The sequence below is a fragment of the Alosa pseudoharengus genome, unplaced genomic scaffold (genome assembly GCF_046254945.1).
Source record: "Alosa pseudoharengus isolate Yale_2024_CS ecotype anadromous, Long Island Sound unplaced genomic scaffold, YU_APseudo_1.1 YU_APseudo_1.1_scf_10, whole genome shotgun sequence".
Taxonomy (NCBI): domain Eukaryota; kingdom Metazoa; phylum Chordata; class Actinopteri; order Clupeiformes; family Clupeidae; genus Alosa; species Alosa pseudoharengus.
The window spans coordinates 39813980-39866930 of NW_027468565.1; the positions used below are offsets into that span (position 1 = coordinate 39813980).

Here is a 52951-nt window from a genome sequence, read left to right on the forward strand (position 1 = left end):
TATCCCCATGGTCCAAAACACATCTGGTGACAAAATATGCACCTCTCCTATACATGACGTGTTCTACACAAACTAGTGAAGGAATGTTGGACAGCCATCACTCACTTCTGCTTTCTAAGATTTGAGTCACACACTGGCATTGCAAAGCATCTCACCTCTCTCCCATTCTCCTCCTTTGACTTGTAGCTAAACTTAGCAGACCCCTTACCCATAGAGCCTGTCAGTGGACATTGCTACCCCTTACCCATAGAGCCTGTCAGTTGACATTGCTTACACACAATAGATAGATAGATACTTTATTGATCCCTAGGGGAAATGGTCCAAAACACATCTGGTGACAAAATCGCCCCATCTCCACATCCCAGGGCCATGCGGCTGGCTACCAAGCCAAACATGCTTATGGCCAGCATGTCCTAAGAGTTATGGGTGAACTAGTGAGCTAATAATTATAAGACTACTAATATACTACTTCACTTACTAATATAAGGAGGGGGCAGCCGTGGCCTACTGGTTAGCGCTTTGGACTTGTAACTGCAGGGTTGCCGGTTCGAACCCCGACCAGTAGTCCCGGCTGAAGTGCCCTTGAGCAAGGCACCTAACCCCTCACTGCTCCCCGAGCGCCGCTGTTGTTGCAGGCAGCTCACTGTGCCGGGATTAGTGTGTGCTTCACCTCACTGTGTGTTCACTGTGTGCTGAGTGTGTTTCACTAATTCACGGATTGGGATAAATGCAGAGACCAAATTTCCCTTGGGATCAAAAGAGCATATATACTTATAAGTGAAAGTACCAACACATATATATATATTTATACTTTCAGGAGCCATGCATAAATGGGGCGATGTGAAAGTCAGATATAATGAGAATCACCAGTGTGTGCTAAGGCAGTGTTTCTCAAACTTTTTTTCTGGGGACCCACTTTTTAAAAATGACAGACTATCGCGACCCAACTCGTGACTGTGGTAGTTAACAAACTAGATCAGTGGTTCTCAAACTTTTTCTTTCATTCCCCACTTTGATCAAGGGGGCATTCTCGAGACCCATGCCTGTCCCTCATCGCTCTAAGAAAGTAGTAGGTCAAGCTTATTGTCAAATGTATTGAAATAATGACAAGTTCTAAATATATCCTCTTCAACAGAGTTAAATCAGCTGGTGCTGCAGATATAATAATAAATAAATACATAACACACATATTTCTGTTTTCCAGCAACATATTAGGAAGCATAGGCCATTTTACAGCATTGTACAATATATTCAATGAAATACCAACATGCTGCATTAAATGGATCCATAATCCAGTCATACTGAGCACTGCTGGTTGGGGAATATTTTTGAAATAAACTTTGCAGGGATGTGATGTAGGCCTACTGTTTAATACATGGGATTACAAGAGTGTCTCCCAATCAGACGTTTCAGCGATTTCGCTCAGAAATCTCAAAGGCATAATACTGTCGCGATCGAACGAGTACAGGCGCCTGTCCCATACTCAAGTTTTTTTGGTGAATGCAGTAGGCTAATCTTATTTGCTAGGTGAGGTAGGTGCTTGTCTTTGCCTTGTAACTGGACATTTAACTCAAATGTATCGCTAAAATATATCAAATATATCGCTAAGATAGGCCAGCTTCGTCAAGAAATGTTCATTAGTGAACGTGCTTGCAGATTCAAACATGCGCTCTTCCTCCAAGAAGAGGCGACTCGGAGCTCAAACACGCGCGACAGCACTTTACCTCGGGAAAGCCACCTTGCCTCGCTGTGAAACAGTACAGCCTTTTGGTCAGCTACCATCTCTTCGCAAAGTGCGGAGAATAGACGCGCTTTTAAGGGCCGGGTTTTGATTAAATTCACCACTCTCACAACAACGTTCAAAATCTCATGTAGGTCGGGACTAAGCTGCCTTGACACGAGCGCTTCCCTGTGAATAACACAGTGCGTCCATTTCGCATCGGGTGCTACCTGGGCCCAGGCTACAGATAAAAAAATTAATTAAAAAAACTCCTGTTTTTCACGTCAGTTCGCAGTGGCATGTCTCCGCGACCCAGTAGTGGGTCGCGACCCACAGTTTGAGAAACGCTGTGCTAAGGGATTTAGTGTAGGCTACTCAAAACATTTGGGTAACACTTTACTTGAAGGTATCTACATAAGAGTGATGTGACACTGTCATAACCATAACCCTAACCCTAACTTGTCATGACAAAAACCGAATGACACTTAATGACAGAAGCGTTATTTCATAATCTTTATGACACCTTCATGACAGTGTCATGTCACTCTTGTGTAGATACCTTCAAGTAAATTGTAACCAATATTGGTTTGTTTGTTGTCTCCAAAGTTTACTAGCTGTGCTGTCGTGGACATGTCTATCAGAGAACAAGCTCAGACAGTCACAGTGTTTGAAATAATCTGTGTCTGATGTCATGTTAATCTACAAAGACTGATATTTTTATGTCATATAAACCCTTTTATGACTGGTTCACTCAGTGTGTCAGTAAGATGTATTTTCCTCTCATCCCCACCTCCCCTCTTCTCTCTTGCAGCTTTTAAATGAAAAGATGAAAGGAGCTGAAGGAACAACACTGGATGAAGATGTGAACACCTTTAAGTTGAATTGAAGTTGAAGTATACAGAATTTCTGTTTCTGTGAATGGTTATGTTATAAGAGTATGAGGTGACATCCAAAAGTCATAAAGGTCTTTGTAGACTGTAGTTGTAGACTGTTAATACCTTGACTCCTCAAACCTTCTGCCAACCATCAACAGTCATGGGCACCTACAAGCAGCTGCCTAGTGCTGTAAAAGCTGAAATAATCAATGCCCACAAAGCAGGAGAAGGCTATAAAAAGTTAGCCAAGCGTTTTCAGCTAGCTGCTTCTTCAGTTCGTAATGTAATTAAGAAATGGCAGTTAACAGGAATGGTGGATGCTCAGATGAGGCCTGGAAGACCAAGAAAACTTTCAGAGACAACTGCTGGTAAGGTTGCTGGAGAGGCAAATCAAAAGCCCTGTTTTGATATAAAAGACCTTCAGGAAGATTTAACAGATTTGGTGAATACTCCAACTCTTCAGACCATCTCCCAACCATCAACAGTCATGGGCAACTACAAGCAGCTGCCTAGTGCTCTGAAAGAGGAAATCATTGAAGGCCACAAAGCAGGAGAAGGCTATAAAAAGTTAGCCAAACGTTTTCAGGTAGCTGCTTCGTCAGTTCGTAATGTGATTAAAAAATGGCAGTTAACAGGAATGGTGGTTAAGTTCAGGCCTGGAAGACCAAGAAAACTTTCCGATAGAACTGCTGGTAAGATTGTTAGAAAGGCTAATCAAAACTCCCGTTTGACTGTAAAAGACTTCCAGGAAGCCTTAAGAGACCCAAGGACAACAGATCTGAAAAAGAAATGTGTCAACCTCACCAAACAAATAATGGATAAAATATATATCACTGAGGACCAAGACACACTTGAGAAACTTTCAGAAAAATTAAGCACCCTGCTGGAAGACCTCACATCTCCTTCCAGTGATGACAATGGATTGCCACTTCACATGTAAGCAGGGTCAGAGTTTCTTTTGCCATTCCAGCCACACTGTCACATAGGTCGACTGAAAGACTGAACTCCAGGTAATTGAACAGAGTGGGCGCCCATGCTGAAAGCATGCCATAAGCCCACAGAGTGGCCTGTAGATTCAGTAGATCACCCTGCCCCTCCTCCCCAGAACATGCACATCTGCAGTACCCCCCCCCCCACACACACACACACACACACACACACACCCAGCTATATTAACACATGCAGTAAACGTCTACAGTTCATTTCACAAATCTTTACACCGTAATAATGGTACTCATTGCATTGCTTGTTTGTTTCTATAGCTCTGTCTGCGTTTGCTTATGTCTGTGTAGGTAATACGTGTGCATTGTGCATATGAATCCTTTCACAATGTTACTGGCTGCCTTTACGTACAGGGTCAGAACTTGCATGTTGGTTCTGGAAAAGGTGAATGTGATTCCTTGGAGCTGCCCTGCTGTGCCTCATATGCTTCCTTGTTTGTAGGATTCTACAGCCCAATGCCCTCCTCAGGCAGGCTGTCTCAGTTTGAACTTTATAGTCTTTTAGTGGAATATCTAATGCAAGTGTGTCCACTATTTGTAAGTTCTTTTTTTGTAAACAAATTTGCTGTGGTTTGTTGTTTGCTTAAATATTTGTTTAAATGGCATAAGTTTGTATCATGGTAACATGTGTGGGGTTAGCTCTCAGGCTCCTGATAAACAATGTACATGACGTAAATGTAATTCCTGAAAATAGAGGTTACTATCTCAATGTGAAACTGTGTTAAATGTAAATGATGACCATTAATGCATTCTGTATGGGTTTAAAATCACAATTCAGAAGTGTTTTAACATCTTTACAAATCTGCCCATCAGTAGCAAAGTAGTTTGATAATACTTAACATACTTGATATTGCTGTACAGGTTTTCAGTCTCATGGTTTAAACTGCATTAGCAGAGGTAGACCTTACTTTTATCCATTAATTCCAACCAACGGATGCTCAGTACAACACATGACCTTCTTGACCCAGATTAGTACATTCCTGATGAGAATACAGGAGTGAGTTTGTCACAGACCGGTAACAGGCATATTGGATACTGAAATGCCTTTTAATTTACTTAATTATGTTAGCTTCTTGTAAAAGTAGGCCTACATTAAGTTCTGATATATTGTAGGCCTACCATATAAAAGACAGTTTACCATAAAGTCTGACTTTCTAACAGTCAGTGGCAACACGTCACATTCATGAGAACAGCAGTTGAGCTGTGAAACATAAGTGTACCAGTTAAAGGGGAACTTGGCAACTATTTCAACTTAATAAACCCATTTAGAAATAGTTTGGATGATTAAATGACCTGTTCCGGTGAAAATGGTTCCCCGCTCCCCCTAGCGTTCCCAGGCGGAAAACCAACCTTGCAACATTAGCCTACCGTCCAGGTAAGAGAAGTGAGAAACAAGAAATTTGTTTTAAATCGTGCTTCTTACCTTGTAACATCCACATTGTTCTGCCGAACTTATGCTAACCGTTTTGCTAGCTTTTAAACAAATCCATGTGCTTTCCAGTTTGAAATATAATGCACTTCTTCAGCAGGGGGGACATTTATCTAATCCTATGAGGGCTTTAAACAATCACAATATCATTCTTTTCTAATTGTGTGCGCTAAGTTGTGTGATGTAACCATAAACAAGCTGCTCAACTTACTCAGAGCAGAGAAAGGCCTCATGATTACAGAGACGATCTGGAAATCAACATATGGAAACCCACAGAATGTACTTGAATTACCATGCACCTCACAACTTTCATAAATGAGATTAGTTTGAGCAATTAGGCTAGCCTACTTAGATGGTGGTGTGGTGATAAAAACAAAGTGCCAAAAATCATCAGTGGCAGGACATATGAAGTTGTTTTGTGTAACTCATCTACACAGGTCCCCAACACTTTGCGTGAGTTAACAAGGTTGATTGATGACCTTAATTAGACTGAGCAAAGGGCAGCAGATAATTATTAACTCCACCGAAGATTAGAACACCTTCAGTATTCTCTGGTTCCACTGTCCCAAATCAGAGTAGCAGGCCTTCAGTATAAGATCCGATAGCCTAACTATCAAATAACAAACTGCTTCATGTATTTACCAGTCGTGCAGTTTACATTTAATATAGCAACGAGTCTGTTCCTCTTATTTTTCCAGGGTTTCGACAGAAAAGTTGTGTGTTCAAAGAACGAGGTGGAAAGGAAGCAAGTAGGCAGGCGTTCATGTGTATGTAATATAGTCTGCAATGTTGCCAGATGTGGCAACATCCCGAATATGATTTGAATTATTAATTTCTTTGTCTTATAAGTCAATGACGGATTTATTGAAGTAGCCAATACTCATTTTCGACTTCAAATTCACAATCTGTTGTGAAAGATGGTGTTTTGAAGGAAGGGTATCATGTTGGCAGGTGGTGGGCTAGTTGATTATATTCCTCTCATACTGGCAACCATGCGGCACCACGAATCCCGGTCTGGGAGCAGCTTGTCAGCGCATTGATACATTGCGATGGAGGAGGTGGAGTGCGATGTGGACATATAAATTACCGCGTCACCTGTCAAAGGCACGCCGACTACATCATACATCGCCAGCATGTGCGCGTAATATTTGCACGTGATTAATGTTTTGATCATCAGAAGTATTGGCCATGTCAGTAGCGGGACTAAAGAAACAGTTTCATAAAGCAAGCCAGGTAAGCGGAGGACCTCGCCTAGTGTGCATGGGCTGTGGAGTCGTAGGCTATGGTTGTGCAGTACAGTGCCGAGTTGCTTTGATATAGACTACCACAGAATGTGGCGTTATGGTAATGTATTTTTATGTTGGGTGGGTGGGAAAGAGAGGTGTGATTTCGAAAATGCTACACGTGAGGACATCTGTGGGGTAACCTAGATTGCGGTGCAGGCCCGTGTGTGTGTTTCTGCACTTCTGTAGCCGCTACGCACGCACTGGCAGTTTTCTGTCCTGTTTATCACGCAGATTTTAAGAATAGTTTGTAGCAACTTTAAAGTGGTTGGTTATTTTCCAAAGCTATGGCGATACAGAATTTGACAATTAGACGGTGCAAGAGGACTCTTGTTTTGGTCCTAAATAAAGTGAAAGGAGCGTCAATCCGAGATCTCGATATATGTCAATTGTTCGTCGTAGTATGATGTGACCTTGCGATGGTATCTTTGTCTATTTCGTCCTGACCTTGGTTTTTTATTATAGGGGGGCACACCACGGATAATTACCTTTATACGGCTCCTGAACAAACGCGTAATGGACCTAAAGTTGCGTAGGCTATAGGTCACGTGATGCACCCCTCCAACCTGCCTTCAGGTGGTTAAAAACAAGGACACATTACATAATGTCAATACACTTATCACCGTTTAAAATATTTAAATGTAGTTATGCATCAGCATTGTGATTAGCATTGTGTCTCACAGGCAGTAGGCTACACATCGCATAATGAGTGTTAATCTATGCTGGATATAATCTGAACAGGCCTAGTTGCCTCTCATGATCATGTCTGTATGCAGAGTGTTGCTGATACTTCCCTCACCCTGCCTGCATGGCAGCATTGAATTACTGCAGAGGTTTGGAAAAGCTGCCAGAAGGACAATACATGCTGTAGATTCCCTCTGGAGTGCTGGGATTGTGGCCAGGGAGGGCATAGATAGTAGACAGGCTCACGTACAGGTGCTGAACACAGACATTCACATGCGCTTGGGGACTTGGAGTCAGATGTGCTGTATTTGCCTCTTGACAACAACTGAAGTTGCTGAACTCAACAGTATAAACCTACAGCAACATACATCAGGAAAGACAAATGTCTGTAAGGTGTTTTCATTATTCAGTATCCCTATCGGGGTGATGTAATGATGTTTTTACACTTTACAACAGACACTGCACCCTTTCATAAAATAGTTCTACAGACAATTCCCTCTCCATCAGCCAGTAATGGCAGCCATAATCCTCTTATCATGAGGCCCTTTGCACACCAAACTAAATTCTTGACCTTAATAAATGCTGCCATTCTTTAACACAGTAGGTGAATGTCGTTAAACAGCATGTCTCTATAACCAAGTTTGCCTTAAACTATAAGATCATTGACTTTTTACAGTATGTTCTAAAGCTCGCCTTTTTAGTTGATGACAAGACTAGCATGGCTAATATAATCGTCATGACTTCAAATATTTTGGAACACGTGGTGATAGAAATACAGCCTGTAAAAGCACCTAATACTGAATATATACCTGCGCTGGATAAAAGCACCTAATACTAAATATATACCTGCGCTGGATAAAAACACCTAATACTGAATGTATAATACTGCTCAATCATTATTATGCATACATTATGCAAAACTGAAAAAGAAAACATGTCATTATTGCACTGCATGTATATTTAACTATATTCTACTGTATGTTTTGATACAACCTCCCTCCTTTAATGTAAACATGCCTTAATCTGACTCATGGTCAACATGACCAGATAGTGCTGATCAGTTAGGCATTATTTTTACCATTTATGTTGTTTATGTAGTAGCCATTTTGTGTTTTTTATTTGGATGTTTGCTGAACCATTAGAATATAGTTATTCCTTGGAAATCCTTTGACCATGTTGACCTGTTGGTTATGGGATTTTGCAGACGCCTTTGTCCAAAGCGACACACAAATACAAAAACAACATAATAATTAAAGATTTAACAGGGAACAGATTAGAATGTTGGTCAAACTATAATAAGGAGGATAGCAATAATAAACAACAATGTCGATTCGATCAATAGCCTAATAAAATAAGTAATGAAAATGAGGGAAAAAGCAATATTAAACTAGCCTGACGAACCAGACCCACATTAAAATGTAGGGTCTGGGCACTCACCGTTCGCAGTGCTCAGTCCGAGGGGCGGGAGAATCAGTTGTCTTTCAAATTCCCTCTGCACACAATAGGACAGCGGCAGCGCTATGATTCCCATGCGTTTCCCACTAGCGGAGCTAGTTGGCTAGTTCAAACGTTTGCCAACTTAATAAAAGCTTAACTCGTGTCACACTGTTCGCCAGCAGCAACATCCATCTTATTTGTTTTCAAGTAGCAGGGAATTCAAGCCAAACCGTTGCAACTCTGCCATCAATTATTATGTTAAGCCCACCTAACGACTCTATACACGATTTCATTGGCCTGATTTAAGTTTCGATTTCTGGAGCTCACAAGCCAACGGAGAGTTGCTAGACTAGCCCTGGCAGCAAATGTAATTTGCTAGGGGCGCGTCTAGATTTCTAGGCTAATAATAAACAATAATGTCCATTCAATCAATAAAATAAAAAACAATGACATGGTAAGACTATATTAAGGAGAATATCAATAATAAATAATAATGTCAAATTAATCAACAGCCTAATGGAAATAAAACAATATTATACAAATCATAAGGCATAAGAAGCGCTTAAAGAACTAAGTGCATATTGAACAGGAATGTCTTTAGACCCCTTTAGACCCAAAACTACCACAGGAACGGAGAGCACTGGGCAACTCATTTCACCAACATGGAACCACTGAGGAAAAGAGTCTTGAATTAGACCTAGTGTTTAAGACCTAGCGTTTATGACTGGTCGACACAACAGACGCTCATCAGAAGACCACAGTGGGCGGTTGGGGATGTACACCTTGATTATTGAGTTAAAATAACTAGGAGCAGATCCAGTCAGTGTCCTATAGGCCAAAGTGAGACATTTAAATGTAATTCTGGCTACTATAGGGAGCCAATGGAGATTACATGTGTCCTCTTTGGCTGATTGAAGACCAGGCGTGCTCCAGCATTCTGAATCAGCTGTAATGATCTTATTACACAAGCGGGTAAGCCAGCTAATAGTGAATTACAATAGTCCAGCTTGGAGATGACCATGGTTTGAACAAGAAGTTGTGTGGAATCTTGTGTCAGATAAGGTCTGATCTTCCTAATTTTGTAAAGCATAAACCGACATGATTTTGCAATAGAAGCTACATGCTCAGAGAAGTTAAGTCGGTCATCAATTACAACGCCCGACATAGAGTAGGTTGGATAAATTAGCATTAATATTTGAATAACATTAAGATGTGGCCAGGGGCCCTTCAGAATAACAGCTGCCCTTGATATTTTACAACATTTGAATGAATAATCTTTTTTTTTTAAATCGTAAATACATTGCTTTGTTATACAATGTAAAATTGGTCAAACTAATGAAAACCCCATGAATGTGTAGGTGTGTCCAAACTTTGTTATTGGTACTGTTTGAATGATTAAAACCTCCTCTTTAAGTTGTAGGAAGTAGTCATTAGGTGTCAAGATATTGATATTATAACTAAATAAAAAACAAAATTTCAACATTATGCAAATCTACAGCAAAGATCTGGTCTGTTGTTTGGTCTCTGCCCATTACACCTCTCTTTAACTAATCAGATCTCATCTTAATCTAATCAGCTGATTACACCTCTCTTTAACAACAGTACAATTCAATTGCTTGTAATCTAATCAGCTGATTACACCTCTCTTTAACAACAGTACAATTCAATTGCTTGTAATCTAATCAGCTGATTACACCTCTCTTTAACAACAGAACAATTCAATTGCTTGTAATCTAATCAGCTGATTCACTAAAGCAGGAAATAAACAAAAGTATAAATTCATCAGCAGGTCTCCAGTAATTACAGTGCATGAAAATGCACTGTACTGTTCTTCCTAGGCTTCTTCTTCTTATTCTTCTAACACACTTAATGCAGCTTCAACCGTTTAACGTAGAAACTTCATTCAAACTGCGATGCGTAGGTCTTACTTATGACATGTGGGCTTTGTATTTTTGTAACTTTTATACTTTTTAAACTAATTAAAAACGAATCAAAATTTCCCCATAGACTTAACATGGGCTGATGACATCACAATAGAGCCGTTAAGCAATTAGAATCCTATGGCAGGTGTTCGGGCCACCTGCATCAACTGCCAGTCTCAGGCTTTAAGCATACAAACTGGCCCTATTAAGACTACACATCCTGTTCAACTGCTTCCTCTGCCAAAAACTGTTTCAAAATAAAAGTCCTCACTACAATATTTCACTGTTAAACAATTTAACCCTTTAAACTACTGAACTTTTTAACTGTTCAGCCATTGTAACTGTTACTTGTCATCAACTATGACTCCTACCCACTGTAGCTAGTTAGCTAAGTTAGCTAAGTAACTTGGTTAGCATAGTTAGCATGCTAGCATGTTAGCATGCTAGTTAGAATGCTAGTTAGCATTTTTAGCAAAACTGCTAAAAATGATTAGCTAAGTTAGCTAAGTCACATGGTTAACATAGTTAGCATGTTAGCATGCTAGTTAGCATTTTTTACAAAACTGCTAAAAATGATTAGCTAAGTTAGCTAAGTCACATGGTTAGCATAGTTAGCATGCTAGCATGTTAACATGCTAGTTAGCATTTTTAGCAAAACTGCTAAAAATGATTAGCTAAGTTAGCTAAGTCACATGGTTAGCATAGTTAGCATGTTAGCATGCTAATTAGCATAGTTATCATAACTAATAAAAATTATTAGCTAGGTTAGCTAAGTCATATGGTTAGCATAGTTAACATTTTAACATTGTTAGCATGCTAGTTAGCATAGTAACTTGGTTAGCATTATTATCTTTATTAACATAGTTAGCATAACTACTAGCAAACATTGGAGCCATTCCAACTGTTAGTTATCGTCAACTATCTGCCTAAATAATTTAACCATTTCAATTATTAACCTATTTAACTGTTCAGTCATTCCAACTATATTAAACCTTATCTACCAAGCAAATAATTTAACCATATGAATTCATCATATTTTTGCATTTTCATGCACTGTATTTCCTTCAGGAAATGCTTTTCTAGTTTTATTTATTTTATTTATTTTATCAGGAAGCGAACATGCTTATGAAAACATGCATGGTGCATGGTAAACGTGTTGGGTAATTGATAGGGTAAATGGGTTTTGTTTCCTCTTGACAGTGGCCCTGTGGTTTAAAACTTGTATGCATATGCTCAGTCAACGCACAAGTCTGCACAGACACAACATTTTGATGTCACATGGATAGTCCTTGCGGGCCATCCTGCTGATGAAGTTTGTGTCATGCGCAACTCCGATCTAAACATAGTTATTTCCACGGGAGTATACTTTTGACTCAAAAGAGAATTCCGGCGATATTTCACATAGATCTCTGTTTCATGAGGTCATGCACTGAGTACTGTCAGTACGGAAAAAAACCCTGTCAGTTCTACCGACCTCGAGTTGCTGCAGCCAACGGCTATGCTGCCAGCCCTTCTCCTTTAGAGTCTTAAGTATACATTCTCCTTTAGAGTCTTAAGTATACATTCTTCTTTAGAGTCTTAAGTATACATTCTCCTTTAGAGTCAGTGTTTCTGTGAGAGGTTCTGTACATTCCTCCTTTCTTTCCTCTTCTCCTTTGCAGCTACTAAATGAAAAGATTAATGGGGCGGAAGGAACCAAACTGGATGACGAGTTCCTCAAAATGGAAAAGGTTGGAAACACTGAAGTGATTATTAAGTATTAAGTATTAAAGATTCATATTTGGGCTCAGTAGATCTATCTCATTTCCCCACTCTGACATACAGTAAATATATCCATCTGATCCTATGTTCTTACATACAGTAAATATATCCATCTGATCCTATGTTCTTACATACAGTAAATATATCTGATCCTATGTTCTTGTGGAAGTCATTTGTCCATCTTAGGTAGACCCTACATACTTAAAGAGATGACATATTTTTCTTGCTAATTTTCATTGTAAGAATATAATGCCTTGTAAACTGATTACCTTGTTGTTACACTGTATACATTGACAAAGTGTGGTCTAGCTTATATAGCCTTTTTTGTGTGTTTGACTTCAGAAAATTGATGTAACCCATAAACTGGTTCTTGAACTTGTGCCAAAAACCACAGAGTACCTCCAACCGAACCCAGGTAGTGTACCGTGTCCTTCCCTTTCAGGCTCATATTCCAGTGTCCATTTGCGGGATATCCGCCACTTTTGGCAGTGACTCAGTACTGGAGGTCTGGACCGTTTACTTAACTCCCATTAACTTGATTTTCAGCTTGTAGAGCCAAACTTGGTGTGCTCAACACCGTCTCAAGGATCCGTGGGCAGGTGAAGACTGTGGGTTACCCCCAAACAGAGGGGCTTCTGGGAGAATGCATGCTCCGCTACGGCAGAGAGCTCGGGGCTGACTCTGCCTTTGGTATGTGTTTATTTAGGAATGCATTTCACCGTATTCATTTAGGAATGCATTTCACTATATTTATTTAGGATTGCATTTCACCGTATTCATGTAGGAATGCATTTCACTATATTCATGTAGGAACGCATCTCACTATATTCATGTTGGTCTATCAGTGCTCCACTGGTATCAGTGCTCCTAATGAGATTCTGCTCATCTCTGATGTGGTTCCATGTTGGTGGAATGAGTTGCCCAGTGCTCTCCGTTCCTGTGATAGTTTTGAGTCTTTTAAGAGGGGTCTAAAGACATATCTGTTCAGCATGCACTTAGTTCATTAAGCACTTCTTATGTGTTATGGTTTGTATAGTATTGTTTTATTTTCATTAGGCTGTTGATTAATTTGACGTTGTTTATTATTGATATTCTCCTTAATGTAGTCTTACCATGCTATTGTTATTTTTATTATATTATTGATTGAATGGACATTATTGTTTATTATTGCTATTTTCCCTTTTTTCATTGTTTATTTCATTACGCTATTGATTTAATTGACATGGTTATTTATTATTGCTATTCTCCTTATTATAGTCTGACCAACATCTTAATTTGTTCCCTGTTAAATTTTAAGTATTATATTGTTTTGTATTTGTATGTCGCTTTGGACAAAAGCGTAACCATAACCATAACCATAATGCAAGAGGAAAGATCTAGGTTAACTGGACACACTTCCTGACCCTCCTGGCAGGCTGCGCGTTGGTGGATATTGGTGAGGCGCTGAAGCAGATGGCCCAGGCCAGGGACGTCCTGGACGTTCAGGTGAAGCACAGCTTCATAGACCCACTCCAGACGCTACAGGACAAGGACCTGAAGGAGATCACGGTGAGGCTCAGTGTTGACCGTGTTACTGAAAGGATGCTTAGCGGGGCCCTCTAGAGTCGTCTACTGATCAGATGCATACTGAGTCGTCTACTGATCAGATGCATACTGAGTCGTCTACTGATCAGATGCATACTGAGTCGTCTACTGATAAGATGCATACTGAGTCGTCTACTGATCAGATGCATACTGAGTGGTCTACTGATCAGATGCATACTGAGTGGTCTACTGATCAGATGCATACTGTTTGTATGACTTCCAAAAGCTTATCTAGTTTAAGACCTGTGTGCTTGCCAGCCACAATCCCTTACTTCTGTTATCAGTAGTTTGACTTTTTTCTTGTAACGGCTTCCTCCAATAGTTAATAATTAGCTCAACTGATAGAGGCGCTCACACTCCAAATACAACACCATGTCTGGTCTCAGAGCAATCACACAGATAAACTGTGGAACTTGTAGTAGGCCCTGACATCCAGCAGGAGTCTCCGCTTTTCCCCATCTTCCTGTATTGTTTCTTTTTGCTCGATGAAGAGTTAACCTCAACTCCCTTGATTTCTGTGCTGTTTTTTCCCACAACCCATGTCTTATATTTAGGGCTGTCAATCGATTAAAAAAAAAAAATCTAATTAATTACATACTCTGTGATTAATTAATCTAAATGAATCGCATATATATTTTTTGCTGTGAAAGTATTTTAAATATTTAAATTCAAACGAATCATTGAATAATCAGCATTAGTGACATTAAAGTTCAAAAACTCTTTTATTATTATTTTCACTGTTCAAATAATTGCCATAATAATCTATGATATGACCTAATATGCTGAGGAAATAAATTCAAAAGTGCTTCGGGAAGAAGTTTTTTTTTCACATACAAGGCATTTCAGACCACAGATATAACCTAGGGGACACAATGAAAATAAATTAACACTCCCCTCAATGTCAACACTTATTTCTTTGCATTGATGTGCGACTATAGAGTTGATGAACTCCGGTGATATGCAAATTCCTTGCTGCAGACATTGCAGAGGACTTTATCTTCAACACTTTATTTTTTATGAACACCATCAGGCCGTTTTTTAAAAGTAAATGTTCCAATCAATGACCCAGGCAGCACGTTTTCTTCTCTCCTTCATTTTACAGTCTAATTTTTACTGACTAGAATGGCTCTGGGTCAAAGGTCATACGGAATCGATTAATCTGCACTAATTTTTTTAATCAGTTATTTTTTTTCAAATGAATTAATCGAAATTAATCAGTTATTTTGACAGCCCTACTTATATTACACATTTACAATATGGATTCATAGTGTGTGTAATTTCTCAAGGTTCAGATTTTGGTTCACTTCTGTAGTACCACTTAAGGAAGATGGAGGGTCGGCGGTTAGACTTTGACTACAAGAAGCGACGCAAGGGCAGAATCAGCTATCAGGAGCTCAAACTAGCCTTCGAAAAGTTTGAGGAGTCCCGGGATCTGGCAGAAAGAAGCATGTTCAACCTTCTAGAGAATGATGTGAGCCAAACCTTAATTCCATTTCAGTGATATCAGACACTTTTAAGTTTCTTTACACAAAGCTTCTTCAGATTTAGCAATTAATATTCCCTCTTTTTTTTGGTAGTTACAAGACAAATAATTTTGTGTTTGTTAAGGAACTTGATATTATGTTGGTGTTCTTGTCATGGATTTGTGTTGTAAGAAAATAGCAGTGCCTTTGTGATCCTGCAGGTGGAGCAGGTGAGTAACCTGTCTGCTCTAGTAGAGGCAGCGTTGGACTACCACAGGCAGTCGTGCCTGATCCTGGAAAACCTGAGCAGTGTTCTCCAGAACCGGTGAGGACACGGTGCTCCAGTGTTGCTGTTGTTACTGTTGCTGTTGTTGCTGTTTTGCCCCTGTTGATATTTGTTGATATTTGTTATTCTTAAATTGGCAACAGATTAATTATTGCAAGCAACCGGCCTAAGAGAGAGTTTAGCCCAAAGTCTGTCACTGGTAGAGGAAGCCACGCTGAATGCAATGGATTCTCCAACACCCCTACCTTACGCATATCTGACAGCTCACCACAACAGTTTTCAGGTTTGCCACTGAATTCATCTATATCAACTGGCATCAGTAACTGTGAAAGACACTCTCACTAGCAATATCACTCACTCTGTAACAGCCAGTCGGTCTGGTTTACACTCATAATAGTATATATATACATTACAATACATAACATTACATACATATACATAACATTACATCAGTCACATCATTATATCACATTAAAATGATTTGAAATGATGAAATGTTTTTTTTTTCCAATCACAGGTGTTACGATGAATGGTGGTGTGAATGGAAAAGGTAAGTCCTGAACCTCCCCAACCCTCCTTAAGATGCCACCCTGATTAGCTGCCCATATTATATTACCTTTATCAAAAAACACTACTGCTGTAATACATATTTATGAAGCTTGCACATTTTGCATCATCAGAACCTGCTATGGAGACACAAAGAAGATAATGTCATATATTTTCTCTATTTAAAAGCATTTTCTACAGCTGATCCGTTCACAAGGTTACCTCCAAGGCCAGAAAGTCCTCCACACACAAGTGAGTTGCTCCCTTTGATAGATACAGACCCAAAAGACATGTTTTTAGATTACAATGTGTCAGTGATGCACTGTATGTCAAACCAGGCCATAAACGCAAGGAAATGGATGATATATCACCATATATATAGCACAATGTATGTCCAGGAATTTTTACAAACTCAGACACCATGTATTAAATCCTGCACTACATAACAAAAGTGGTGAGAGAGAGAGAGAGAGAGAGAGAGAGAGAGAGAGAGAGAGAGAGAGAGAGAGAGAGAGAGAGAGAGAGAGAGAGAGAGAGAGAGAGAGAGAGAGAGAGAGAGAGAGTGTGAGTGAGTGAGTGAGTGAGTGAGTGAGTGAGTGAGTGAGTGAGTGAGTAGAGTGAGTAGAGTGAAGAGAGTGAAGAGAGTGAGTCCATGTCTTATGTGATGAATCACTCTTAGAGAGAGAGTGTCTATGTCTTATTTCATGAATTACTCTTGCATCTGTGTGTATAGTATACACCACAGTGGACCAGATCATGACCTCACCCCAAAGGCCAGAAAGTCCACCCAATAGCAGTGAGTAGCAGAGAATCCTTCAAAATGTTTATGAAATAAATTTCAAGAGAAATTGCTCACTTGCCTAGTTTGAAGCCAACCAGTAATCCAATTCAGAAGTTATGTCTTGGTTGGCTCCAAAATAAAGAAATATTCTTAAATGTAAGGTGTTGTGTTTTTCATTGTAACGGTAAATGTATTTCAGATTGTATTAATCTCATATCATGTGCATGTGTATCCACAGTTTACTCTACAGTTGATCAGTTCACGTTCCTGTCCCAGAGGCCTGGGAGTCCTCCAAGCATTAGTGAGTGAACTGCACATCGACTAGGTTTCTATTCTATTTCCACACTGTAGTTGTTATTTCTTCAACAAATGTTAGCTTGTCACTGCTCCAACGTGGATATTAAGGTTGCAATATTGCCTTGAATTGTTAAAGCAAACAATTTCAAAGATCTCAGTTTAAATTCTGTGTGTCAGCTGAAGGTTTGAATATTGAATGCTCTGGTGTGGTGAAGAAGCTGTGAATATTACTTTGTTTGAACTTCAGCGGGAAACCAAGACCTATGAACCCTGTCACCCTTCTCCATCCTTTGGTGATCTGCTCCCGCTGTGTGTGTGTTAGGTGAAGGAGAGTCCCCCCTGGACCAGCCCTGCTGCCGCGCTCTCTACAACTTTGAACCAGAGAATGAAGGTGAGCTGGGCTTCAAGGAAGGCGACCTCATCATCCTCACCAACCAGATCGATGAAAACTGGTACGAAGGCATGATCAGTGGCGAGTCTGGCTTCTTTCCCATCAACTACGTCAACGTCCTTGTGCCTTTGCCCCAGTGAGAGCAGAGCACGCCACCACGACCAGCCACATCATGGACCCACCGCCTCACCACTCACGTCCGACAGAGGTCACATGTAGACACGGAGCACACCAATAGGCTGCGATCAAGGCTGCTGTACAGCAAGCCATCACTTTCACACCAATGGGCTGCAATCAAGGGGGCTGTACAGCAAGCCATCACTTTCACACGTCTTTTCAAACTATATCAGGGGTGGACTATGTAATCTGTCTCTGTTATCGTGTGCAGAGGCCCACATATTTAAAAATATGCTTATGATTGTTGGTTTGTTTACCTATAAAAAAAAACACAATGTTTTCCTCTCTTCTCACTTTTGTTCATACAGTTATAAAATATGATTGTAGATTAATCGAATTTGTATTTTAAAATGTGACTTGATGTTAGCACTTTGAACACTAAGCGGATCTTTTGACCCGGGTTTTTATTATGCAATGTGAATTAAAGTAAGCCATTATGTGAACAATTCCTCAATTTCTAAGGTATATGTTGAGAGATAAGTCTGTATACAATATATATTGTTCAGGTTATTAGAAATTGCCATGTAAACAAAAACAACATAGCAGCACCATAGTGGAGATATCCTTTAGGTCTTTAATGTTTTGCTTTGGTCATTTATCTACTGGATAAATATGGTGCCAAATATAGAAACACTTAGATGAAAAACACTTTATTATTTATTGGTATACACCTAAGTAGCCTAGAGTAACAGACATCAAGGGAGATGCACCTGTCTCTATAATGCACTTCTGAAGCACTGCAATTGTTATGTTGTAATGAAGAGCTATTTCTTATAAATTAAGGTACATGCATTGTCACAGTGTGTCTTAAATGCTTATTGTTCTAATATTAGTTAATTGTTTGCAAGGTGCCAGCACCACATAGTTACATGCTGACTGATATCAGATTTAACAGTAAGCACATACCCTTTATGAACTGACTTTGACTGTCTACACTTGATTTTGTTCTCTTTAAGGGTAAATAAACGCCAAAAATGTTGCTGAATAAAGTATGAATATTGTATGTTTTATTTCTTCTTTACATCTTTAAATTGTTATTCTTAAGTATGTCTGTTTTACATTTGTATCTCATAGAATAATACTCCTGAAGTCATTGTACACTCGCATATCATAAGGTGTAGAAGATGTGGCTTCGTTTGGACTAAAAAGGACGCCGTAGCTGGTTACAGCCAGGCGCCCAAAACTCCAAAAGCAACTTAGCCCGAACATAAGTAACAGCCATCTGTCACACACCGATTTGCTACTAAGTCAATATATGAAACATGCCAACGCATGCATTGTAATATACAACTAGCATTAACAGTGTTTACATCCCAGAACGTTTCGATCTTTTAGGTCAGGTGAGTATTTCAGAGGACTTCAAATCACAACTTACGTTTGTGTTTACAGTTAGCCGGCTAGCTAGCCAGCTTGGAGATGTCTGCTGGTTAGCTAGGTTTTAGCGAAGTGATTCAAAGTTTAGGAAGAGTGCTTGTTAGCTTATGGAATGCCATTTGTTGATGTCAGCCGTGTTTATTTGCTTTGTTTATCCTGTCTGTAGGTAGTTGCTAACCAGCTCCCGTGTTTACACTGATTCATTAGCTAATATTAACTCTAACCAAAAACTGCAGAATAATAAAGTTAGTATGTCCTCATCAGTTAGCTTTTACCAGTAACGTTAATGTTCAGACATTACTGGTTAGCGCTTGCTAACGGTAACGACTTTACTAATTTAACTTAGTCACTTGGAAAAGTTGACAAAGTAATCTGAGTTAAACGGTAAATAGGATAATTATGTTGATTACGTTCGCCGTACGTTTATTTCAGTTGGCGTTAACATGTGTTTGTCACTAATTGCTCTCAGTAAGGTTGAGTTTGTTTACTGTTGTTGCAATCATCTTTGAGCGCTTTCCCTTGTATAAACCTTGCTTATTTTTCAAGTCAATGGGCCGATATATTTCAAGATTATCATTGCACATCGTGTGCTGAGGTTTATTTAGCTTTTTTGTGAAGATATGTGAAGATAAATGTTTGTTCATTTTTTGTTAGTTTTTGTTTGCGAGCTTGCAAACCTACTGCATAGTAAACTGAGGTACAGGCTTTTGGCAGACAGGGAGATCGAATGAAAGCAGTCCATTCTCCCGCAGCACTGCAGAGCGTGTGGGTGGGTGTTTATGTGAGGGGGGATCAATCCTTGACAGCTGCTCCTCTGTCTCCAAAACAGTTGCCATGGAAGAGGTCCTGCGGCTCGTGTCGTCGGGCGACTGCATTAAGATATGGGACTCGAGCTCCATGAAAGTTTTGGACCAATTTAGTCCACACAGCAGCACGCATCCGGTGTCTCAGGTTTGCTGGACCAGCAACAGTATCCTTAAAAAGCAAAGGAGAATTCCTCCCGTTTTTAACCCATATTTGCCTGTGGAATTGTAATTCGATGCCCATCAGCGAACTTCGTCAAAGTAAAATATATATTTCATGAGTTTGTCTAAGTGCTGTGCTAGTCAGAACAGTTAATGGAGCATTATCTGCTCACCTAAAACAACCCCCTTTTTACTAAGCCCCTCCTGTCAGTTGGGCAGTGTGGGTCATCTTCTGTGGCACAATAGGATATGATGACCTGGTATGGGTTTCTCAAACTGGCACATTCACTAGAGAGTGTAATTGGGATTGCTAAAGCTTTTCTAGGATATGTGGCCTGACCTTGGTGAAAGATTGTTGACATTTGAGCTCAGTCAGCCAGTGAAATTCACCTCTCCCTTCTGTGCCTCTAAAGCATCCACGCTGCTTGCCCGACGTTTGATAACAAAACCACCCTGAACCCCCACTGGACACACCCCTAAATGTATTTAAGCTATTCGCCACTGACCATGCATTTTAGACTGCCAAGATAGAGCCCTAAATGTGTAATGGATTATAATCAGACATTCAAGTGAACTTTGCATAATAGTTAGGTTTTCTGAAACATGCAAATGCCACATGCTAAAGGAGTGCATCCACCTGCTCCTTTCTTCTCTCCTCATAGTTGGCTTGTCTTTGCTCCCTGTGAGGTTGCTAGCTGCTTATTTCCCACTTTCTAACTTTTACCTTCTTGATTATAGTAATATTAAAAACCTTACATTGATTGAGAAAAGTATTCAGATGATTACACATTGACATTCACAAGCTTTAATAGTTCTGAATGCAGGGAATAATAGAGTAAAAACATGCAGTTTGGCTGACCGCCAATATGCCATATTCCTCAACTGGACTTAGACCAGTACCTCATCAGTGCCAGCAGCGTTGGAGACAAGGTTGTCGTGTCCAGCCTCAAGACCTCCCCCATTCCAGTGATCGAGCTTGCTGAAGGGGTGAGTTCAGTAGTGACCAAGAGCCAGAGCCTTGCTTTGGATTTATAATTTATCCAGAATCTCACCACTTTACATTGGTGTCCACAGAAAAAGCAAACTCGGGTCAGCATCAATTCCACATCTCAGTACTTGGTGAGCGGTGGTCTTGACGGCATTGTCAACATTTGGGACTTGAAGACAAAGAAGCTTTACCGCAACCTTAAGGTAAACAACATCACCTGCTACAAGCACTCCTACAATCCTGTCCCAAAAGCTAAGACTACTGCAGCAGATTGGGGTTTTTCCTAAATCTCTGAGCTGTCTGGCATTGGCTGTCTGTACAATGCACATAACTATGTCAAAGGGTCTACTCTTGATGTAGTTTTGACCCGAACAGATATGCAGTATGTTTCTGAAGCACAAATTAACGTTACTTACATTTGTGTGTCTGTCCAGGATCACAAACAAGAAGTCACGTGTGTGTCTTACAATGCCAGCGACAGTTACATTGTCTCCGGCTCCATCAGTGGTGAGCTCATTCTACACAACGTCTCCAAGAACCTGTCCAGCAAGCCCTTTGGTCATGGAGCTATTCAGGTGAGCTCAGTGGCAACCAATCTAAGCTTTGCAACAGACTGGTCTTCCTCAGTTGTAGAGAGCTCTACATTGCCCTCCTCAATGCTCAGCCTTAAACTATCAGCCCTACATTGCCCTCCTCAAGGCTCAGCCTTAAACTATCACCCCTACTTTGCCCTCCTCAATGCTCAGCCTTAAACTATCACCCCTACTTTGCCCTCCTCAATGCTCAGCCTTAAACTATCTGCCCTACTTTGCCCTCCTCAATGCTCAGCCTTAAACTATCAGCCCTACTTTGCCCTCCTCAATGCTCAGCCTTTTTTGACCAGTTTGCCTCCGTTTCATTACCCAGATCCAATCACAGTAGTGTTGGTAGAAACCTGCCCTTACTATTAAACGTGTATTGAGTAGTGTTGGTAGAAACCTGCTATTAAAGGTGTATTGAGGAAGTTTGTGTGTGATGTTGCTTTGCCCTCGTTCAGCCTGTCCGTGACCTGAGGTACTCGGTGGTGAAGCGCGGCATGCTGGGCAGCATCTCAGACGTGGGCACAGTGGCTCTGTGGGATGCCACCACACAGAAAGAGCTGCACACATTTGACCCCGCCCACAAAGGGCCGGCCTCTGGCCTGGCCTTCTCCCCAGCCAACGACCTTCTGTTCGGATCAGTGGGACTGGACAAGAAGTTCATCTGTTATGACACCAGCAGCAGAGTGTAAGTGCCATTAGCGTGTTTAACAGCCAAACAGACCTGTAGTCATTTTAAAGAGCTTCATACCATCATCATAGGATGAAACATCTAGCTACAGTTGTTACATCAAATCACACATCTGACTACATTTGTCTTAAGTGTTGTTTATTTGGGTGCAGGTTTAATGTTCATTTGAACCCCACAGCTTAGGATCAGGACTGTGTGCTCTCCCTGACTGTTGGCTTGTGTGTTTTTGGCCCCCAACAGTATCGTGCGCAACATAAAGGTGGACTCTCCCCTCACTGCAATCGAGTTCTTCCCCGATGGGTCCACTCTGGTCCTTGGTTCCACCCAGGGTCAGATACTGCAGTATGACCTTCGCAATCTCAGCGCTCCGGTGAAAACTGTCGCAGGGCACAAGACGTCCATCACCTGCCTGCGCTTCCAGAGCACCCAGATTAGACGCAAGGTATTCTACAGAACCACATCACGTCAAGACATTTGACAGAGCTGCACAAAGAGATGGCCTTTGAATGACCGCTGCTAAATACCTACACATGTTCCATGTGATGTAATTTTGGAGCAAATATACACATTACAAAGAGGAACCATCATTTTGTTTTAATTTATGAAATATTGTATTGTTTTCTCTCTGAATAGTCTAGTAAATATTGTATTGTTTTCTCTCTGAATAGTCTAGTAAATATTGTATTGTTTTCTCTCTGAATAGTCTAGTAAATTGGTTTCGGGAAAGTCCTCTGTTTCCCAACCGAAGAGGACCTCAGGGAAACCAAGCACTCCGCAGGCGGGGACCTTGACCCCAACCCCCACCGTGCCCAGCCCCCAGCCCACCCCCGAGCCCTACTGTGGAGAGAGAGGAGACGGCCAGGCCCACAGCACAGGTCAGCCGCAGCGGCAGTCCTCTGGAGTAGGGCAGACGGCCTCCAAACTAGCTGTCTGTTAAATAGAGTACCGAAGCGTTTCCCGTTTCCATGACGACAGAATCACTGGATCTGAACAAACGTTCAAAGTGGCTTAAATAGCATTGAATGTAGACATGTGGCATCATTTCTAGCTAATAAATGGTTTTAAATGTAGGCTATAGCCATTTAAACATGTTTTACCTGCTAGGCCGCAGCTTACCCACATAACACGGATTCCCTGGCAGGTGTAATATAAAGAAACTAAATTCCAGTGGATATTTCACGTCTTCTCAAAGACTGGCGGCTGTTAAGAGTGACGTTTTTTGCTTAAAAAATAAAGCCAAAATACCCGTGAATTTAAGGATTTTAACAGCATGCTGTGAAGTTACATGCAGGTGTCTTTTACGGAGGAAACCCATGATAAAATAAAACTCTGTAGTCACGAATTTGATCGTGTTGGTATGAATATATGTTGTAGTATGTGATTCCTACAGTGTAAAAAAATATACTAACATCTTAGAAACGTTGTAAAATTATTGAAATAGATTAAGAAAGCCACCGCTAATGGTGATTTTAATGGTTAGATTGATTTGTTTAGATCCAGTGAAACTGCTGCCTTGGCAACGCTACGTCATGGCTTCGGTACTCTATTAGTCATCAGTCTAAGCAATTACCCCCCACACACACAGATCCCCTAAGATGCTTTCTGCTCATGTCTGTCTCCAGGGATGGGCCTGGATGGGTTCTCACGAGAAGCTGATGGCCAGCACAGCACAGACCCGCTGCACAGCATGGACAAGGCGGCCCGCGTGGGGCGGACCAGTCTGGACATTTTCTCTCCAATCAGAGAGAGTGAGGAGCCACCCTCTTCTTTAAGACCCCCCCCCCCCCCCCCTGTAGTGTCAGTACAAATCAGTGTGGATGTCTTGTTCCTGTCTCACTTGCTCTGGAAATTATAATAAGTAAAAATATTGGGAGAAGTTTCAAGTTTAAGTGAAGCTGACTGCCATTGATGGATAAACATCAATATGAATGTAAGAAGGCAAAAGCCAGGAGCTGTCAGGGGAGACAAACCCAGCGTGATCAGCTCTGGTGCTCTTTGAGAGGGTGCTAGGAGTGCATATAGTGCAGGAGAAAACATAAGAGTCACAAGGCCCCTTTTGGCCTGCTAGTGTAACAAGAGCTTCCCTTTAACTATAACAAAATGCTTTTCATATAGGCACCAACACAGAGACGCGGGGAGGACGCAACAGCCTGGACATCTTTTCTCCTGTCTGTGATGGTAAGTCTGGGCCCTGTCTGTGATGGTAAGTCTGGGCCCTGTCTGTGATGGTAAGTCTGGGCCCTGTCTGCCGTTCATTTCTCCCTGATCTTGTAGAAAAGCATCAAGACGAAATGTGTCAGATCCATGAATGTTTCGTTTGGCTTTCCCAGATCATAAACTCCATGGATCTGGCCTAGAATCCAGTGGAAAGAGAGGTGGTAAGTGTGACGCTACTGTGGGGAAGGGTGATACTCTAGTGTCAGCTGAGATCAGTTCAAATTACATTTACAACTAAAAACATACAGAGAATGTGAAAAAATAACAAGCACAAAGATTGTACTTTGTGCTGCTGTGCTGAGATATCTACTAAAGTTAACATGCAAACCTGCCTGGCCTCTCTCGTACCACTTTGTCCCTCAAGAGGTCACTATAGAGTGACTTTACCACAAACAGCAAACTTGCTGTTATCTCAGTTCTCTAAATATACTCTACATGTTGATATTAATAGATAAAGTGAGGTCCAGTCAGATTTGAGATTTTGCCATGTAACTAACCTGGTAAAGTTTATTGTTCTGTGTGCATCCCTCTCCATGTCCAGTTTACTGTTCTGTGTGCGTCCCTCTCCGTGTCCAGTTTACTGTTCTGTGTGCATCCCTCTCCATGTCCAGTTTACTGTTCTGTGTGCATCCCTCTCCATGTCCAGTTTACTGTTCTGTGTGCATCCCTCTCCATGTCCAGTTTACTGTTCTGTGTGCATCCCTCTCCATGTCCAGATCAATTCTGTGTACATCCCTCTCCATGTCCAGATCAATTCTGTGTGCATCCCTCTCCATGTCCAGTTTACTGTTCTGTGTGCGTTCCTCTCCGTGTCCAGTTTATTGTTCTGTGTGCGTTCCTCTCCGTGTCCAGATCTTGATTTGGCGCCTCCGTTCACGGGCGTGTCGGCGCAGCGTAAGACCCCTCTGGGCACGACGGGGGGACGCTGCTACAGCCCCCTGTCGGTGTTCCAAACCCCGCCCCCCATCAAAGAGGAGGAGGCCCCAACGGAGACGCAAGACGGCAAAATGGTCAGTTTCTCACGTGGACACCTGATCACCAGCTAAGGATGCCCCTTACTTTACCTGATCACCAGCTAAGGATGCCCCTTACTTAACCTGATCACCAGCTAAGGATGCCCCTTACTTTACCTGATCACCAGCTAAGGATGCCCCTTACTTTACCTGATCACCAGCTAAGGATGCCCCTTACTTTACTGGTGTTATTGGTGATGGTTGGAGTGCATTATCACATATATGACTTGAATAACATCTGCATCTGCTAATATAATAGATGTGAACTTGAGTGAAACAGTGACTTTAACAGGTAAATGCCACTGAACTATTGCACTATAATGATGTGTAAGCTTATCTGTTATGTATGCTGATCTGTTTTGTAAGCTTATCTGTTTTGTACGTCTTTTCTGGGCATGCATGGCAGTCTGAGAGGAATGGTGGAAGCTCAAGCCAGGAGTCTGATAGCCTGGCCACACCCCCAGCACTACAGAACTTGCGAATGCAATCATCTATCCCAGCATACCTCACTCCGGAGATCACTCACAGGAGGGCCAATGACGTCACAGCTCATCTGACCTACAATTCACCCTTTAATGGAGCACGTCCTACACTTGCTACAGGTGATGAGATGACTCGTCTTGCCTGGGGGAGAAGAAAAAGGGGGTTAGCTTAAGGGTTAAAAAAATCAAACGTTTATTCCATATGGAGTTGCGTAGCCTACGCTGTGGCGCACAAGAGCTGGGCCAGGGGACCTATGGCTGTACTGCCTCCTGGTGCCTCAGCGTAATCACCAACAACAGCATCACCGCTTACATGTGATGAATATGGTGACTATTGTTCTGTTGTTTTTCCATCTACAACCTGCTAAGGGCTTGCAAATAAATGGTAAATGAACTGCATTTATATAGCGCTCTTATCGACTTCTGCAAGCACCCAAAGCGCTTTACAATGTCATGCCTCACATTCACCCATTCACACACTCACTCACACACACACACTCACCCATTCACACACACACTCACCCACACACACACACTGATGGTGGAGGCTGCCATGCAAGGCGTCCACCTGCTCATCGGGAGCACTGGGGTCAGGTGTCTTTCTCAAGGAGACTTCGACAGGGTCAGGAGGAGTTGGGCTCGAACCGGCAACCTTCCAATTGCTGAACGACTCCTCTACCTCCTGAGCCACTGCCACCAATAAGATGAGCACTGTATATGTATAGTATATACTATATACCAATAAGATGAGCGCTGTATATGTATAGTATATACTATATACCAATAAGATGACCGCTGTATATGTATAGTATATACTATATACCAATAAGATGACCGCTGTATATGTATGTGCCCAGCAGGAGCAGGGGCGTCTGAATCAGTGGCCACCTCGCTGTCCGACCGGATAGTGGAAACCATCGGAGCAGAAGGGGCTGCAGCTCCTCTCACCAACCAACAGATCGTCTTCATCCGCAACATGATCCAGGAGACGCTGGAGGACCTCAGGTTGGTCCCTTAGTGGAGTTTAAACTGAACGCTGGGTTATCAGGTTGGTCCCTGCTAGTGGAATTTAAACTGAACGCTGGGTTATCAGGTTGGTCTCTGCTAGTGGAATTTAAACTGAACGCTGGGTTATCAGGTTGGTCTCTGCTAGTGGAGTTTAAACTGAACGCTGGGTTATCAGGTTGGTCTCTGCTAGTGGAGTTTAAACTGAACGCTGGGTTATCAGGTTGGTCTCTGCTAGTGGAATTTAAACTGAACGCTGGGTTATCACACACCTGAGGATTTCAGATTACTTGAATTTGATCAATCAGAGCTAGATGTCTTCTAGTTTAAAATAAAAATGTGTGACGAGCAGTAATTACAATTAAAATAATTTTCCGCTATCTGTTTATAAATGGGTCTGGAGTGCACAACCTTTCAGATAAACACATGAACAGCTAGTTGTGTTGTGTGTTGTATTGTGTGGTGTGTGTTTTTCTGTGTTTATCTTCAGCTCAGCTTGATAGCTTTTTAACCAAATGGTTCCCCATGTCATGTTCCTGCCCACACTGTCCTGTCCTTTGCAGAGACTCCTGTCACAGAGACATAGTGAACCTACAGGTGGAGATGGTGCGGCAGTTCTGCATCCAGCTAGTGAGTTGATGTCAAGGCCAATCATCGACTTTAAACCACAGCATTGTTGTTATCTTATGCATTCAGTTGCGCTTCTTGAGCCCATTTCTAATAACTGGCTTCTTCCCACGCTTTTTTTTTTCTTTCCCTCAGAATGAGTTCCATGAGGTGGTGGAAAAGTACTCTGTGAACAACTCGCTTCTTGAAGAGATTGAGAAGCTAAGGGAGGAGAACCGACGCCTCAGAACCAACTATTAACAGATTTCACAGGTCTTGGATACCCCCACTGAAATCCCCATGCAGTGTCATCTTTGACTATGTCTTCCATGAAGCAGAGACAGATGGGACATTGAACAGGGCAGATAATGGAGAGTCGTGTCCTACAGTCAAAGGCACCTAATACTCTTATTACCTTTCTTGGCCTTTTGGATATCCCACCAGCAGATGCTATCATTTTCTACCACACAATACAAACCTATATGTTTTTTTATAGTTGGGCATATGAATGAACTGCTTGTCTTCAAAGTGCCTCTATAGAATGAAGAGTGATTGTATCTCTTACTCCATTACAGTGAATCATATGATGCACTATGCAAGATCGCCAACATGCATATAATCATGGTAAAGTGCTGTTGTTAGTGGTTTAGAGTTTTGCCTTAAAATAAGCCACTTTGAAGTGCTGATATCAACCCCAAAACCTCCCAGCCTGCAATGAGCAAAGCAGCTGTGTGGCATAAAGAAATTGTCATGAGTGTAACTTTTCAGAGTAATAAAATATGTATGAGAACCAATGTTATCGATCCATGAAACAGAAGGGTCATTTCTGAGTTGCTGTAAAGACTAAAGAAGATATAACCACCATGGACACACACATCCACTCCAAACAATGGCAAAGGAATTGCCATGTCATCTTATGCACATACAAATTGAAGGAGTAGAAGACCTTGTTTTGAGGATACTTTAACTAGCCTTGTTTATTTGGTAGAGTAAATATATTTTCAATAAGTAGCCTACTCTTGTAGCAAGTAGTTATACTTGATTAGCCTATTACTTTTTTCCAAAGACAAACATGGGCAAAAATATTTTTAGTTTACATGTAACATTTCTTCAAAATTGCCATGTAAGGTAGGCCTACTATGTAACCGTATACGTGTATACATTTTGAATATATTTATGAAATATGGATCTCTAACGTGTATTTTGCAAGCTTTTATTTTGAATGATCGCTTAAGTGTTGCACAATATCCTACATCCGGTTCGTGTGGCATGCATACATGCATTCAGTCCAAAGGGCATTTGTACACTGACGGACAATTAAATGGCTATGCTCTGAGTAAGTGAAATAAGTTAAGTATCCTTATTAAGGTAGATCAGCAGAACTAATTTTAACTTGGTAAACTAATAACTCACAAGTAGCCTGCATCCTGAATGTCGATGGCAAAGTTTTTGCATAGGGCATTGGCTAAAACACCTTTGACGGGTTTGTTTACAACACCTATACTGTATGGCTCTGGTGGTCTATGCTACGCAACCAAGATGTATGTCACTGACTGTAAGGAAAACTTAAGTTCAGTAAATAAAGCAGTTGTAGTTCATTAAACAATACAGAGTTGTCTGTTGTTACCTTGCATTGGTTTGCGTGACAGTGTTAGTTTCAGCCAATGTCTATCATTCTCACTTAGGTCCAGGGTGAACAGGTTCGTCTATGTTCACTCAGACTACCATTGACCTTAATCATAAAACACTTCTATTACATCAGGGTTACCTCCAGGGTGTTGCCTTTTTCCAGCCTGAAGATGACCAATCTTTTGCGGGGTGAAGTTATCCAATTATATAAAAACGTAAGCAAAAAGCACCCAACGTGAAAGATTGCTGTAATTATGTTTACCCAGTTAGGCTGTTTGTATAATGTGAAGACAGTCTGTCTTCGAAATGTAGTTTGTGAATTGTCCATGCATCATATGTTGGAGTGAACTAAAACAACACAGGTTTGTGGACACAGTCATATGAACTATGCGATCTTCTGACAACAGTTGCTGTATCTCGGACGGGAGTACCCAAAAGGCGCAGACTACTTCAGAGGGCGCCTTAGAGCAGCGTTTGCGAAGAACAAGGATGTTCAAGACCCAGAAAAAATCAGAGAACTCATCGGACGCGGGGAGTTCGTGGTAAAAGAACTGGAAGCTTTGTACTACCTTAGGAAGTATCGAGCAATGAAACGACGCTATTATGAGGATGGGCAATCATAGAGCACACATAGGGCCCTCACACACACTTGGTCCCAGATGTCCAGACTCTGCCATAGTTTCCTTGAATACCTTACAGAACAGTTATTTGAGACCAAGTTAAGGACACCAAGTAAAATGTGGGTTATTTATGGACAACATGTGTTTCTTATTAACCGCATTGTTCACAGACACATTTATTGTCATGATTTTATGCCGTTGTCATTGTAAGCTGCTGTTCAACCCAAAATATAGCTAATATTTGCAAAAAAGATAGATCAAGATGTAATTAACAAAAAAAAATCTAAAACAAATAAAACATTTCTATAATAAACAACAAGGAATGGTTTTATTAACAGAATAAGTCAAATACAGTGGTTAAAATGTGTCGCAGTGTTGGGTAATGTTTTGAGCATTAAGGTAACCAGACCAGGGTTGTTACTATCTAAAAATAAGTCTATTGCTCAGACAAATGCAAAAGGACTACATCCCAGTCACACCGCCAAGCTGTGAGGTAGACGCTGCTTCCTGAATCCTGAGCTAGTTTGATGTCTGTGACACATCTGCTCTGCAAATTGGGCAGGTGACATTTTCCTAGAAAGAAAGAAAGAAAAGGTGACGTTTTACACCACAGCATCTGGATAGGGTCAGAACCATGGAATGGATGGAATGGATAGGGTCAGAACCATGGAATGGATAGGGTCAGAACCATGGAATGGATAGTGTGCAGGTCTCGTGCTCTCTTACCTTTAGCCAGCGGTCTATACATTTCACATGGTAGTCATGGAGACAAGGTAGCATTCTCAGTTGCTCCCCCTCTGTGTATTCACAAAAACAGATCTGGCACCTACAAATAAAAGGGAAATTCAGGGAAATTGTCCTTAATGTAGACAGCTTAATAGTAATACGGAACACTTGATGTGACTGACGACTCACTCTGTCTTCCCCGCACTGTGTGCAGGGTTGTAGGCTTTTGTGGGTAGCCTCTCAATTTCCCTCTTGGTCAACACATTTTTGGGTATGGCTGAACCTTGACCCTCTTCAAAAGCCAACAGAGCCTAATGGAACCACACACATTCAAACATTAGTTTAGTAGATAAAACAACACACACAAGGGCACTGCTCAAAATCAAACGTATACCTCATAGTTGTTTCCCTGGCTGTCATTAAATAAATCCAGTGGTAGATGTTGCCCTTGTCTGCGTGAGCGGGGGCGAGAGCGTGAGTGTATGCGTTGTCCGCCATGTCTTCCTAAACAATATAAACGTTTCCAGAAAGCCAGTGGAGTCAATCTAGACAGCTATGATTTATTGACAATGACAATCATCAAACTTATTAAATGATAACCTCCAGGTTTCATATTATGTTCATGTAATTATGTTCATACAGATATGTTTAAGGCAATGTCCATGGAACCACTGAGACGAACCTGATGGTTCAGCGAACATGGCCTGCTGTAACTCTGCGAGGGTTGGGGAAATGTAAGCAAAGCCAGAGGCATTTCCCATGTGAGACCAAGCAGGCATCCAACCCATACCTCCATATGGATCATACTGACAGAACAAGACAAGAGTAAGACAAGTTCCTTGGCAAGAATTAATTTCCATATATCTGGAAAAAAAAAATAATAGACTGCACATTTTTCTAATGTCATCCTATGGTTGCTGAGTGACATTTGAATGAATTGACAGTCATATTCAAATTTGCAGTGGTCTCTGAATTTTGAATATGACCGTCAACTCATTCGAATATCAACCCCGTCAAAAATGAGGTAGCGATGGTGAGTGAATGCTCTCCACACAGTATACATTAATTAAATAATTTCACTTCAAAACTCGCTAAATACCACTTTCTTCCTGGTCTGAAATATCGATTTGTGGGCAAAAACTATAGGAACCTGATAAAAAAATGCCCATTTAAAAGAGAAGTGGCCAGACGGATTTAGAGGGTTTTGCATCACACACACACAAATGCTTTTTTCCACTAACCCTGTGGTTAGATTGGTATGGATTTGAATGCATTGCTTGTTGCCTCCTTTGCTCCAGCTGCTGTTGCTGTTGCTGTTCCTCTTGGTCAAACTGTTCCTGAAATAACATTAGAATTCAACCAGTCAGTCACCACAAACCATCGGACCCTTTATCTTAGCAGATTTTTTTAATTATTATCATTTTACCTGAAGGCTTCTGGCAAATGCTTCATCCTCAGCCAACTGAACGGAGCGAACCATGGCCTCCACTATGACATCATCCTCATCATCATCGATGATGACTATCTCCTCCTGTTTCTGGTGGGGTGATGGAAGCAAAGGCCTAGGCTGTGTCTCTGTGGCTGAGGATCAAAGACAGCAACTGATGTAAGGAAGAGTCAGTGGATGTGAGACTATACTCTTCTCTCAGAAGTGCTGAGGTCACAACACCGCCTGAAGAAAGAATCTTCATGTATTCTATAAGTAGAACAATAGTGCTACCACACTCAGGTACATGTTAAAGTATGAATTCAAGAAATGGACTGCATGGTGCTCTAGTAACTTGAGAGAGACTGTGTCTCATTAGGAGACGTTGCATATGGATAACTTGGATGTTAAACCAAGGTGGTGGTGTGACCATATCTACAACACTTTTGACAACCTACATGTCTCACCCCTTTCACATGAATCACAAGAGAAACAAGCACAAAATGGTCCAAACTCTTCTCAGACCTACCTGTACCTCTGCAGTGGAAACACCCCTTTCACATGAATCACAAGAGAAATGAGCACAAAATGGTCCAAACTCACCTGTACCTCTGCAGTGGAAGAAGGCAGTCGGAGGGTAGGACACGTCAGCATCTGTGGTCTTTGTGTATTGAGACAGCAAGCTACTTCTGGTTGAGGAAGCACTCTTAGTCTTAGAAGGTCTTTCTCTCTTTCTGCTGGCTCTGTGTGAGCTGGGCTGCTCTGTGGAATCCAATGCAGGTCCCAATCTTGACCGGCATGCAGTCTCATCTCCATACGTGCTGTCTGAGCTGGATGGCCCACCGTGGTGGAGTACGGAGGACGACGACGCTGACGCATAAGAAGCTGAAGGGCGAGGGACTTCCAGCCAGGGGGCATATGTTTGCATTAATTTGGAGGCTGGTACAAAACCATTACTCCCATAGCGGCTTGGTTTCGCCACCTCAGAGCTTGGCGTTTCCTCAACTATTCTGCGGCGCTTGCATTTCTGGTGTGAGGTTGGGGTAGTGCACAGGGCCTCAGCCGAAGACTTGTCATCAGTGTTACACCTAGTGTCTAAACTCAGGGGCGGAGTCTGGAATACATATTTAAAAAATAAATGTTTAGAACTCATAGTAAAATGCAATGTGTTGATGAAGTGTGTTAATACAATGTTCTCACAGCAGCAACATAATACTTACCCCTGTTTCAGTCCATGTTCCATGTAGATGCACTCGCCTTCTGAGGCAGAGAGGACTAGAGGAAAATGAAATAAGTTAGTTCATAACTCAAAGGATTAAGCCTAATTTATATTTGAAGTAGACATGGATCTAGGAATAATTCAATTTCAATAACATCTAAATGTATACCTTGGTGTTTCTGGCACTGTAACAGAACTGAGGTTGTTGCAATCTCCATCACTGTCATCCACAAGCAAATTGCTGTCGTCCATCAAACAGGCACGATTCATTGGACCAGGGGTATCAGGCTCTACCAAGAAAGACTGCGGACTGCTAGGCTCAGACATTTCAAGAGCAGTATTCATGCCTTTGTTTTCAGTGCTGTCGGCATCCTCGAATGTTCACAAATGGCTCGTTTTCTGAAGAAGAAATCCAGGCCTTTAACGTTCACTACAGCGGAATCAAATCAAACTTATTTTTCCAAATAATAAACATTTATATCACAATCTCTTGTGGGCTACAACAGAACTTTGCAAAGGCATCCTTATGTCTATGATGTGATATTGGACTTACAATAAGCTCACCTACTTAGCTTCTTGCCTTCCAGTAGGGTAAGTTAACTTAGCTAACCTACGTTAGCTGAGGACCAGAGAGCCTGAAATAAACTCATTGATGGGCACACACGGAGTACTGTATTCATTAACGAAGATCTAGGTTCTAGTCACTGACAATTTGTCCATATATCTTCAAAACTGTATTAACAATGAGACGCGTTTCTCAATAAAAACCGGATAACAAACACACCGAAGCATTTTCAAAATCATTACCAGAGCAGCCATTTCCGCTATGCCCACGTGATCAGTTCGTCAACTGACTCTAGTAGGCGACATGAAGAACAGAGCTTCTCAACGCCACCACACGGCTCGGAGTGGTAAAAAGTGCGCCTCATCTAGACACATCAAGCAAAATCAGCTTTTGTGTTGATTTTGTCTGTATTTTCCACCCAGTGTCAATTGTTCATGCAATTATCTTTAAGTCACTATAAACCCTAAGGATTTTAAGTCATATCAGTTTTACAAATGTTTTCAATATTCCAAAATATATGAACATCTGTGCTGTGCAAGGATGCTGTAATTACCATAATGTTGACAATGTTAAAAGAGGGAAATGAAATCAGGCTTGTTGAATCTTCTTGTTATATTTAGAAAATAATGTATTTGTTCTGATAAAATCATTCACATGAAATGCATGCTTAGTAACAAAACCAAAACCAAGTAACAAAATCATTCTGACAAAAAAGAAACTCCATTTATTTTGGGTCTTAACTCATAGTTTACAACATACAATAAATACAACAATAACAATAAATAAACCATAACATACAAATGTAAATAGATACAAATCCTGCTGTTGATAAAAACACATCAGTGATACTGAACATTGCACAATGTTGGCACTTTGAACTAAATAGCTAAGAGGATCAAGTCTAGAATAGCATGGACTGGAGACTCTTCTGCACGGTAGCCATTTCCTGTTAGAACAGCATGGACTGGAGACTCTTCCGCACGGTAGCCATTTCCTGTTGTTGCTGTAAAGACATAAAACATTGGAGGAGGAGTCAATACATTCCATCCAACTCAGTTGCTTTGATGACAAATCTGCTAACAGTAATGCAATGTCTGTGCACGTTTCCATCAGCTCTGGTATGGAATTGACATTTCTAATCTAACCTGCCCAGGGACTGCAGATGGAAATGAGCTTTTAGCTAAATTTGGTACAAAGCATCTCTTCTCTTTATGTGATTAATGTATTTCGTACATTGTCCCTGAAAGAAATAAACGAACTAAATAAACAAATAATCAAGGCACAAGAGGCGATCAGCTGTGGGTTAGAGGGTTGTCAAAACCACTTTGTCGGAAATAGGCTACAAACATTTGATTAATAAATAATAACGAATAAACCCCTTCCCACCAACCTTGGTGCCATTTTATGTGAGTTCATCCATGCCTCTCAAGTGAGCTATTTTTTCAGTTTATGAGAATTTAAAGTAAGTATTTCATCCTATTCAAATGCTCATAATTCACATAAAAAAGTTGGATAACAAACGTGTCTCAATTCTGCTCCTGAGTCCCCTTCTTGATTGGTTGAGGACAGCTGATTTAGTTAATAAAGTGCATGATAATCAGCCTGACATCAATCAGGTGGTCTTGGAGTTTAATGTATTAGTAGGAGATACACAGGCCAGTGGACCCAACCGTACACAGACTCAACTCTCAAGATTCTGCTGAAATTTCCAAACCTGGGTGTACTGAGATTGTCAGGAAAAAAACGAATGTGATTTAACCCTCCAAATTCTGATTATCTGAAAAATTCAGTGCTCTACATGTGCACACAGTGTAGTATTTCAAACTCATTTAGACTCACAGTGTCCATCATAATTTTCTTCTGCAGCATGGCCATCTCCTTCTTCAGCTCCACCTGCGCCCCTTGCAGGAAACTCTGGTGGCTCTTCTCCATCTCGTCCATGTTCTGGATAGGAACACATGCATCAGCACAAATCATCAATAGCCATGTTGTGTTAACAAACAAAGAAACAAGAAAAACAACAAACAATATAAAATATTTTATTTTTATTGTTTTATCAACCTTGAAAATGGATACTTGTCACCATGTAAACAGACTACATTGAAGATATGTTGCAATTTGTATATGCATTGGCACTGACCTTCACAAACTGGTCATATAAATCTCTGATGGTTTTTAGCTTCTGGCTCTGAACAACCCTCGCCTGCTGGAAGAGTTTTTGCTGCTGGCGGAATAGGTTCTGAAAGGCAAAAAAGATGCGTAATATCAGCCTACTCCAGGGGGTAGAATAATAACTGTACCTAAATCAGTGATTTTGGTTATCGGAGAAGTCCCAAGTTTGAGGATAGTTGTGAAACTGATTTGTGGTTATCGGAGAAGTCCCAAGTCTGAGGATAGTTGTTAAGTGATTTGTGGTTATCGGAGAAGTCCCAAGTTTGAGGATAGTTGTGAAACTGATTTGTGGTTATCGGAGAAGTCCCAAGTCTGAGGATAGTTGTTAAGTGATTTGTGGTTATCGGAGAAGTCCCAAGTTTGAGGATAGTTGTGAAAGTCATTTGTGGTTGGTACTTACATTGAGCTTCTCCTCCTGCTCCTCTGACTTCTGTGTATCGGTCTCCCACTGCTGTAGCACTGAGAACACCTGCTGGGAGTACTCTTGTGTCAGCTTCTGCCTGGAAAGACATGTACATCATTTAGCAGGTTTTAGCTTAGCTTAGTGTCTAAGGGAAACCACATCACTTATCATTCTGTATTAAGTGGCATCCAACCCTTGCATACCTCTGGGCATGTTGTGTTTTCCACAGTTGCTCTAGCTTCTGATTGCTGCCTTTTAAAGAGCTTTTGGTGAAAGTCTCCAACCTCTTCCTCTTAGCCTGCATAGCTTTACCTATGTCAGCTGTGAAACAAACACAGAGCAGGGTTCAACATAAGCAATGGTCCACTGGCCCAGGGCAAGTAGCAGCAAGTTCTGGTCACTGGCTTGCAATATTTCCGCTAGTGACCATCACTCACATCTGCTCACAGCACCTGTGATGCTAACTGGTTGAGCATGTGAGGCTACTAAACTAAAGAGGGAGCTGATTACAATGTCATAAATTAAGTTTTGTGTAAAAGTAGCATTTCAGGGCCATCACAAATCGGATGTACTGCAGGGAAATATTACACTGGACACTGCACAGAGAAATTAAATCTAATTTGACACTTACCCCCAAACCTCTCCAACATCGTCTGGACCTCATTACTGTGAATCACAGATAAGATATATTTAAAAGTAATTTCTACATAGGTAATAAAACTAACGTTAGCATCCCTGTCGTTAGGTGGGCAAAATATATGACTGACATCCCTTCGTAGTTGATGACACTGACATCATCGATACACGTGTCAAACTGTTGTCTAATCAACCAGTTCATGTTAATTAACCTTACCTCACACCCAAAGTAGGATCGTCTTCTTCAAATGAAGGCCCAGGTCGTCTTTTTGTTGACTTGGTGTCAACAATTGGGGTTTCATCTGTCATTGAAGTCGAAAAGGGATAACGTTAAGTGACTGGCGAGACAGCGTACTGGTTACCTCAGAACCACGAATCTAGTCAAGAGATCTCCTCTACAGCTACATTCTCTGGTTCTCTGGAACTTTTTAAGGTGAATGTTAACCATCTATAAATGACATAACTTTACGTTACACACAGTTTTGACGCAGGTTACCTTCACGAATGTCTTCCTCTGAACCACTTAATCCCTTCTTTTCCTCCTCCATGCCGAAGTGAAATACTTTGAGATCACTTGGCTCCTCAGCTACTTTTGCCTTCTTTGATGGTTTTCCTCGACCGGATGACATTTTATAATCTGAAAAATAAATACATAATTGTTTCCATGAATATTTTCTTATTTGGTTTACTGTGTAGAATATTTTCTAAATTCATTCATCTTTCTAAATTCATTCTCATGAACATATGCTATTTCCTTGTTTTACTGAAGTAATAATATCTGCTAGCTGGCTAATGTTTGCTATTTTAATTTCACTTACCTCAGGTTGGAAGAGCTGATGTTGAATGACAAATGTAAGGTAAAGAAAAAGTGCTGTGACTAATAGCTATATTTAGATACTTAGTTTCGCAATTAAACTTTTATGTAGGTCTGTGCTAAGAAAACAGGGAAATAAAGTTAGCTAAGGTAAGTGGCTGCAGTCAGATAACTGATCATTGACGAAATCCAGTGGTTGACTGTTGATAGAGATTTCAGATTCCGCGCCAAACCCAGCTCGCGCACGTGAGATAAACACGTCTAAGTTAGCTAGCCTTGTTGTGAAACTAATGGCAATAGCGGTTCTCACATTAATTTGTAAACTTATCATAGTCATCGCACAGATTACTTTTCACTGCACCTTTAGTCATTTTTCCTACAGCATTGAACCGTAAATGATTTTTTTTATACCAAGTCTACCAATTTGTATACCAATTTGTATACCAATTTGTTTTATACCAAGTCTACCTAATATATCAGAGTATAAAGAAAGAAAGAAAAAAAAAATATATAACTGAATTTATGACGAAAAGATTAAATTAGTCATATAAAAAGTTTTATTTACAATATTTACAGTACAATGTAAAGGAAATGCAACTTTTACATCTCATCCCCAATCAATGGCTCATCTTGCTGTAGGCCTACATAAGAAAATAAAAAATAAACTAAATATCAAACTTTTCTTCACATATAAAATGTCCATTCTCCTCATAGTCTTCTCGAGTGACCACCATCTCTTCAAAGTCAGCATTTTCAGCCAGTAGCTTTCCTCCTTCCCATGGGTAGCAGATTGGACTATAAAAAAACAAATACAAGTGGTGTGTTCATTTTCTTCGTAACACACACAAAAAATACAAATCCCTGATGGCATAGTGTGGCTATTCTCTACTTGTCTACTTACTTCTGTGGTTGCACAACTGACACCTGAAATTCAGTTGGGGCCAGTGCACGAACTTCTTTGTAAACACGGTCCCTAAACCCAGGAAACAGTGTGTTTCCCCCTGTTAGGATTATGTTCTTGAAGAAGTGAGGTTGCATCTCTAGGGACAGAACAAAAACATCACAGAAAATCAATACTTACATGCCGTTCAGGGTTGAAAAGCCATGCATTTTTCTGTTCTACCACTTGATCAGTTGGTTCCTACCTTCGGGCATGTTATTTATAGAGTTGACTAATGCCTCTGGAATGCCCATCTCCTGGATGCCAATATCAGAGGGATGAAAAAGCATCTCTGGGACAGCAAATCTTTCGTTATTCAGGCGTAATATCTGCTCACTGGTCTTGTACTTTCCAGTGAAATTCATTTCCTCGCGTGGCTGTAATGCACCCATACAAGTAGGAATAACTGATTAGACATATATCAACATAAGGAGTGTGGTACAATAACCTACATTAAAACTTAACGCCCTACCTTACAGAAGCCTTTCTTTATTGAACTGAAATCTGGCAACACATAGTCCCTCATCACCATGTTTTCTTCTCCTTTCAGCCTGCATCAGTGGGAGGAAAGTATCAATATTTAGTCTCCTGACTTTCAAGGCAAATTAACTTGCTTGCTGTTCACCACTAAAGTATCAGACAAGGCTTACTGTGCTATCTCCATATCCTTGTAGAAGTCTTGAGAAACATAGCAGACATCTTCCTTGACCTGATTGATCACATATGTCTCATCCATGACATGCAGTTGCCTGAAATGTAAGAATGTAACAGAAATTCAAGAAACTTAACAATCAATATGCTTAGGGTTTCTTATTGAGATGACCAGGATAGTTACCTGTATGAAATTATCTCTTTCAAGTGATTTGTCAGTAGCTTACCCCCAACATTAATCCTGTGAAATGTAAATAAATATGTAAAAATACAAATAGAAGCTAGACCAAAACATTACTAGACACACTTAAGGATTTAAGGAGACTTGCAAAAACAGCACATACCTACAGATCCCATCCTTCATTTTCTTGCCTCTACAATATGGTACAATGTGAGTGAAGGAAAAGCCACTGTCCACTACGATGCAACATAGTTCTGCATTGTTCTCATGGAAGTATCTGTGTGCACTTAACGACCCAGCTGAAAATAATGACAAATTGTTTATTACCAGTAGTAAAAACAGCAGATAACGCTTTTTCTCTTATTTATTTTCTAAAAAGGGCTTTCAATTCTGTATTTTTTCTGTATGTGATATATCATCTGGTGATGCCAGCCCACCATTTATCCTTAGAGCAGCTTGGAACTGGTACTCTTCAAACAAGATCTCATTCATGGACTCTTGGATGGAGGTGAAATTAAAGTAGGGTTCTGTAATGACTACACTGGTATCTGCAAAGTCCACCTGTCAGAATAAAACAACCAAAGACTGAGATAAAAAAAAAACTTCATTCATGCAGACAAGTACAATGTTGGTGCTTCTCACTTTCAAGCTTACATAATTCCCATACAACCACAAACATGTAACAAACACGAATGCTATGTGTCTTGATTAGTCTCGATTAACTATTTAGGCATCTTTGAGTAATTGCATGTACTGTAGGTCTGTTTTCATTCACATCTGTGGTCTTTCATATAGTTTATTATATTCTGTGATTAACGAAAACGGCAGACACAAAAACTATGTAGTAATATATGAATTACCTTAAACATTTCTTTCCCAAATAGGTGATCCCAAACTTTTCGCTGGACATCCCAATTCACCAGGTATCCCTACATAACACAAACAACTAGGAATTACCAGACAGCAAGACTCCAAAACAGAATGCGTTTTAATTCCAATACACAATTTCAGCCATCTGTATTTACAATGAATTCAACCTTTCTCAAACCTCTAAGCTTCATAGTCAAAACAAAAGCCAAATCTAGTTACAGTGCATGATTTTCTATTGAAAGCAAAATACATGCACTAATGACATTGTACAATATATTAATTTCATGACTAAACTTTTTTTTAATACGTTGAGTTAGTGAATGAATGGCATTGTCTTACCTTTTGAAAGGGAAGGATGTAGAAAAGTCCTGATGGGTCCTTAATTTCATCTAACTGGTTGGCTGTAAACGTCTTCAAACGTGAGGTCTTCGAACGAAATTGGCAATTCGGAATAACACTAATAAACAGAGAAAGCATTAGCGTATGTTTATTGACAGTTTAGGCCAAAACTCATAAACATCATGTACTACACAGTTCAATGTTTTCCTTGCAGTTGTTGAAAAGGCAGGCAGCAGCAGTTAACTTTACCAAGTTGGCTTAGCTAACGACAACTAGCTATATAAATAGGCTATATTACCTGACTTTTTCATGACTGTATCCTATTTTCGCCGAGTATGCCCCGTTATCTAGTACCAGAGTAGTCATTTTCATAAATTAACTTCAACGTTACGTTCAATGGAAGCTAAGCTAACAGCAATGAATGGACTCAAAAAAGAGCGGAGGTCCTTCGTTTTATAAAGACCGGCCGAAAACTGAGACTCCATCAATAATAGGTCCTATGACAGGAGGGGCGAGCTGATTATTTTGGAACATATTACAGATGTATCGTACTGTAAGACGCCGTTCTTAGTAATCTTGGGAACCTGGCACACCAGGTCAAAAGTAACAAGCCTAGGTGTCATCTTAGATACAGAGTTAAGCTTCAAGCCCCATATCAGTAAAGTTACCCAGAAAGCTATTTACACCTGAGAAAAATTGCCAAAGTGCGGCCTTTTTTTTTTACACAACAAGATGCAAAGAAATGAATCCATGCCTTTAGACTACTGCAAAGCACTTTTTACTGGTCTCCCAAAAAAGCATATAAAGAAATTGAAAATCATAGAGAACTCTGGTGCTAGACTTCTAAGACCAAGAAGAGGAAGCACATCACCCGTGTTAGCTGAGCTGCACTGGCTCATTCATTTTAAGGTTGTTAATTACTTACAAAGCTCTAAATGGCATAGCCCCTTCATACATCTCTGAGCTTTTAATATCTTATCAATTACAAATGAGGAACCTTAGGTCTTCCCATGCTATTTTTTTTAATTGTGCCCAAAGTGCTTCACAAGCAAAGCAGAGATGCTGCTTTTATCCATTAGATAGATAGATAGATAGATAGATACTTTATTGATCCCCAAGGGGAAATTCATTATGCACCGAAGCTGGAACACCCTGCCTCTGCACATCAAATAGGCAAATTCTGTAAACATCTTTAAAAATACCTGAAAACATACCTGCATTTAAGAGCTTTTATTTAACTCACTTTTATCTTGTAGCCTATTTCTTCACATTATTTTACACTCATACTGCTGCTATTTACAGGGTGTTCCTATTTCCACTTAATTGTATTGTATTTCTTCTTACCGTCTTGTGAATTATCATTTCTACTTAATTCTAAATCTCTGATGTTTTATTTATTGTTTTGTTTGTTTGTATATTAAATTTGTTTGTAATTCTCTATTATTGTGTTAAATGCTCCAAATATAAAGCACTTTGAGCTGCAGTCTGAAAGGTGCTATACAAATAAAGCTTATCATTATTATTATTATTATTATTATTATTATATTATAGGAGGGCAAGGCTATTAGGAAAGGTATTAGAGAACATAGTGTTATACACTTCTTATGACATTTTGTATAGTATTACTATAGTTCTTATTAGTAAGGGTAACTATGATCAGTCATCTTTTTCTATTCCTTAGCCATATATCATGCAATAAGACCTCTTGAGATACCACACTTTACAGCTTGACTGTCTCAGTCCAGATAGATAGATACTTGTGTTTAATGGGAAATTCACCCTACCAATAAAATTAATATTGAAGTTATTTGTAGAGCCACGCTAGTTAAATACCAGAACTGTAAAATTATGTCTGTAAAAAAAAAAGAAAAGTGATACCACTTCTGTGAAGAATAGCACAGGCTAAAAGCTGAGCCCATGTTTCAAACACTCAGAAGACAATGGCATACAACTTAAAATTTATTGCCAAGGAAACAATACATTCACTGAAGTCTAGCTGTCTAGCTGGCAAAGTATAGCTGTGAACACTTCAACATTAAGTGAATGCTTCAGCATGAGTATCATGTAGTATGAAATACCATCATAGAGGCAGGAAGTCTGTAGCGAAATCCATCATCACCAAGACCTTTATTGATACATAACTTTCCCTCTAGTGCATTATTAACACCCATAGTCTCTCTTTCTCACACACACACACACACACACACACACATGCACAAGCATATCACACCAAGTCAATTAGAGGTGGCCAGACAGGGGCGCGAGGCTATTGATAATATGGTCTGTATCGTGATTGATCAGGATGATGAGGTCCAGGGATCTGGGCTTGGGGAGGAGGGCCCTGCATGCGGGGAGGGTGCGGGCCCCTGGGAGCCGGCCATAGCCCTGGGCTGAGCCCTCCAGGCTGGGTAAAGGGTGGACTTAGGGTGCCCTGGTCCTGCTGCATAGAGTTGGGGTTGTAGTGGTGAAGTGGCGGGGCACTGACGGGCCCTCCATGCTGTGTTAAAGCCCCGGGTGGAGGGTGGTTCATATAGGGGGGCAACTGACTAATGATGTGTCCTGGGGGTGGGGTGATGGGTAGAGGTCCAGAGGACATGGGTGGGGCCTGGTTGTACACCAGGTGCGGCGTCCCAGAGCTCTGACGGGGCGGATGCTGCATGGGGTGGCTGAGAGGCGGGGGCGGCGGAGGAGGCCCGTAGTGCTGCTGCTGCGGCGGCGGCGCCATCATGTGGTGAGGGTGGGACACGACAGGCTGAGCCGGGTACTCGGCCGGATGGTGGTGAGCCAGGGGCAGTCCGGGGGGCGTCTGGGGGATACCGTCACGCGTCGGAGCGGGCACACTGGCGGAGTCGTCCTGGATGGGCACCGTGATGAGGTTACTGTGCTTGCGCGTGGACATCGCGGCAATCCGGAAGGTCTCCTGTGCGAGAGCCCGCGAGGCTGCCGCCAGGTCTGCGGGCGAGGGCGAGAGGGAGGGGGTCGCAGCTGTAGGCTGGCCGTAGGACTCGTGGCCCTGCAGCGGAGGCGGGATCAAGGGGTGTGGCTTGGGCAGGTGCGGGGGCGGGGGCAGGCGGAATCGGTCCGGAGGGTCGGCAGCCAGTGACGCGTGCGGAGGCTCGCCTCGGGAGCTGGACGGCTTGGCTGCCCTCACGTGGCGGTGGTTGATGTGGGCCTGCAGGTCTCGCTGGGACAGGTAGGTGCGCTTGCATCCCTGCACCACACTGCACATGTACAGAGACCCACGCAGACACTGCTCGATGCGCTGGACTGGGTCGGTGCAGCTGTACAGGGTCAAACTGAACTGGGTTTAGTACAGGAAGTGCTGCCAGCAGCATATAACAGCACGCAGCACACAGCACAAATCAGCAGCAGCTTTAAATGATGTAGCAGATATGCTGTGCAAGCACAAAAGAATCTAACAGTACAAATCACAAATTACACTTACTCCTAAACAATGCTTATATATGTGTGTAATACTTAAGTGATGATTATCACAGAGGTTTCTCAGTGCTACATCAAACTTGCTCCAACAAATTCGAAACAATCAAATATTGTTTTTAGTATCTGTGACAGAACAGTTTAGCATGTTCTGTCTCTGCACAAGCTATAGCTGAAGTCTGGCCCCAGGGGTCTCATGTACGCTACCAGTCAAAAGTTTGGACACACAGCCTCTCAAATTTGAGTTTTTTTCCCCTTTATCTTTATTTATCTGAGTAGGTGGTTATTTTTATGAAATAGCCCACATGGACTAATGTTGTAAGCAAACAAAAAGTGTAAATAAAGCTACATTTTAAATATTTAAAATTCTACAAGGTCAAGTGCTCAGTCTCTCAACCAACTTTATATAGTCAGCTGGAATGGATTTCCAACAGCCTTGATGGATTACCCATACATTGTGAGCATTTGTTTGCTGCTTGTCTTTCACTGATGTTAATTGAAAAGAATGAAGTTGGCTTTAATAATATCAATTATCGGCAAAGTTGTCACAGAGGTAAACAGTGAAGAATATGAAATGTGGTGCATGGAATATATTTCTAGAGACCTTTGTCTTCTGTCATATGTTGGATGTTGTAGGTATTATTATACAATGTAGTAAAAAAAAAAATCAAATAAAAAAACAACAAATATGTGTGTGTGTGGGTCCAAACTTTTGACTGGTAGTGTAGTTTAACAAAAGTGTCTCAATTTATTACAAAGTGACCGTTGGAAACAAGCACAGTTATTATGTGTAACATTTGATGCAGCATACATGTTAACACAATATCTTCTCTTTCATTCTATATCAAATATTGTCTGTTTCTATCAGCTTATTGAAACAAACTCTTAAGAATTACAAACAAATAAAGCTGAAGGAGGATTTCTGAGAAAAGGACAAATATTTGCATAATGTTAGATGCTCACCCTGGACACATCTTGTCATTCTTCTTCTCATAAAGCACAGCACATTCGTAGCAGAATACATGCTTGCAGGGAATCTAACCAGACAAAAAACAACAATCACTGTCCAGCTACCAATCTATAAACAAAGGTAACTACTATGTTTACATTAAGTAATCAAATGAATAATATTACATAATGGTTACTCAATACGGTCTTACCATACGACCATAGATTTTTATGGGCAGCCCACACTTGTCACAGCAATGAATAGGTGTATCATCCTTCTCTCCCACCAGATGGAGCTAAAGGTTTACAATACAGAAATAACAACACCATATTTAAATATGTATGTGCAGCAAAAGACACTTGTAGTATATTTGATAAATGAATACTTCTTACTTTATAGTCCCAGAATAGGGGGTGAGGGAATCTGCGCTGGCTGCCAAATGCATCCCCTGACTTGCACTCAAATCTCTCTTCTTGCTTGTAGCTAAAGCCCTCTGTCCACAAAGCAATTCACATTAGGTCATAGTCTTACACAATTAACTGGAAACAGGCATAGACATGCACTCTGGACAATTGTAAGCAAAACAATATGCTATGCTGCCACAGTTATATATCAATTGCTGCAGTGATTGTCAATTTTGCACCTGGAGTGCCACCAGCTGCCACTGCTGCAAAGAAATATACCAGGGGAGTTATCACGAATGACACAGACAGATTCAAAGGAGGTTTATTACAGAGTAACCTGGGGTGTAATCACGAATGACACAGACAGATTCAAAGGAGGTTTATTATTAAAATGAACCAATGGTGTGAAATAGAGTAGCAGTATATCGCCACACTATCCGACCTATCAATCACTCCCCCCACCCACATTTTTCCTACCAGTCAGGGTGGCCGGTCGGACTGGTAGGAAAAATGTGGGTGGGGGGAGTGATTGAATAGCGCTCTCCCACATCCACATCCACGGATGAGGTGCCCTTGAGCAAGGCACCTAACCCCCAACTGCTCCCCGGGCGTCAAGATTAAGGCTGCCCACTGCTCCAGGTGTGTATGTGTGCTCATTGTGTGCTTACTGCTCTGAGGGTGTGCGTGTTTGTGTATGAATAGGTGTACACTGTGTGTGTGTGTGTGTTGTACACTACTCCGGATGGGTTAAATGCAGAACACAAATTCTTCCTATATATGCAAATTGTATACTTGGCCTGTGATCATGTTTGGTTTACCTTCATCTCCTTTTGGGAGCAATCTGCTTGTGGATCGCTGAGGCCGGACAGGGGGTTTGCTTCTCACAGCTTGCTTGGACAGCAACTTTATGGGGATCTGTCTACGGACATCAGGACCTCCTAAGGACCCTGAGCCATCTGTACCTTGCAAATCGATATCTGCAAAACACATATAGATAATCCAGGTATTGCAATTGGAGAATGGCAAGTAATTATCCTGATGCATTAACTACTGGTTCATTGACATCAGCATGTATAGAGCCCTTATAAATAACCAGCAGTTTTGAGGGATACCATCTCATACAGAGGTCCATTGCTAACAGTTATCACAACAGGTATCCAGCCCATCCATGATTCGACTCACAGGAAGAAAAGTTGATTAATTTGTCAGTCAGTTATATGATGAAATAAAATAACATTAGCATATTGTCAGTTTGTCTGTGCAATCCCTACATTGATTGGTCACAGACAGTGAGTGGTGATGAGAGTAGAATTCTGTTTACGTACTAACATGCTAAGCAAGTTTATTTCTGCAGGCATTCAGTCAAATTCAAGGCCTCGGGGACTCGCTGCACGATCATTACATGCGACAATTCGAGGACGTTAGGCTACTGGAGTGGATGAACGTGCTTTTCTACTTTCGCCATCTACAAAAATCCATGTTTAGCAATCAAAACACTGGTGTTACACAGCTGGCTAGCTAGCTAGCATGTTAGATGGCATAGCTGACGACGCTCGTTCATCTTAAGCTAGCTAGCTAGAGGGTCTCTCTGTCACTCTCTGTAGCCGCAGTAGTGTTTTTATTATATCTAAATATCTTTCTTACAAAGACAGAGAGAATCTTCTAAACAGTTGATTCCCTGTGCTTCACTATAGTATTACAATGGCTGTAAAACTGTTAAGTTTTACATTAACAACTCACCAATTTGATCCATGATTCCACGCAGTGCATGATGGGATAGGATGTTTGACAGGATGTTAGAAGTGGGAGAGGCCAACCAGAGACCAGCCCACCAGAGACTAGCCAGAGCCCCAGACACTCTCTTCTGCCCTTCACAGAAAATATCTGACCATCCTTGCGCATCTGCGAATCAATTCTTAACATTATGATTTTACTCAAGTTGTGAGAAAAAAATAATCCTATGCTAGGTCCAGTAAAGTGCTTGGTGCAATAATTAATAAATCCATGGGCAGATAAATTTGCTTTTTTTATGTCTTAATTTAAGAAGATTTTGACTTATTTTAAGTGAAATAATCTTACAAGAAAGCTCAAAGCATACGCAACATGGTCTCATACGCAACATGGTTTCATACGCAACATGGTCTCATACGCAACATGGTCTCGTACACATGAGACAAAGCACAACCAACAAATATCAAATCAAATACACTGAGCATATAGTGCAACCGGAACGTTTTCAGACCTTTTCAAGTTTTCCACATTTTGTTGTTATTAGGCTCATCTTATTATCTACACAAAATACTCAAAAAAAGCAGTAAACTTACAGATGTGTGCCTCTCCTAATAATGTCCAATAAATTCATTTACGCACAGGTAGACTTGTAATTAAGTTGTAGAAGCATCTTCTAGGACCATTGATAGAAGTAGGATGCACCAGAGCTCTAGCGTAGAAATCTAGACGTACTAGATTCTAGAAATCTAGAAATCTAGATGTAATTTACTGCCAGGGTAGTCTAGCAACTCTCTGTTGGCTTGCGAGCTGGAAAAATTAAACTTCGATCAGGCCAATCACATCGTGTTTAGAGTCGTTAGGTGGGCTTAACATAATGATGGCAGAGTTGCGAGATACCCCTACCGGAGGTAGAACTAAACCCAACAATGTTTTTCCTCATCTCTAAGGTCTCCCATATATGAAATGGATTCTTGGGTAAAATTTTTTTACTGCTAAGATTGTTAAATTACCAGATATTGTTATACGCCCCAAAACCAAAAAAGGACTAAAATATAGCCTGTCCGTATTGGAGTTAAGGCATATAAATTAGTGCAGATCAATCACACAAGCTCTGAGAGCTTTGAAACTTGGCATGTTTATAGTCAGGAAGTTGCTTTAGCTACTAGAAAAGACTGGATGTAAATATCTTGATGTATGGAATGAATAGAGACATGTAAACATACACCTAAAATAAGCGGACATGCAAAAAATGAATATATATGCAGAATGTTTTAATTTACTTTGTAGCTGCTTTACCAGGGATTATCATAGAAACACATATGATGGCTTGTTGGAAAGGTGGGGTTGTTCTGAATCCAACAATACCAAATATGTAAATATAGTATGACGAATCAGGGTGTTCTGTCACTCAATGTATGAGGTGTCCAAAATGAAAGAAAACGGAAAACTGGCAAAATACAGTCTCAAGACCAAATCACATTATCAGTGGTGAGAAGAATGTTGACAAATTCATTGTTACTGCAAGGTAAGTGCTGCTCTATATTTACATTTAATAATGATACATTTAATATGTCCCAGTATTAAACAATATGAAACACAGATCCAATTGAATCAGGTTAAAGGAAAATTCCGTTTTTTAGCACTTTAAGGCCCTTTTCTGGTTTGTTTTGGATGAACTAGAGTGGTGGACACCGAAATGTTGACTATTGGTCCTGTCTCGACTTTTCTGACTCGTTTTGAATCGCCTTTTCACTTCTCAGGGTGGCTGGCAATGGGCATACTGTAGTAGGCTACTCAAACATGTCCTAAAACAACCCTTAACGTTCGTTTTCAAAACTGTGCAACTCACCGAGTGGTTAGTGGTGTTCGTTGATGTTCCAAAACAAGTAGCGTAGCGAAATACAGTTTCTGTCGTCTTTTATTTGGCATTTTGTAAAATCCCATTGATTTCTGTTGGAAGACTCATTGCATGCTGCGCCACTGTCTATGCTTCAGGTTCAAATACGAATCATACATTGCGCCGATATATTTGCTTTTAATAGTCAACGAACTCCACTAACCACTCGGTGAGTTGCACAGTTTTGAAAACGAACGTTAAGGGTTGTTTTAGGACATGTTTGAGTAGCCTACTACAGTATGCCCATTGCCAGCCACCCTGAAAAGTGAAAAGGCGATTCAAAACGAGTCAGAAAAGTCGAGACAGGACCAATCGTCAAAATGTCAGTGTCCACCACTCTGGTTCATCCAAAACAAACCAGAGAAGGGCCTTAAAGTGCTAAAAACCGGAATTTTCCTTTAACATTGGAATGGAACACCTTTATTAAAATATTTATATTCACTTGAATTTTGTTTTGGTTGCACGTGTAATTCAACTTGATTTGCATTTCAATGAAAATTCTGAAATGTATAGCCTATAATTTTTCCTTTTCACTATAGTCTTTTGAATTATGGAGAATGTCTTACAGGCATTGGATCCAAAGCTTTGTATCATTTGTGGGAAACATTTTGAAAAGGGCAAGAAAAAAGATCCCTATGTCCAAAACCCTACAGTAGAAGGCCTCCAACGCATACTTACCCTTGCTCAGCAGAGAGTGAGATGGTGATGTCCATAAAACTCTGGCTCTATATACAGATGATATTTCCTCCAAAATCAAAGTTTTATATCATGTAGAGTGAACTACTGCAGTAAGACAAAAATCAGTGAGCAGCAGCAAGTTGCAAATGCTGAGAGTGAGAGCACATCTGCACCAAGAAGGCTGAGTAGGGCTGATATAACATCATTACAAATACTGAGAGATTGTTTCATTTGTGGGAAGGCCAGCTCTAGATCAGAACCTCTGACAGCCAATTCGACTGGTACAGGGGCAATATAAATTATAGGCCAAGTATACTTGCGTATACAAGGAATTTGGTCTCTGCATTTATCCCATACGTGAATTAGTGAACACACAGAGCACACAGTGAACACAATGAGGTGAAGCACACACTCACCTGGAGCAGTGAGCTGCCTTATTACAGCGGCGCTCGGGGAGCAGTGAGGGGTTAGGTGCCTTGCTCAAGGGCACCGTGGATGTGGGCATGGGAGAGCAGTGCTCAACCACTTCCCCTGCCTTTTTTCCCTTCTGGGTCGGGAATCGAAACGATAACTCTTCGGTTAGCCCGAACCCCTAACCAGTAGGCCACGGCTGTCCCCAGTACCAGAGAGACAAGGTCCTTCGGGCAGCTTCTGAATGTACATTCAAATTCTTTCATGCCCAGATCACTTTGCATATGATGGCAAATACCATAAAATGTGCCTTGCACACTACATATCTAAACAAAATATAACAGCAGCCATAGAAAAGAATCAAAAAAGCAGACCAATGTCTATAACAAAGCCTTTATTAAGCTCACTGAAGACATTAATAAAACAGTATTGTCCAAAGATATAAAAGTGAGGACTCAATTCTTTGACTGATAGCTATGACAACATAAAGACCATTGCTAAACAAGAAGGTGTGTCTATAGTTCAACACAAGAAATATAGATCCTGGAAACTAAAGGAAAAGCTGATACAGCATTATAAAGACAGGCTTGCATTTGTTCCACGTCCAAGACAGACAGATCTGATCTGCTCAGATAGTATGACCATATTGTGCACTGAGGAAAGTTGCTAAACTCACAGAAATAACAGTAGACTGAGACTACACTTCCACAGACAAGTCAGAGTCTTTCTGAAATCCAAATATTACACAGGGCGGCAGGCATATTGAGGAAAAGCATGGATCAGGTAGAGCATGACAGTGAGTAATATGTCAGCAGTGACTGTCTATTATGTTTCCAATGCAGCAAGTATGTACCCAACATCCTGTATGACTTTGTGAACTGGTGTGTTGATTAACATGACCACAGAGATTACCAAACATGTGATGATGACCCAGCTTCAAAGGAGAATCTGTGTGTTATCGCAATTTGTCATGATCTCATTGAACAGAGCTGTCACATCCTTACACCAATCACACTGGGACTTCCCATTTTGATACATCATGAGTTTGGTAGTAAGACAGTCACCAATGAGCTCAGTGCAATGGGACACTGTGTTTCCTATACAGATGTTAGGCACTTCTCACATCTTTTGCAGCAGACCAGATATCAAGGACAGAGAGTGGTGTCTACATCCCAACTGGCCCCACTGGAGTTGCTGAACATGGAATTTGTGATGCAGCCATCAGCAACTTTGACCAAAATGAAGACACCCTGGATGTGAAGCGTAAAAGAATGGACAAAATGTACCTGTATACAAGTTTATCTCCATCCATTCATATCAATCGTGTTTAAGGTGGTGAGGGACCTCTGAACCTGAGGGAACCTGTGCTAGGCATTTATCTGCTGCGGAGACTTAAGAGAGGAGAGCTTAATAAAGGCTTTGTTATAGACATTGGTCTGCTTTTTTATTCTTTTCTATGGCTTCTGCTATATTTCATTTAGAGATGTAGTGTGCAAGGCATTTTATGGTATTTGGTATTATGCAAAGAGATCTGGGCATGAAAGAATTTGAAGATGTACATCTTCATCAAGCCTTTCAGAAGCTGCCCGAAGGACCTTGTCTCTGGTACTTGCGACTGTTCCAGTTGAAATTGCTGTCAGAGGTTCTGGTTTAGAGCTGGCCTTCCCACAAATTAAACAATCTCTCTGTATTGGAAATTATATCAGCCCTACTCATCCTTCTTGGTGCAGGTGTGCTCTCACTCTCAAGCTTTGGAGGCCTTCTACTGTGGGGTTTTGGACATACATAGGGATCTTTTTTCTTGCCCTTTTCAAAATGTTTCCCACAAGCGTTGGATCCAATGTCTCTCTACAATTCAAGAGACTAGGAAAAAATTCAGAATTTTCATTGAAATGCAAATCAAGTTGAATTACACATGCAACATTAGTCAGAGGGCTAAGTACTTTAGCTAGGGAAAGTAGTTTCTACAACTAACTGTTTAGCTACTTAGGGGTGAAGTAAGCAGTGTAGGCTCTAATGTCCACTGCGGGTCTGGACAGACAAAAGCTAACAATATTATTTTCCATTATTCAGTAATGACTTGACCAAAACAAAATTCAAATGAATGTAAATATTTTAATAAAGGTGTTCTATTCCAATTTTAACCTGATTCAATTGGATCTGTGTTTCATATAAAATGTATCATTATTGAATGTAAATATAGAGCAGCACTTACCTTGCCGTAACAATGAATGTGTCAACATTCTTCTCACCACTGATAATGTGATTTGGACTTGAGACTGTATTTTGCCAGTGTTTCATTTTGGACACCTCATACATTGAGTGACAGAACACCCTAACTTGTCATACTATATTTACATATTTGGTATTGTTGGATTCAGTACAACCCGACCTTTCCAACAAGCCATATGTGTTTCTATGATAATCCCTGGTAAAGCAGCTAAAGTAAATGTAAACATTCTGCATAGATATTCATTTTTTGCATGTCCGCTTATTTTAGGTGTATGTTTACATGTCTCTATTCATTCAAGATATTCACATCCAGTCTTTTCTAGTAGGTACAGCAACTTCCTGACTATACACATGCCAAGTTTCAAAGTTCTCAAAGCTTGTGTGATTGATCTGCACTAGTTTATATGCCTTAACTCCAATACGGACAGGCTATATTTTAGTCCTTTTTTGGTTTTGGGGTGTAT

The 52951-nt window shown here is 40.8% G+C and overlaps 7 protein-coding genes across 14 annotated transcripts; 3 read left to right on the forward strand and 4 right to left on the reverse strand.

Moving 5' to 3' along the window:
* The first annotated feature begins 6079 nt into the window (after window positions 1-6079).
* On the forward strand, window positions 6080-18615 carry sh3gl3b (SH3-domain GRB2-like 3b). The gene is made up of 13 exons (XM_076271609.1): window positions 6080-6258; window positions 12013-12081; window positions 12455-12527; window positions 12659-12802; window positions 13527-13660; window positions 15009-15167; window positions 15381-15484; window positions 15589-15728; window positions 15963-15995; window positions 16181-16243; window positions 16725-16787; window positions 17011-17073; window positions 17392-18615. The coding sequence occupies exons 1-13, from the start codon at window positions 6214-6216 to the stop codon at window positions 17598-17600; spliced, it is 1299 nt and encodes a 432-aa protein (XP_076127724.1). The 5' UTR covers window positions 6080-6213; the 3' UTR covers window positions 17601-18615.
* Window positions 18616-18821: 206 nt separating this feature from the next.
* nedd1 (NEDD1 gamma-tubulin ring complex targeting factor) lies at window positions 18822-28350 on the forward strand. Of its 2 annotated transcripts, none has more exons than XM_076271610.1 (16): window positions 18822-18977; window positions 19841-19981; window positions 20869-20963; window positions 21051-21167; window positions 21399-21539; window positions 22001-22230; window positions 22474-22675; window positions 22937-23108; window positions 23856-23981; window positions 24349-24411; window positions 24564-24611; window positions 25303-25460; window positions 25870-26065; window positions 26803-26950; window positions 27514-27580; window positions 27713-28350. In XM_076271610.1, exons 2-16 carry the CDS (start codon window positions 19846-19848, stop codon window positions 27815-27817), a joined length of 2004 nt encoding a protein of 667 aa, XP_076127725.1. In that variant the 5' UTR covers window positions 18822-18977; window positions 19841-19845; the 3' UTR covers window positions 27818-28350. The 2 variants fall into 2 exon arrangements, with proteins under 2 accessions (XP_076127725.1, XP_076127726.1); XM_076271611.1 differs by having other exon boundaries at window positions 26806-26950.
* Window positions 28351-28786: 436 nt separating this feature from the next.
* On the forward strand, window positions 28787-30059 carry lyrm5b (LYR motif containing 5b). Its single transcript, XM_076271624.1, has 3 exons — window positions 28787-28892; window positions 29319-29400; window positions 29593-30059. The coding sequence occupies exons 2-3, from the start codon at window positions 29356-29358 to the stop codon at window positions 29806-29808; spliced, it is 261 nt and encodes an 86-aa protein (XP_076127739.1). The 5' UTR covers window positions 28787-28892; window positions 29319-29355; the 3' UTR covers window positions 29809-30059.
* Window positions 30060-30149: 90 nt separating this feature from the next.
* LOC143108971 (uncharacterized) lies at window positions 30150-34001 on the reverse strand. 7 transcript variants are annotated; one of them, XM_076271619.1, is made up of 11 exons: window positions 33984-34001; window positions 33346-33575; window positions 33178-33232; window positions 32561-33071; window positions 31958-32112; window positions 31773-31868; window positions 31214-31337; window positions 30926-31035; window positions 30721-30842; window positions 30532-30631; window positions 30150-30378 (listed from the first exon to the last, which is right to left on the reverse strand). In XM_076271619.1, exons 2-11 carry the CDS (start codon window positions 33519-33521, stop codon window positions 30325-30327), a joined length of 1503 nt encoding a protein of 500 aa, XP_076127734.1. In that variant the 5' UTR covers window positions 33522-33575; window positions 33984-34001; the 3' UTR covers window positions 30150-30324. The 7 variants fall into 7 exon arrangements, with proteins under 7 accessions (XP_076127734.1, XP_076127732.1, XP_076127731.1 ...); XM_076271617.1 differs by having other exon boundaries at window positions 33745-33995; XM_076271616.1 differs by having other exon boundaries at window positions 33346-33606; window positions 33745-33995.
* A 464-nt stretch (window positions 34002-34465) lies between these two features.
* On the reverse strand, window positions 34466-37581 carry sycp3 (synaptonemal complex protein 3). Its single transcript, XM_076302419.1, has 8 exons — window positions 37449-37581; window positions 37170-37254; window positions 36948-36982; window positions 36520-36637; window positions 36314-36413; window positions 35882-35980; window positions 35581-35685; window positions 34466-34744 (listed from the first exon to the last, which is right to left on the reverse strand). Exons 1-8 carry the CDS (start codon window positions 37579-37581, stop codon window positions 34691-34693), a joined length of 729 nt encoding a protein of 242 aa, XP_076158534.1. The 3' UTR covers window positions 34466-34690.
* A 724-nt stretch (window positions 37582-38305) lies between these two features.
* Window positions 38306-41182, reverse strand: actr6 (actin related protein 6). Its single transcript, XM_076302420.1, has 11 exons — window positions 41046-41182; window positions 40748-40865; window positions 40399-40467; window positions 39976-40099; window positions 39702-39837; window positions 39542-39598; window positions 39357-39455; window positions 39179-39257; window positions 38912-39083; window positions 38668-38806; window positions 38306-38561 (listed from the first exon to the last, which is right to left on the reverse strand). The coding sequence occupies exons 1-11, from the start codon at window positions 41117-41119 to the stop codon at window positions 38432-38434; spliced, it is 1197 nt and encodes a 398-aa protein (XP_076158535.1). The 5' UTR covers window positions 41120-41182; the 3' UTR covers window positions 38306-38431.
* Window positions 41183-42857: 1675 nt separating this feature from the next.
* On the reverse strand, window positions 42858-47332 carry LOC143141471 (E3 ubiquitin-protein ligase Hakai). The gene is made up of 6 exons (XM_076302421.1): window positions 47279-47332; window positions 46357-46515; window positions 45527-45627; window positions 45346-45429; window positions 45149-45222; window positions 42858-44043 (listed from the first exon to the last, which is right to left on the reverse strand). Exons 1-6 carry the CDS (start codon window positions 47289-47291, stop codon window positions 43014-43016), a joined length of 1461 nt encoding a protein of 486 aa, XP_076158536.1. The 5' UTR covers window positions 47292-47332; the 3' UTR covers window positions 42858-43013.
* Window positions 47333-52951: the final 5619 nt, after the last annotated feature.

What these genes read in the sequence shown, in the direction of transcription:
- sh3gl3b (XM_076271609.1), top strand. Translation starts at nt 6,214, where the DNA reads ATGTCAGTAGCGGGACTAAAGAAACAGTTTCATAAAGCAAGCCAG. An exon ending in GTACCTCCAACCGAACCCAG is followed by an intron (nt 12,528 to 12,658) that starts GTAGTGTACCGT and finishes CTTGATTTTCAG; the next exon opens with CTTGTAGAGCCAAACTTGGT. An exon ending in AGAAAGTCCTCCACACACAA is followed by an intron (nt 16,244 to 16,724) that starts GTGAGTTGCTCC and finishes CTGTGTGTATAG; the next exon opens with TATACACCACAGTGGACCAG.
- nedd1 (XM_076271610.1), top strand. Translation starts at nt 19,846, where the DNA reads ATGGAAGAGGTCCTGCGGCTCGTGTCGTCGGGCGACTGCATTAAGATA. An exon ending in CTTTTCTCCTGTCTGTGATG is followed by an intron (nt 24,412 to 24,563) that starts GTAAGTCTGGGC and finishes TGGCTTTCCCAG; the next exon opens with ATCATAAACTCCATGGATCT. An exon ending in ACGTCCTACACTTGCTACAG is followed by an intron (nt 26,066 to 26,802) that starts GTGATGAGATGA and finishes GTATGTGCCCAG; the next exon opens with CAGGAGCAGGGGCGTCTGAA.
- lyrm5b (XM_076271624.1), top strand. Translation starts at nt 29,356, where the DNA reads ATGACCAATCTTTTGCGGGGTGAAGTTATCCAATTATATAAAAAC. An exon ending in TTATCCAATTATATAAAAAC is followed by an intron (nt 29,401 to 29,592) that starts GTAAGCAAAAAG and finishes TTCTGACAACAG; the next exon opens with TTGCTGTATCTCGGACGGGA.
- LOC143108971 (XM_076271619.1), bottom strand. Translation starts at nt 33,521, where the DNA reads ATGAATACTGCTCTTGAAATGTCTGAGCCTAGCAGTCCGCAGTCTTTC. An exon ending in CATGTTCGCTGAACCATCAG is followed by an intron (nt 31,036 to 31,213) that starts GTTCGTCTCAGT and finishes TATATTGTTTAG; the next exon opens with GAAGACATGGCGGACAACGC. An exon ending in CACAGTGCGGGGAAGACAGA is followed by an intron (nt 30,632 to 30,720) that starts GTGAGTCGTCAG and finishes TTTTATTTGTAG; the next exon opens with GTGCCAGATCTGTTTTTGTG.
- sycp3 (XM_076302419.1), bottom strand. Translation starts at nt 37,581, where the DNA reads ATGTCATCCGGTCGAGGAAAACCATCAAAGAAGGCAAAAGTAGCTGAG. An exon ending in GATGTTGGAGAGGTTTGGGG is followed by an intron (nt 36,638 to 36,947) that starts GTAAGTGTCAAA and finishes TTTGTTTCACAG; the next exon opens with CTGACATAGGTAAAGCTATG. An exon ending in AGAAAATTATGATGGACACT is followed by an intron (nt 34,745 to 35,580) that starts GTGAGTCTAAAT and finishes ATGTCTTTACAG; the next exon opens with CAACAACAGGAAATGGCTAC.
- actr6 (XM_076302420.1), bottom strand. Translation starts at nt 41,119, where the DNA reads ATGAAAATGACTACTCTGGTACTAGATAACGGGGCATACTCGGCGAAA. An exon ending in TATAAATAACATGCCCGAAG is followed by an intron (nt 38,807 to 38,911) that starts GTAGGAACCAAC and finishes TTCTGTCCCTAG; the next exon opens with AGATGCAACCTCACTTCTTC. An exon ending in TCAGTTGTGCAACCACAGAA is followed by an intron (nt 38,562 to 38,667) that starts GTAAGTAGACAA and finishes GTTTTTTTATAG; the next exon opens with TCCAATCTGCTACCCATGGG.
- LOC143141471 (XM_076302421.1), bottom strand. An exon ending in GCTCCCAAAAGGAGATGAAG is followed by an intron (nt 45,628 to 46,356) that starts GTAAACCAAACA and finishes CTTTGTGGACAG; the next exon opens with AGGGCTTTAGCTACAAGCAA. An exon ending in AATGACAAGATGTGTCCAGG is followed by an intron (nt 44,044 to 45,148) that starts GTGAGCATCTAA and finishes AACCCAGTTCAG; the next exon opens with TTTGACCCTGTACAGCTGCA.